The 71,076-nt window shown below is 40.1% G+C and overlaps 6 protein-coding genes across 7 annotated transcripts; 1 reads left to right on the top strand and 5 right to left on the bottom strand.

Moving 5' to 3' along the window:
- Positions 1-3,221: 3,221 nt before the first annotated feature.
- Positions 3,222-5,255, bottom strand: foxc1a (forkhead box C1a). Its single transcript, XM_072441590.1, has one exon. The coding sequence runs from the start codon at positions 5,064-5,066 to the stop codon at positions 3,633-3,635; it is 1,434 nt and encodes a 477-aa protein (XP_072297691.1). The 5' UTR covers positions 5,067-5,255; the 3' UTR covers positions 3,222-3,632.
- Positions 5,256-8,647: 3,392 nt separating this feature from the next.
- Positions 8,648-11,605, bottom strand: foxf2a (forkhead box F2a). The gene is made up of 2 exons (XM_072441588.1): positions 10,539-11,605; positions 8,648-8,815 (listed from the first exon to the last, which is right to left on the bottom strand). Exons 1-2 carry the CDS (start codon positions 11,362-11,364, stop codon positions 8,655-8,657), a joined length of 987 nt encoding a protein of 328 aa, XP_072297689.1. The 5' UTR covers positions 11,365-11,605; the 3' UTR covers positions 8,648-8,654.
- A 770-nt stretch (positions 11,606-12,375) lies between these two features.
- On the bottom strand, positions 12,376-13,155 carry foxq1a (forkhead box Q1a). The gene has a single exon (XM_072441589.1). It carries the CDS (start codon positions 13,136-13,138, stop codon positions 12,425-12,427), a length of 714 nt encoding a protein of 237 aa, XP_072297690.1. The 5' UTR covers positions 13,139-13,155; the 3' UTR covers positions 12,376-12,424.
- A 28,112-nt stretch (positions 13,156-41,267) lies between these two features.
- irf4a (interferon regulatory factor 4a) lies at positions 41,268-48,516 on the bottom strand. Of its 2 annotated transcripts, none has more exons than XM_072441586.1 (9): positions 48,427-48,516; positions 47,839-48,033; positions 47,352-47,538; positions 46,113-46,198; positions 45,280-45,430; positions 44,427-44,504; positions 43,110-43,502; positions 41,984-42,087; positions 41,268-41,786 (listed from the first exon to the last, which is right to left on the bottom strand). In XM_072441586.1, exons 2-9 carry the CDS (start codon positions 48,025-48,027, stop codon positions 41,637-41,639), a joined length of 1,338 nt encoding a protein of 445 aa, XP_072297687.1. In that variant the 5' UTR covers positions 48,028-48,033; positions 48,427-48,516; the 3' UTR covers positions 41,268-41,636. The 2 variants fall into 2 exon arrangements, with proteins under 2 accessions (XP_072297687.1, XP_072297688.1); XM_072441587.1 differs by having other exon boundaries at positions 46,125-46,198.
- Positions 48,517-49,714: 1,198 nt separating this feature from the next.
- Positions 49,715-57,794, bottom strand: dusp22b (dual specificity phosphatase 22b). The gene is made up of 7 exons (XM_072441585.1): positions 57,654-57,794; positions 57,385-57,418; positions 56,461-56,543; positions 55,116-55,165; positions 52,591-52,665; positions 51,446-51,617; positions 49,715-50,574 (listed from the first exon to the last, which is right to left on the bottom strand). Exons 1-7 carry the CDS (start codon positions 57,672-57,674, stop codon positions 50,449-50,451), a joined length of 561 nt encoding a protein of 186 aa, XP_072297686.1. The 5' UTR covers positions 57,675-57,794; the 3' UTR covers positions 49,715-50,448.
- A 3,673-nt stretch (positions 57,795-61,467) lies between these two features.
- On the top strand, positions 61,468-69,172 carry ripk1l (receptor (TNFRSF)-interacting serine-threonine kinase 1, like). Its single transcript, XM_072441584.1, has 11 exons — positions 61,468-61,550; positions 61,737-61,915; positions 63,701-63,857; positions 63,925-64,062; positions 64,702-64,933; positions 65,402-65,551; positions 65,915-65,991; positions 66,068-66,143; positions 66,742-67,299; positions 68,481-68,621; positions 68,759-69,172. Exons 2-11 carry the CDS (start codon positions 61,749-61,751, stop codon positions 69,046-69,048), a joined length of 1,986 nt encoding a protein of 661 aa, XP_072297685.1. The 5' UTR covers positions 61,468-61,550; positions 61,737-61,748; the 3' UTR covers positions 69,049-69,172.
- The last annotated feature ends 1,904 nt before the right edge of the window (positions 69,173-71,076 follow it).

Genomic DNA, 71,076 nt, shown 5'->3' with positions numbered 1-71,076 from the left:
CTTTCATCTGAGCCTTTTCATGTGCCGGGCTGCGCCGCTCACCTCTGTCCCCAATATATAATGAAAAAAACATATCTGCACATTTGTGGCCCCTGTCTCATCGTGGAATCTGAAAAAAAAGCCTACATATATTTATATTTTATTCCAAATAAAATATACACCTGCCATAAAAACATACACAAGAAACACGAAAAAATGCTTTGTTGAATTTGGACGAAAATGACGACGAACCTTACGGGCCTATAATTTCCAGCATAGTGTCATTTTCTTGCTGGAGACACAGCAGAGCTTTCTTCTGCTTGGCATTTTGGGGGGAAACTATAAAGTCCTAAAATACATTCATAAAAGTAAGCCCTGGTGGAGAATAAACGCAGTGTATGGATCCACGTTTAGTAACCGCAGGCCCCGCTCCAGAGGCGCGTTTTGTGCTCCACAGAGGCCACACTGTTCAGGTGCTGAGGTTCGGCCAGTGCGGAGGGTTACTCAAAGGTCGATGCGCTGCACAGAGCCGCTTTATCTCACTGCGCGGTCAAAACACTCTTTAACTTTTCATCATTTTGCCAATGAATTGATTCACACAATAACAGCATCTGTGTCGAGCAGACGAGCGCGAGGGCCCCGAGTGTCCTGTCCACACAGACCTACGCACACACAAACCTACGCACACACAGACCTACGCACGCACAAACCTACGCACGCACAGACCTACGCACGCACAAACCTACCACACACAGACCTACGCACGCACAAACCTACGCACACACAAACCTACGCACGCACAAACCTACGCACGCACAAACCTACGCACGCACAGACCTACGCACGCACAGACCTACGCACGCACAGACCTACGCACACACAAACCTGCGCACGCACAGACCTACGCACGTCTTTACGTCCAAGGCCCGGTAATTACAAACACCTGGCACAAAGAGCTGCAGTCTCGCGCGAGCACAGAGCGAGGCACGAGCGCACACAGGTGCACGCGGACACCAGGGCCTCGTTTAATACGCCACAGCGTCATAGGCCTGCGCCATGGCCCACGCACTCGTGATTGTGTGCGGCACAACAGGGACTAAGCCTTCAGTGGTGGGATGCAGGCAGCATTTAATGACCGCATTGTCTAATTCATTGTCATTTTAAGACATTATTTTAGTAAAAACAAACAATAAAACCATAGCCTTTGTTTTAATGCTGATGTATTAAGATGTGTGTATCGGCCTATGTGAATTGCGTGACGCACGATGTCAGTTTTCTTATATATGTATACAATACAACAAAACACTAATATTGTATGGATAAATATAACACAATGAAATTGATTGTACAAACACATCGGGGTGCACAGCAGTCTGATTTATGGCTCTTAGTAAAGCCTGCTGTTTTGGAGTAAATGAGTGTAATCTGACGGTAACTGTAACTGCTCTGTGTTGTGTTAACTGTTGTTATGTTGTGAATTGTTTCACTTGAACTTTGACCTGACCTCTTCAAGTGCACTCACAGTCCATTTACGGGTGTTTGTAACGAGTCCTCCATAAGAGCACATAGTCTGATCAGGATTGGTGAGGGCTAAGACGCAACACACTTTCTTAAAAATAATAAAATAAATTGAATTTAAACGTTTTTATAGCCTGACATTAAACTATCTTTATTACAATATTTCCAATAATAAAATAGATTCAATTACACCAGAGCCACAACATTTAATGCACTGCATTGTGGGCCTGTGCTTCACAGCGCTCCTGGTTGGCATTTAGCCCAATGCATAATAAATCAAACATTTCCAAAGTAAATCGACAACTCAAAACAAAGGTTTTTTTCTGCACCTTCAGAAGTAACATCAATTTAAAATAGTGCCAATATACTAATAATGCAGTAAATCACTCACACGTTCCATTCGGGTAAATTCTACAAAATGGTAATAAACGTATTGTTTAGTAATATCCATGACAACAGTGTGTTATAGCGCGTCCTGTTGTAATCCTGGCCGACATCCTCCGGCCTGACCCCGGGTCCCTCACTGCCTCTCACCGCCTCGATCTGCCTTGTTCTTTCCGTGTCTCTTGAGGAACGCTGGGAGCCATGTGATTGCGTTTTATTCCTTCCTGCTTCGACTCCATTCTGTGGCAGCGCCATCAATCTCGGGACTAACACGACATTTGTTTATGAACCGGCCGGGCGCGCGCGTAATGGCAAGACATTCATAATGGCTTTTATTATGAGCCCAAGATCGGATCATTGCCGAGACAGACTTTAGGGAACACACAGAATACACGTGTCTGGAGTTTCTTTTTTCTTGTCTAAATCGTAAAGAGTGAACATTTAGTCTTCATTAATGATAACGAATAAGCAAAGTAAACCTGGTGCTACACCACTTTGAATGTTGTTATTAACTTAAATATTTAAGACTGGAAGACTTGTCACGGTGGCATGATACCTTAATTGTGATGAAAAAATAAATAATATTAATAAAATAAAAAATTCTAATGCTGTGTATGTTTACTAATGTGATCTTGACAGATTAACTTTAAATTACATTATTTAAAACAATAATACTGAGAAGTTTTCATCACCGTGGCTATATTTACGCTTTTACGCACAGGCTAAAATAATATATAACTGTTCCCTAATGTAAATCAATTAGGCAACTGAGCTCATGTGTGTGAGAGGGCTTATTATCTTCTTCTTTTTTCTAACTGAAGATATTCTAATCAGTTGCTGAGAGACTGTTCCTCGGTGATATTGATAACTGCGCCTAAATGGACGGTCAAACAAGAGCATAATAAAAAGAAAAAGTGACAAGTGGAACGACCTCCATTACCTATCAAAACACCATATGGAGCTGTCTTCACTGTCTTCACTGTCTTCACTGTCTTCACTGTCTTCACTGCCGCTGGGTCACACACAGGTAAAGAAAAAGAATGGAGCAGACTGAGGCCCTGTGTAAATTCACTAAAGCTGTGCGTAAATTAATTCCCATAACGCTTTACGCACTACAGTACAATACAACTACATGTGATTTACAAACTACATTTATAGTTTTATAGAACAATATAATATAGAACGTATTTCAAACATTGTGTAAGGAAAACCTGATGAATAATATTATTCATGTAGATATGTGGATTACTATAAATCAAACACGTGCCAATTCCATTTAAAAATTCATTTTTTGTCAATTATAAATTATCTAAAGTTTAGTTAAAACAAAGAGGCGTGAATTTAGATCACATAAAATGACAATTTATTTAAACAAACAAAACAAATCCTTCAAAAAAAAAAACTTTCTAAACAAGAAGAGTCTTTGAAAATAGTATGGTGATATACACGTTCCATTTGTACTTTTTTTTAATATATAATGGCACAATAAATCTGGACAATTCAATTTGGAAACACTTTCTCTGGTGTTTGGTCCTTACAATATCCGGCTACACTTAAATAAATTACTATATGCAATTTACACGTCCATGAAAACTGGCATAGGTTTGGTTTTGCGTAAAAAAAGTCACAAAAGAGAGACTTACGTGTTCATTTGACAAACCAACATCAAGTCAGTGTGTTTTCTGTCTCTAGTCGTTTTTTTTGTTTGTTTTTTAACCTCAAAAGTTCAGTTCAGTTTGGCACTTCTTTGGTCAGAACTTGCTACAGTCGTACACAAACGCCCCGGACGCCCTGTAGATGGACTGACTCGGTGGGAACGACATCTGACAACTGTTATTCCCGTTCACCGGCGAATTATTCAAGCCAATCCTCTGCGACTCAAACATCTCTCTGACGGAGTGAAAATTCTGCTGCTGGCTCGGATACGCGGCCCCTAGATGCCCCAGATCCCCGGTCTGGTTCAGGTACCACGACGCCAGCCTCCCCTGGTGATGATGCCCCTCGTTGGCCGAATTCAAATTGCCGTGGGACAGTGCAGTCGCCGTGGTCGTTACCGCGTAATCTGGCAACGTCTCATCCACAGTGCTCGGCGCCAAATGCCCGGCCCTGTCCCCCGCGTACAGACTCATCGCCTGCATGTTACAATGATACGTCGCGTTGGAGGTAGACGAGTTCTGGCTGCACTGGGAGCCGTACACCGACGTCTGGTTGGGGGAATAATTCAAAGAGAGAGACGGCGTTCTGGAGGACGGCACCAGATCTGACTGCGCGTGAGGCGAGCCCCGCAGGGACGTCATGATGTTGTCCACGCTGAAGCCCTGCGTCGAGGCCTGTATGTTGCCGTGGTGCTGCTGCTGGTTTTGGTGCGGGTTCTGGTGGTGCTCGGGAGGACTCTCGACGCCGATGGAGCGGCCGGACTGCAAGCTGTGCGGGCTCCCGCTGGACATGCTGTGGCTGCTGCTGCTGCAGTCCGGGCTCTCGACTTTTGGCACCGGGTTTAACGACGGGGACTCGGCCTGCGGAGGCGTCATCGCTCCGTTCTCAGTCTTTATGTCCTGGACGCGCACCGGCTGCTCCTGGTCGCGGCCTTGCTGCTGGGATTGCTGCTGCCTGGTTGGCGTTACCTCCTTCTGCAAGCGCTCCTCTTTCTCCTTCAACGCGTCCTTCTTTTTAAAGCGACGTCTCCTCCTCAAAAAGCTGCCGTTCTCAAACATGTTGTACGAGTCCGGGTCCAGGGTCCAGTAGCTGCCCTTGCCCGGTTTCTTGTCATCGCGGGGGACTTTGACAAAGCACTCGTTGAGGGACAAGTTGTGTCTGATGCTGTTCTGCCATCCCTGCTTGTTGTCGCGGTAAAACGGGAACCTCTCCATGATGAACTGATAAATCCCGTTCAGGGTGACCTTCTTGTCCGGGGAGTTCTGGATCGCCATGGTGATGAGGGCGATGTAGCTGTACGGAGGCTTCACCATGTCTTTGGGCTGAGGCTGCGGGGTGTACGGTCCGTAGGCGCGCGCCATGCTGCCCTGGTACTGCTCGTGGGCGGCGTGGGAGTACATGTTCATGGCGGCGGGCATCCCGGTGTAGCCTCCTCCCGCCGCGGCCGCTCGGTAGTAGCCCGGGTCGCCGCTGATGTACGGCACGACCCCTAAAGAGTTGGGGCTGGAGACGGAATAGCGCGCCTGCATGATTTCAGATTATTATTTTTTTTAAACCAAAAAAAAGTGTTCAAATTGCACTCGAAGAAAGTATGAAAATTCGTGAGAGTGTTGGGTTTTACGCAGTCCCCATCTCGCGCTCCTCTGCCACGCTCTGGAAATCCTTCTGAACTTTGGAGCGTCCGCGCGCACACAACTTTTTGCGCAGTTAAATTCTTTCCTCCTTTTTTTTGCAGCCAGTTGAGTGCACTCGAGCTCCTCCCTTAAAGGCAGAAAAAAGCCACAGGAGACGTCCAATGGGAGGCCGGGCCCTGCCGAGGGGAGCAAGATGCCGGGCTTTAGAGGAGGTGGTGTCAGCTTCAGCCCGCTGCGTTTGACGTGACAGGATGATTCAAACGATGGAAGAAATAAGACACAATGTGAGACAAAATGTTGGATCAAATCTCCGTTGTCATAAGTCATTGTATGTCTTCAGAAACGTATGTTGAATTTGTGTGTGTGTGTGTGTGTGTGTGTGTGTATGTGTGTATGTGTGTGTGTGTGTGTGTGTATGTGTGTGTGTGTGTGTGTGTGTGTATGTGTGTGTGTGTGTGTGTGTGTGTCCATCTGGGTCATCAAAGTCATGGATGAATAAAGGCACATGGTTCCACTGTTCTAATATGTTTTTATTCATTTGACTTTAGATACATTGATTTTAATTTTGGTTTACGTCATATGTGCGTCTTGTCCAATAGAGTATATAATTATATCTGTTTTTTTATGGGCTTGGTCAAAAGCAAAAACATTCAAACACCGTAAATTATTACCTTCAACCTTTTATAACCACAATGGGTATTATTCATTGCTTGAGTGCCATTTGGCGGCCTCCATATTACGCAAATGACGCATTGGATCAAAGCAGCTCATTAGCAGTCAGGGTCGAAATGGCTTGACATTACAACGTGAATAGGAACATTTTGGGTTCTAAGGGGTCTTTGGTGTGAAAGATGCTTAACAAAAATAAATGCCTTCAATATCACACTTAATTGCAAAACTAAACGTGTAATCAAGAAGAAAAATATTGTAATTACAACGTTATTACACGTGACGATCCAATGCGCAAAAGTCACGCGTAAAACCCACGTCTTCGCTGCACCGTCGGGCCTCCGTGCCACGCACTGCAGGTGACCGTGCATGAAATTGCAAATGGTCACAGGGAGGCAAAAGTTACAGTCCCAACACTGCGTAATCCCGTGCACGTCGTTTTTTAATGAAACGTGCGTGAGGCGCGTCGGTTTCTCCTTTCACGGACTCAGGCGTGAACTCTGTCCCCCCTGGGCCCCTGGGCTGTTTACACTGCCCTCCGCCCGGTCACCTCCACCGTGCTCGGGCCTTTCACTGCCCCGCTGCCCACCCAGACCCACACAGGCCTCGGCAGGGGCAGTCAGAGGCGCACGGGAAAGGAATTAACCAAAATGAAAATTAATGCGCGATCGAAGAATAAATCTGCCAAATAAAGAGATATTACCCTTGGGTATTTTTATGTTTATTTTTGTATTTCATTTTGTTCTTGTTTATTTGTAAATCGTACAATAATTAGGCTAGTTTTTATTCAGGCTTGTTTTCTCATTCAACAGAAATAATAGCGTTTAGTATAATAATCTGCAATAGGCCCATACATTCAAATAATTTACAGTGGTTTAATTTGTATGAGCGTTACATGTTAAAATAAAGGCACCATATTACCTAAGATTTTATTAAATATTCATAAAATGTACAAATATAAAACAAACATTTGAAGCAAGATGACCTTTGTCAGCCACAGTCGGTGAGGAATACGCCTGAGAACGTGTCTGTTCTGAAGTGACTGTAACGGTGTCGTGATGCCTCCATGTGGCCGGATAATGAACAGCATCTATGTGTTAAGACAGAAGACAGAGTGACATAGATATTTACACACAGGTCTATTAGTGAGACCTTAGGTGGACATGAGCATTCTAGAAACTGTAAATGTAAATGCTACTAACACATGTGAGAACTCCTTTACATTACAACCGCCTCATTTTGCAGTGAAGGATGCAGATGTGGGCCTGTCCCGTCCGTGTGAGAGGTGAGGCTTCTCAAAGCAGAGGGACTTTACTATATTTGAAAACCGCTGCTGCCCCCTTCTGGTTGACCACAATATGACGGCTAATGTTTCATATGTTGTTCATCAGTATAAGTCAAGCGCACAATATTGTCTAAAAGGTCTACAATTTGATTAGAATAAGACATTATGAATTTAACTAAGCACACTTTATTATTTAATCACGAAAATAAGTAAGGAGATATAGTGAGTAAGTTGATCCACCCCTGCTCCCACAAGAAACAATGGCAAGACGATTATGAATAATTGCATTTTCACATCAACTTTATAGTTTTTACATGTCCATTGGGGGTGTTTGAGTTTGGTAGAGACAAGTTGAATTTATTTTTAGATGCTTATTGGTTTCTGTGTATTTTTAGGTAAAAATTCAAACGATATTCTGGGAGTACAAGTAGTTTAGTTCAATGTACCCCAAAACCTGGCTCAATTTACCCCAAAACAATGTATGTAAACAGTTAAGACATGTCCTAAAATGTATGTAAAATTACATATCGTAAAATGTAAATGTAGACATTGCCAATTGCCAATTGGACTACAGATGAAAATTGCCCTGCCTGGCTAACTCTGGCACGTTTACATTCTGTACAAACACATGAAACATAATCTTGTATTTTATTCAGATTGTACGTTTGGACAAATACAAAAGACAAAAACAAACATCAATGAAAAAAAGTGTCTCAAGTCTTCAAGATACAATTAGGTCTAGGAGTGGACTATATATATTAAAGAAACAGTCCAATATATCGATTTGGCTAATACATTCAAAAGGTTACTAAATGTATTGGTTCGGCCTTTGCGTAAGTTCATGTGCGTGCGCATAATTGTTTGACTCGTGGACTTTTCAAATTCGATTCAAATTATTTTACGGAAGCACTTTATATTTTTTTTCAACTCATCCACTGGGCGAAGAGCTGATGCATTCCCTCTTTGGTGAAGACTTGAGCTGTGCAGTTGCGCAGATCATATCTGGAATTCATTTCTCCCAGAACAATGATTGATTTAACGAGGCTCTACTTGTTAAGAACCAGTAGATGGCGCCAAAGATCCGGCTGTTGCCTTTATACGTGTGTAGTGCATCGGACACAAAGTGTAAGTGAGCAGAAACAGCATGACTGTCCCTGACCGATTATTATTACTACAACACAACCTCTCACTTCTACTCTTATGGCTATGATTCATTGAAAAGAAATGATTCAAAAGTTTGTAACAACACGGTGTCATTATGTTGTGGACCATTCAGCTGCTGTGTCTGGGTGTCCCATTACAGTTATAGGTCAATTATATATAAGAAGCCTCAACAATAACACCTTCAGCTAATGTTATTACTCATGATTGTATGTATTAGAAAAAGAAAAAAACTGCTATATCGTGCAACATGTTTAAAATAAATTGAAGTGCTTATGCTTTATTTTTATAATCATTTTTTAAAATTATTGTTATTATTATTATTATTATTTATTTTTATTTTTTTTATACAAAATGTAAGTCTTTGGTCACACGAGGCAGGGCTTGACATCCTGGTACGTGCTCTGGTGGAGGTGGTTCTGCTGGAGGTGCTGGTGATAGTAGGGGCCGGTGCTGGCGCTGGGGTTCAGGACCACGTCCTTCCTGTCGCACGTGGCGCTGGAATGAGAGCAATATCGAGACAGTCCCACTGTGGACAGAGGACACAGGGAAATGTTCATATTAATTAGTTTAATTTTAATAAGGACAAACTAACTCAATTAACTGCTTTTTTAAAAATTATTATAAAACATACATTCAGTGTGTGGATGCAAAACAACTTTCTCCAACTGAACTCAGACAAGACTGAAATCATCGTCTTTGGCCCACAGAGAGAGAAAGTGTAGATCAAGTGAATACATTTAGTAATAATAATAATACATCAAAACAATAAATCAGCAGCTTTTTATCTAGAAAACATTGCCAAAATCAAAAGTTTAGTGTCGTGTCTAAACCAGACTTAGAGAGACTTATCCACGCGTTTGTCTCCAGTAGATTAGACTACTGTAACGGCCGCTCACTGGCCTCTCCAAACGAGCTGTAAAACAGCTGCAGTACATCCAGAACGCTGCTGCTCGGGTCCTGACCAGAACCAGGAAGTATGATCACATTAGTCCTGTTCTCAGGTCTCTGCACTGGCTCCCTGTGGCTCAGAGAATAGACTTTAAAGTAACTCTACTTGTGTACAAATACAAGAACTCTCCAAGGCCCGACAAGCTAGTATGAACCATTTCGGACTCTGAGGACCTCTGGGACCGGCCTCCTGCTGGTGCCAGAGTCAGGACTAAACATGGACCGGCCTCCTGCTGGTGCCAGAGTCAGGACTAAACATGGACCGGCCTCCTGCTGGTGCCAGACTCAGGACTAAACATGGACCGGCCTCCTGCTGGTGCCCAGAGTCAGGACTAAACATGGACCGGCCTCCTGCTGGTGCCCAGAGTCAGGACTAAACATGGACCGGCCTCCTGCTGGTGCCAGAGTCAGGACTAAACATGGACCGGCCTCCTGCTGGTGCCAGAGTCAGGACTAAACATGGACCGGCCTCCTGCTGGTGCCAGAGTCAGGTCTAAACATGGACCGGCCTCCTGCTGGTGCCAGAGTCAGGACTAAACATGGACCGGCCTCCCGCTGGTGCCAGAGTCAGGACTAAACATGGACCGGCCTCCCGCTGGGGCCCAGAGTCAGGACTAAACATGGACCGGCCTCCTGCTGGGGCCCAGAGTCAGGACTAAACATGGACCGGCCTCCTGCTGGGGCCCAGAGTCAGGACTAAACATGGACCGGCCTCCTGCTGGTGCCAGAGTCAGGACTAAACATGGACCGCCTCCTGCTGGTGCCCAGAGTCAGGACTAAACATGGACCGGCCTCCTGCTGGTGCCAGAGTCAGGACTAAACATGGACCGGCCTCCTGCTGGTGCCAGAGTCAGGACTAAACATGGACCGGCCTCCTGCTGGCGCCAGAGTCAGGACTAAACATGGGGGATCTGCATTTTAGTTTTATGCTGCTAAAATCTGGAACAGTCTTCTTGAAGATGTGAGACAGACTTCTACTCTAGCAATGTTCTAATCTAGACTAAAAACAATTCTGTTTAGCTTTGCATTCTTTTCTTGTATGTCTTTATCGGTTTTGTGATTTTAATTTTTTTTTCAGTTGTGTATGAATTGAGCTCTACAAATAAACTTACATTGCATTGCCTTAAAATGGCTTTTTTTCGTCCACAGCATTAATATCTTAAAAGCAATTTTAATTTAGGCTAGTTCAATTAAAACTAACAGATGATTCTAATATTTGAATTAGATCAAAAGGCCCTGCATGCACTGCGCCTGAAGCGAATATAGATGGTGCCCTGTGCATTTAGCTGACATGAGCTTACCTGGGATGTCCGGTGCGTCTTGCGCGCTGTGGTGCAGATAAGTTTGGTCCATGGAGTAGGACGTCACGGCATCGTGCAGCGTTGATGATGCTTGGGGCTGTTTGATGTAGGTCGAGAGGCCCGGTGAGGTCCAGTGCGTGGATGCATTAGTGAAGGGTGAGTCTCCTCGGAGAGTGGAGGGCAGCTCCGGACTATAGTCTGCGCGGCTGCTCACCTGACAACCGGACAAGTATGAAGAGTTTGTCGCACTAAGACCCTCGTATCCACCTGTGGATCCAATCAGCTCTAAATTATACCCACTGTGGCAGGTTAAAGAGCCCGAGATCGGATGGACACCAAAGGTCTCCGGATGCAGAGAGGCTCCGAAGCCCATGCCGTTCATCAGCCGGTACATGGGCCTCAGAGTCTGGCACTTTCTGCGGAAGCCCCGCGGTCTGCGCCTGAAGGAGCCCTCCTCGAACATAAACTCACTGTTGGGGTCTATGGTCCAGAAGTGGCCTTTCCCGGTTCTGCCCAAGCCCTTGGGCAGCTTTATAAAGCATTCATTCAGAGAGAGGTTGTGCCTCACGGAGTTCTTCCATCCCTGGTACGCGCCTCTGAAGAAGGGGAAGCGCGCCTGTAAAAACTGGTAAATCTCACTCAGAGTAAGCCTTTTGATGGGTGAGTTTTGGATAGCCATGACAATCAGAGCAATATATGAATACGGGGGCTTCTCCGGGCGCCTCAGTCCAGATCGTTTACCTGTGGAGCTGTCCATCACCGTGTGCGCGCTCAGAGGAGGATTAGAGTTGTCCAACAGTGGATGCAGGCTCTCAGTGGTCGCCATGGCTCACAGCTGTAATTTACAAATCTGAGTCCTGACAAAGTCCACGTGATCCTAATCCCTCACTCGTTCTGCGTAGTGTCCATTCCTTGCAATGAATGAAGAAATCCCGATCATTAGCTAAATCTGCCTCTCCATGCATCAGCCTCGTGGACCGCTCCAAGAAGTCTGAAGTAGCTGACCCCTCCCTGTGGACCGGATCCGAGAAGAAGCTGGAAGTGGAAGAAAAGGCCAGTCTCCTCCCACACACCAGCACTCACTTTTCCCTAACAATTAGCAGAAGATCATTTGGAACAATACACGTCCAGAACATGGCACAGATCTGAAGTCCTTTGTGCCCATGTGGTTTCATGTCGAAATGATGTTGGCAAATTGAAACATTTGTTTGGGGTCTGGTCAGACTCTGCCGTGACAGAAAGCGTGCCTTTTCCATCAAAAGAGGCCCATAGTTTATACCACCCACAGCGCGCGAGTGTCAGTTTACCTTGTGAAGTCTGGGTTACATCATAAATCTGTGTTTTGGCTAAAGGGTGAGAGCTTAGAGGAAATCCAAAATAGATATAAACTGATTTGCCATCTTAATGTGTACAGTGAATACATGTGCAGTTATAGAGCACGAGTATTAGTTATAAAACGAATTAGAATATTGAGAAACGGGATTTTGTGCGTTGTGTTCAAACTATATTGAACTTTTTTATTTTACGTTTTAGAAAAAAAAGAGTGAAAGAGAAATATCTAGTACATTTAATTTGCGGACAGTGTCAGTTCACCAACAGACAAAATTAGGTACTCATTTTAGTGTTGCTTGTCATTGAAATATCTTTTGGTGTTTCTGAAATAAATAACATTATGTCAACACAAACGGTTTTTGTGTGAACAGAAAAAAGCGACAACACTTAAAATAAAGCTTCACTCAGAGTCCAAACTCATTAAATATTATTTATTACAACATTAAATAAGTAACAATTACAATTACAACAAAGCTTTTTACAAAACAATATGAATATAACATGTGTTGCAGTGTAGGCCTCTGCATCCAAAGCAGTTTTAGCAGTTTGACCTGTCACTTCTTTGTTTTGTGATGATGCTGCACGTCACCCATGTCAGTCACGTAAGGAAACGCAGCAGCAGGAGCCACGTTAAATACGTTTACGTGCTGCGTAAAGTGTCCAGAGTGACGCGAGTGAGCGGAAGGATGGACCAGTGTCTCTGCTGCACGCGCGTCTCCTCTGAAGGGCGTGCTGAGGATGCTGTCTATCGTGAACGAGCTGGAGAACTTCGCCCTGGGCTCAGAACTCACAACGAGTCCGGAAAAGTAGTCACCCTCGAGCATTCTTTTACCGAGACGTCTCCTCCTCCGTTTGAACACTCCGTCCGCGAACGTGTACTCGCTCTGAGGGTTAAGCATCCAGTAATTGTCCTTCCCCCACGGCCGGGACGGGTCACGGAGCACCTTGACGAAGCAGTCGTTCAGGGACAAATTGTGCCTCACCGAGTTCCTCCATCCCGTGTAGCTGCCTCTGAAGAAGGGGAACTTGTCCATCAGGTAATCGTTAATCTCCGCCAACGTGAGCTGGCCCGTCGCAGAGTCCCGTATTGCCATGGCGATGAGGGCGATGTAGGAGAAGGGCGGTTTGCCTCTGCGCGCGTAAGGCTTGGGACCCTTGGACACCGGGTTGACAGGTGATGGGCTGCAGGTGGTCCTGTCTCCGTCTGACCCCAGCTCTTCCTCCCTCTTGAGGCCGCAGTGACCCCCACAAAGCACCTCGAGCTTCATAGTTCCCAGCAGGTACAGTGTATTCTCACCTGCTTTCACTTACAGCAGCGTCTTATATATGGCTCACCTCGGACCAGCCCAAAGTGGGAGAGGCTAAATCATTTGAAAAGACATCGACGTACAAAGGTTTCCATTGCGTGTGTAATGTGACAATAAAAACCACGGTTGTAATTGTCTTGACAAGATCCCATAAAATGGTGGGAAGGTAAGTGCACACAAAGGAACATGATGTTAGCTATAAAAGTTCAGTTCATTGTGTGCCTTAACTGGGCGAGGAAAAGTGGGATGGTGCATGCTGCTGTTAGATATTGGGATTGAAAATGTCTAATAATTGTGAGGAGCAAGACAAAAAGAGAAATGGCAAATTCCTTTTATATGTATTTTTTTTAATCTAGTTTGAAATAAAAAATAATTAAAATAAAAACAGGACCTTTTCAGATTAATTTAAAATGATAAATGGAAAATGCCATAACACAAATATCGGATCAGTCTGATGAGATCACTGCCAATACACACAGATTACTTGTACAAGACATTTTGTACTAGACATCACCTTACAGAAGCTGAAGGTGAAGTGTTCATCCTGTGAATGTGATTCGAAGGTCAGCGGTTCAAATCCATCTCTAACATAAGCACTGTTGGTGGAGAGTTCACAGGTTGACAGCCCAATCCCTGCTCCTGCAGTGATACAGTATATATATTGTGGGCTGCTGTATCAACATCCAGGCTTTCAACTTCTGGTTCATTGGGGCTGAGCTGAAGCTAAAACAGCTCCTGGAGAGGACATGGGGGGCTGTGTTCACAGTATTTGTATCAGTGTGTCTGCTAAAGGTGAGACGAGCAGAGGCTGCAGCACAGAGTTGATGTCTCTCTTGTTTTTGTATGTGTGTAATCTAAAGCATGGCAGTTATTGTTCTTAATATGTGAACCTGCCTGCACAGGTCAGTCCCTGTACTAGCTCATGCAGTAACGTGTGTTTAGAGATGAGTAAAGATGAGTTTGGATTTCCTCACCTTTGTTTGAACTTTTTGTGGATACAGTGTTTGTCAATGTTGTAGTTCTGTATTTACTTATTTATTTCAAGCGGCATACCACAGGCAAAATTAACAAAAAAAGCTTCAGAAGGGAATACAATCTTTACAGATTGAGTCTAAGATTGATTTAAAACAAATAAATAGACAAATAAATATAAAATCAGATTAAATAAAATTACATTTATTTTTTTTCAAACCTTCCTGGAAGAGGACCCCCAGACCCCCGGAATGACTCTTGGTTATGGTTGACAATAAAAAATACTTGTATTGAAAAGTGGCAGGTTAATGCATGTAATAAACATGTTTACCTGTGTTTTGCTGCTAAGGTGGCCAGAATCACTCTAAACAATTTACAGTCTTTGCATATAGCACTTTCAATGCACATAGATATAATAAATAATATACATATCAATAACATATGAGGGCTGGTCTATTCAAAATGTACCCTGGCGTAAAATAAGTTGGAGTGTGTGTTGTGTTGGTGGTTGAAGGGCGTTGGCACTGAATTGCCGCCACAAACCTGTCAATCAACCATATAACACAGCTGTTGTTGAGCGGTAAAACAGCAAGATAAACTATTTTTTGCCGTTTTTATTTCTTTCTTCTTCTAAAAAATTTCTGTACCAAAGGTCGAGGGTGGAGACATACGGCAAACAGTCACAGTCGGGAGGTGAACCCACGGCGCCGAGGTGGCAACAACCACATGTGCAACGCCCAAAACCACCACAGTTCACACCAGAGAACACTTATTTGCTTTTCAATCTTTGGTGACTGGAACGTAGAGGTGCACTTTTATTTTTTACCCCCAATTGTTTTCTTTACACTTTTTTAAACAATAATTTTAATAAAAAATATCAAAGTTCTGCCACAACCTGTTCAACTTCAAGATTTCAGCCTGAGGATATTATGTAAACAAGGCAACAAATCAATTAGTTACCAATAAATAGAGCTTCTTATAATAGCTCAGTGTTTTCTCTTTGCCTCCCACTGTTTAAATCACAATGAAAGCATGCAGTTATTTTTATGACCTGTAATTATTACTTCTTATCGCTAAATCAAATACACGTCCCTGTATTAAAACAAGCTCTCAAGTCACATGGGGAAGTTACGTTCTATTAGCTGCTATTTAGAAACCTGTTGGACACGATGGGACGCATTCCGAGCAGTTTACCTTTTGTTAACTCTAAAATTAGCTGTTTTTGCACGTGTGGGTTACTCATGTTTGTGTTGGTGTGACTGTTTTGAATGTGCAATAATAATATTGTTTCTTCAGCGCACACTCCCTTGTATTGACAGAGGCTATTTTGAAAGGTGGCATGTCAGCGCTGTGTTCTCATAAACTGACCGCACCATGACACCCTGCATTTAGCTTGTTGCAGCCTGAGCCCAAATGTGTCATAATAATGGTAATCTATACAGATTTACAAGTGGAAGAGGGGATTAGGTATTGGAATAAATGTTGTGTGACTTCTGTTCTAAATATGATAGTGGCTGTATATTTCACCTCACAAGGATGTCCTGGTTTGTTTTGGTCTTGGGGGCTTTTTGTGCAGGTGGTGTGTGGCTCTTCACCATGTCAACCTAAAACATGTGCAAAAGGATGATTGTGATGCTAAACCACTAAAATCTTGGTTCCAATAAAGTGAATCTTTCGCGCTCTTAAAGGTCTTACAGACAGGCCAAGTGCAAAGGGTAAATTTATTTGATAGGAAAAATTGAATTTTTACCTGATATTGTATAATGAACATGTATATTCTAAATTGATAATGTCAACACAAATTGACACTGGCTCACTGGTGGATCCAATAAAAGGAAACTGCTGAGCATTTTAAACATAAAAATAAAGCTGTAACATACTTATTTCTAGTCAAATGAAACATACTGGGATGAATCAGGCTCATTTTTTTCTCTAAACCCACAAATAAAATAATTACCCAAAAATGACCAAATATCCACTTTTATATGGATTCCGCCTGGACTTAAAAAACCCTAAAACTAATTTTTAGTTAAATAGCTTCAGCTTTTAAATAGGATTTGTCAAATCCCAACAATGCCCAAACTGTTGTCGATCAGACCATCCCAGACACCAGCTTTACTTCTCTTAATATTTAACAAAGAAAATCTAGGCAGAATTAAAAATCTGATATTCCTGTGCAAAGCTTGTTCCCACTTATAATCAAAGTAAATCAGAAATCAGAGGCCAGAACTATAGAGTCTCAGCTTCACAAAGAATCAAGCCATTTTATTCTCCAAAGGGTTCGGAAACAGCTTCAGTGTGAAATGGGGCTCATTTTAGTCAAGCCTTTCAGGAATCACCTTGAATGATAAAGGATTTGAACAAGGATTATCTTTCAAAGATGTGCATTAAAACAACAGAAAATAAGTTAATAAAAAGGGTGACATCATGTTTTTATTTAAGTATAACATTTCACATTGGATTTAACTAATTTAGTTTAACAAAAGACACAAATAATTTGAGTCAAACTGTTGCGATAGTAGCTTTTTTTGGTCATTTATCATAAACTAGAACAAGTCTAACTAAACATCATTGAATAATGTGTTATGAGATATTCATAGATAAATGAAAGCTCTCTTAAAACAACTATTCGTAGTGTGTTTTTGGATGAAGGCTTTCATGCACAACAGCAATAAGCGTGAAAACACTGCTCCTACAGCTTTAACACACAAAACATATTTGGAAACCATGACTTTTTTACTTCGCTTCACTACCACTGAATATAATCATTTACCAACATAACAAAGTGCAATGCAATGCAATAAAGAACAACATGTCATTCACAAATATTCCTTCAACTAACCCAGTTGGAGAGGGGATCCCAGTACGTGAAGTGGAGAAAATGCTTTAGAAGATGACATAAGTAACAGTATCGAATATCAAAACAAGAAAAACGCCCTCAAAATTCCATTGAGCTAAAGAAGACGTGCAAAATCAACAAGCTTAACCTTGTGACAACAGTGTTTCCTTATCATAATTGTCACTCAAAGTTGAATTTTGGCTCATTCAAGTCATGCATGTTGGTGTAATCCTGTTTTGCAACTGAGGCTCTAGTGCTCAGGAAATGTCCTGTTTACACCTCCCCCCTGTGAGTTGTGATTATTTAGAATGTAATAATAGACTCTGAAACATCTAGGGCTCCAAACTGTTGCTCAGTCAGTAAATAAAAACATGTAAATGAAAATCCTCTGCTCTTTCTAGTTCAGTTCTGCCATTTTGAACAGAAAGTCAATGGACCTGTTTTTATTACGGTTTATGATCAATATTGAACAAATTGTAAAATAATGATCTTCTTATGTTGTAGTTCAATACAATGTGATTACAAAACGTCTAAATACATTCATCTATAAAAAAACAAAAACACTTGTCTATAATGTCAGTAATTCAAAATGACTTCTTGATCCATCTGTTCAGACTTCGTTGAGCATGTCTTTGCCTCTAACATCCTCACGTGTCATTCGAGTTCCACACAATGAAGACATGGCGTTTACTTATGCAGGATCATCTCAGGCATTCCGTCACGCTATTAAGGACAAAACACATTTATCATTCTTGTACAAAACATCACACCTTAAATATTTAGCTCACTCCCTAATTTCTGTATGGTTGTTATTAGATTATGAGCGTCAAACATTCTTCTCTGTCCTGCGTCCTCCGCATTTTGTTTATTAGAGTTTTATTTTGCTTTTGTTTGATTACATATTTATATCATGATGACGAGGAAGCAAGTTTCTTCCTGCCAGAGAGTTCTATTTTAGTCCTGAAACATGGAAGCAGAAACAGAACCTGGCAAGAATAAATGTACTTTGTGACGAGAAGGTGGAGCCGCAAAGTCTAACATTCCAAGCAGATAATTATAATGCTTCTTTTAAAATGGAGGAGCTTCTAAGAACTAATCCAACTCAGGTATGAACGTACTGTTCCATTATGAACGTAGACCGTTTAACTGTCTTTATTTTGTCAGAGAAGCCTGAAAACCAGTGTACAAATGACTTTATATATTGTATAAGAACCAATCCACATAATGCTACTTAAGATACTACTACTACTACTACTACTACTACTACTACTACTGCTACTACTACTACTACTACTACTACTACTACTACTACTACTGCTACTACTACTACTACTACTACTACTACTGCTACTACTACTACTACTACTACTACTCTCTGAAATGGCACAAACTGGGGGAGGGATAAAAGAGTGTATACCGCACTTACTGCTTTACCTGGTGCCACCTACGTACGTACTTACTTACTTACTTACTACTTGTCTACTTACTGTTACATACCTACTTATTGCTTTTTACTTATTTTCTGCTTGTCTACTTACTGTTACATACCTACTTATTGCTTTTTACTTATTTTCTGCTTGTCTACTTAATTGTTACATGCCTACTTATTGCTTTTAACTTACTTATTTACTTCCTACTTGTCTACTTTCTCACTACTTACTTGTTTAGTTCCTTTTGTCCTACTCATCTACATTATTGCATTATTGAATCTAAATCACAACCGTAGCCGAAGCAGTAAAAGTGACAAATGCGAACAGGATTTATCACATTATTAAACTGATTTCAGGAAGATGCCAGAATATGTATCTATGTATCTGTCTATTGGAGCCTTAAGTCTTTGTGACAGTGGAATGTTCCTGTGAATGAGGGCGTGCACTGGTGAACCCGAAGTTTTATTTGCACTCACCTGAAGGGAGTTCCTCAGAACTGGCACGCACGCACTGTTTTTGCTTCCTCAACTGTTCACTGAGAAAAAACCCAAACAACCCTTGAATGCTATTAAAAAAAAAAGTCTTTATGACTATTGACAAGTGAAACGAGCAGCGAGAACATTTAAAAAAATATGTAATTATTGATTGTATACTTTTAAACGTAACTACTACTGACTCCAAGACAAAGTAAATAAATAAATGCTTGATGATAAATGTATCAAATAAATGCAAATTATTCACATTTTTCAAAGCCTGGTTAAAATGTGATTTATATGGTAGAGTGGAAGTTTTTTTGTATTTGCTCCATTTCTCTTTGTTCTGCAGTAAATCGTGAGCACTAGAGTATGACGTCAGGCTCTTTTCAGGATTGAATTGTTTTATCAAAGGCTTTTATGACGAGCACAAGTTACTCAGCGGAACTGCAGACGTCATTGTGCCGCTTGATAAAAGGACCTGAGTTCTACGGAAATAGCTGTAAATGCGTTGTTGTTTTTTTCCGATTCTTTTAACTCTATTTATCAAGGTAGGTCGATTGAGAAATGATTTTCACCCACAAATGTTCAGTTAGTCACTTGATTAACTGCATTTCTTTGTAAACATCGTTATTTTTTGTCTCTGTTTTCTCTGCATTCTTGAAAAGTCATTGAGAACAATTGCCATCTGCCCTGTGCCACTGCCGCTCTTGGTGTGTGGTATGTCTAGAATGTAAACTGTTCTTGAAATCTGATCCTGTACTGTGTGGACGGTTCCCAGGTCTGGAGATTGGATTGAGATTAATGCATGTGTTCAGCGCTGACATAGGTAAAACTATAGAACAAAACTAATGACAGCATTGGTGGAAAAAACAAACAAAATCAAAACAGTCATAGCTTGTTCTGATGTCGTAAATAGTCAATAAAGTTTGGATTTTATTGAACCTTACTGTTGGTTCACTGTTCTCTTTGTATAAAGCGGGGCAATTTTTACCTCTCTGAAAAAAAATTGCCTCTTAAAGGACTTAACCAGATAAAAATGCAGCTCGGCATAGCTTAGCAGGCTCACCGCTAATTCATACAGTCCAAATCGAAGCCAGGACAAACTTAGAGTAAACCTGTTGACATTCAAAGATATAGTTTAACAGTATAAACAGTAAAATAACCGTGCCATAAGTTCAAACATGAGGTCACCAAGTGGGCTGTTCCAGTAAAGGTGCAGAAGTGATGAGACATGGCTTTTCAGAATCATTCCATTTACAACAGCTGATAAGACTGCATAAATCATTTGCCTACATAAACCCTCTCATAGCTGCGCACACACAGCCCGGCCTCCTTCTGGTGTGGAAGGAGCAGTTCATGCATGTGGATCAGGCCAATCACATCAAGGACATGCAAGTGACACTGTGAGCGTTCAAAGGATGGTGTGACTCAGGGAAAACTGCGATTGTGATCATCATTCATCATTTTCCCAGAAAATATGTATTATATTCTGTATAAACATTACTATGGTACCCCTAAAACCCAAGACATAGCGAGTTCATGCAACATAGTTTTATCCCCGGATCATTGAACTTACAGACCTGTGGCACTGACGTCTGCAGTCATGAAGTCATTTGACCCACCTCACCACAAGTCCATCACCTCCTGGACCCATAAAGATTCCCTGCAGAGCCTGTTGAAGATGCCATCAACCTGGCCCTCCACTTTATCCTGAATCATCTGGAGCCACAGCCAGGGACAAACAGAGACTACAGCGCATTGTGCGCTCGGCTGAGAAGGTGATCGGCTGCGGACTTCCATCTCTGCAGGACCTGTACGTCTCCAGGGCTCTGGGACGAACAGGTCGGATCACAGCCGACCCTTCTCACCCTGGACATGGACTATTTGAGCTACGCCCCTCAGCCAGGAGGCTACGGTCCATCCAGACCAGAACCTTCCGCCACAAGAACAGTTTCTTTCCCTCTGCCGTTAGACTCATGATCACTTAACAACTGTCACATTCGCAACAAATTTCAACAGCACTGCTAGTTCTGCACTGATTGTGCTCATCTTGCTGTAAACCACTGAAGTAAGTTCATATAGTTTAAGAGTTTTATTCACAAATCAACAAAAGCTTTTTCTGATTCAGAAATGTTCCTTTTGGTTAAATTGTAAAACATTTCCAAACATATTGTTCTTGCCAGGCTAACTGCTCTGCGGGGACGTGCGCTCATCGTTGGGCTGGATGGTGTAAACATGTTTCAAGTGCTCCCACATGCTCTGTCCACCTGCCCCACTGCAACCTCCTGGACATGTGCTGTGAACGTAAACACATGATAAACACAATCAGCCTCCTCGCACTAAATATGCAGACAATAGAATGCTACATTTGGGTAAATGCTGTACAAAATATATAAAATTTAAAAAAAAAAATGTTTTTAATTACAACACACTCTGAGCATTGTAATAGGACGATTATTCAATATAACTGTCAAACCCTCACCAAAATACTTGTTTAAGGGTAGTTACTTAAAAATATTTTACTTGTGTATTTCATGGAGATTGGATTATTCTTTATAAACGCTGAAGTTTCCCTGGTGACGCTGTTACATCGTACATAAAGGTCTTAACATGCTGCCTGTGATTATTCATCCATCATTTGTTGCTGCGAGATATTTAAATGGTGATTTATTTAAGATAAGATAATCCTTTATTGTTCACACATGGGGAAATGTCATTGTTACAATGCAGTAGATACAGAGGGAAAGGACAGATAACTCAAAACAAAACACTCTTATTAACATCAGTTGTATGCACATGAATATGGCCTTAATTGCTTGTGAGTACGACAGTAATTGCACATGAATATGACAGTTACACATGTTCAGGGCTAACTGTTTATTGTAGAGTCTGACAGCAGCAGAAGGAAAGACCTGTGAAACCTTTCCTTCACACAGCGAGGGTGGATCAGTCTCTCACTGAAGCTGCTCTCCAGAGCGGACAGAGTGTCCTGCAGGGGGCGACACTCATGGTCCAGCATAGATGTGAATCTAGCCAGGACCCTTCTGTCCCCCACCTCCTGCACCGAGTCCAGAGCACAGCCCAGGACGGAGCTGGACTTCTTGATGACTCTGTCCAGTCTCTTCCTCTCCCTCTCTGTGATGCTGCTGCTCCAGCAGGCCACACCGTACAGGAGCTGATGCCACCACAGAGTCATAGAAGGTCTTCAGGAGTGGCCCTGTCACTCCAAAAGACCTGAGTCTCCTCAGGAGGTAGAGCCGACTCTGGCTCTTCCTGTACAGTGCGTCTGTGTTATGAGTCCAGTCCAGTTTGTGGTTCAGATGAACACCCAGGTACTTGTATGAGTCCACTCTCTCAATGTCCCTTCCCTGGATGTTCACTGGCGAGGGGGCAGTGGGGTGGCGTCTGCGGAAATCCACCACCATCTCCTTCCAGTCCACAAAGTCCTGCGCCAGTCCTCTGTTCTCCGCATCATCGTCGTCCGTGATGAGTCCGATGATGGCAGAGTCATCAGAGAACTTCTGCAGGACACAGCTGTCCGTGTCGTGTCTGAGGTCTGCAGTGTAAAGGGTGAAGAGAAAGAGCGATGCTAGGCTAATTTTCCATTGAAAATTAATGGAACGGCAAGGGAAGATCCGTACTTTTAAGACAACTGGAACACGTGATATTGCCCACAGGGTTTTGGATGGAACTCACACTAAAATTGTTCTAATCATTCAAATATTCCTTAGGATTTTCAGATAGTTAAACAAAAACAGAACATAACACAGTATCCAGTGAAGGGAAACATTTACAGAATTGACAGACGCAGTGAACAAAAACTCTTCCAGTGCAAACAACTCATGCATTAAGTTTAGCTCAACCTGGAAAAGAAACGAAAACAAATATAATGTGCAACAATAGAGACAAAAATATTGTTTCGGTCACAACCTGGACATTTTTAAATCGCACCCCTTGTACTCCTCTTATGATTCCCATTCCATAGTAAAGGAAACTTAATTTATCCCTTAACATGCTCTAAATTGATATCGTAATTTGTCTTGTCATTTTCCTCTACTTTGTGGTGGCAGTGACCGCACGGCCGGTTGAGAGAAGTGTTCCTGGGTTTTACCTTTGCTCCAGGATGCTGGCACAGAGACAAGTGGGCCGCCAGAGGATGTTTTGTGTCGTCCACCCTGCGCTTCTGGGTCCAGGGGGGAAGGAGGGTGACCGCCGGGTCATGGGACGGCTCTGCAGCTTCATTGTGTCCAGATTATTTTGGTTTCTTTGAAGGCCCGTTTGGACCTCCATCCTCAGTCCAGTCTATGGTCAGCACTGCTCTACCTTTGACCCAGATGCTCACTTGAGGAAAAAAGTCAAGCGTTATATTATATAGTGTTGCTGTATAAGTGTAATTGTTGGAATGCATTTAATATTTATACCAACAGATAACTATCCAAATCTCCTTAGAGCCAGGTCACAATTTGGATTTGATCACAGTTCGTGGAAACAAATTACTTTATATTTCTACCTTCGAAATGGAATATACCATTTCGAAGGTAGAAATATAAAGTAATTTGTTTCTTCTAAAAGTCCAAACTTGTTTGTATTTGGCATCACTCACTTATCAGGCTCAGGATTGGTACAAAGACATTGTATTTTACTGGTGAAGGTGGAGACTTTTGTAACTCTCTTCTCGCTCACTCAAAACTGCAAACTGACCCAAACGTCCTCTGCAAACATCTGAAACTGTGGCTGAAAATCATGGAAGAGTTGCACATGATCATTTTGAGTTAAATTCATGTTGTTTTTACTGTCTAACCTTTGGTAATATAGAATGTTTTTTTGCATTGAATTGTTCCAAAAGCCTCTTTCTGCTATAACACTTGAAAACAATGCATCTGCTTCATCCAATGTAATTGTTCTGTGCATTGAAATATACAAATATAATAATGATAATAATAATAATAATACAGTTCAAGTAAGATGTAGCGTGGTTGTGGAGTGGTTATACCGGGAAAGTTGGTGGTTCAAACACACATTTTGCTGTTGTGGGAGTGATTGTTGGAGGCCCACGCGGAGCAGAGTGAAATGTTCTAATGTGACTTTCTTACACCTCATCACTGACATGTCAATATGAATCTGTACCATGACGTTACATTTACCTATAGCATCGCCGTCTACACACATTTCTGACATCTCTAACAAGTATGTCAGCTCCACACAATGGAGCAGCCCAGTCCGACCTGATGAAAGCGTTTCCCGTTCATTGGCTCCTTGTGGGTCCCAGTCTGCAGAGCTGTGGTGAAAAACAAAGTCTTTGTAACAGGATTCTCATTCAGCATCAAACAAACCCTCTGACAAAACAACAAACACAGAGGCCCCAGCAGTCAGGGGCCACAAACACGACTCTACAATCCTTTCCTGAGTCGAAGCCACTTCTTTAGCAACATTTAAACAGTCTGTGCTCCACGCAAAATCTGAGTCTTAATTATGTACGTGGTCATTTCTCCAAACTAATATGAGGACTTTTGTTTGCATGCATCTAATATAGTTCGGATATAATTAATTAAAGTTCTGGATTCTGACAAACATTGTACTGTATCACTGCACCAAATGATACATTCAATGGATATAAAAGACACCAGATACTTGCTGTAATACTGCGTGTGTGTTATAAGTCAAATAACTAAAAAGGAGAAAAAGAAAATCAAATATTCTGACATCTAAAATGTCCTTGTGACATTGGACAGACATTGTTGTTGGATTACCTGAACAAGAGGTGTCAGTTCAGTTCAGGGTGAGGCATGTACTGAACCTAAACAAGTTATGCAAAAATACAAACTGTTTCACATTCCTCTATGTTGTTCTTAAGGCTATTTAAAAGCTCACAATTGTCCTGGTAAAGTCAGTGCAATGGTTTAGAATAATAGAAGGGGAAGGGCTCCAGAAAAGAGGCCGCTGGCAATTACACTAACTGTTTAGCTCTAAAACTCAACGTGATGACTAAAACACGCTAAAGAAAAAACAAGGAATATTTCATTACTTCACCAGCAGAGGGCGCTTGGACTGTGACTGTGAAGTTTAACTGATGAAGAATTGGAACTATAAGCACATCCATATGACAGCATTTTATAAAACCATGTCAAAGATCACTTTATTCACATTATTATTCACAGGGAAACGGTTGTTCTACTTATTTTTTTTTTTTTCTCTCATCTGTTTTGTTACGTCTTGAAACAATAAAAAGAAGATTTTAAAAAAGAAAGAAAGAAAAGAAAAGTAAAGCAGTTTGTTTGAAGCTGAGAACAACACAGTACGATGTAAACACTAAACTGCTGAGTTCTGACCTGGGCAAAATGAGTCTCTTATTTTAACATGGCTAAACCCTTAAAGAATATACAAATAGAAATACAGCGTTATATAGGCCTGAGTCGTCCCCTTATGCTGGGGCCTATTTATCCTAAACAATTGGCTGGAGTTTTGAAGCTGACCTTCTGTAGTTTTGTATTCTGATGTCTGAAGAAAATCAGATTTTAAATTCCGCCTGGATTTTCTTTGTTAAATATAGATCAGAGTAAAACTGGTTTCTGGAGGACGGTCTGACACTAGTTTGAGCATTTGTTGAGTTTTGACTATTTCTTTTTAGAAGCTTAAGTTAAATCAACTAAAAATTACATTTAGGGACTTAGAAAATAAGTCCAGGTGGAATCTAGATAAAAGTCCCATTAATGTGTTATTGTATTTAGGGTATATTATTGATTTGACTGGAAATAAGTGAATTGCTGCTTTATTTTTTTGAAATTCATCATATCTTGCATCTTGAGCGTTCCCTTTTATCAAACGTGGACGGGGTTCATGTTTACAGTTAATGATAATAATTGAGTTTATATAGCTTTTTTTTGAAAACTTAAATACGCTTCACATGACATAATTCAGCCACTCCACAAACTGTAGCCACAGCTGCCCTGGGGCATCCACAGGTGTCAGCTGGATATAAAAGTGACATGTCTTAAGCCTCTTTCTCTCCACTTGGGGCTTTAGAAAAGGGGTTACGAAACTTTTCAGACCGGGACCCCCAAAATAACTGCAACAGACCTGAGACTCTCAACAGACCTGAGACCCTCAACAGACCTGAGATCCTCAACAGACCTGAGACTCTCAACAGACCTGAGACCCTCAACAGACCTGAGACCCTCAACAGACCTGAGACCCTCAACAGACCTGAGACTCTCAACAGACCTGAGACTCTCAACAGACCTGAGACCCTCAACAGACCTGAGACCCTCAACACTCTCAACAGACCTGAGACCCTCAACAGACCTGAGACCCTCAACAGACCTGAGACCCTCAACAGACCTGAGACTCTCAACAGACCTGAGACCCTCAACAGACCTGAGACTCTCAACAGACCTGAGACCCTCAACAGACCTGAGACCCTCAACAGACCTGAGACCCTCAACAGACCTGAGACCCTCAACAGACCTGAGACTCTCAACAGACCTGAGACCCTCAACAGACCTGAGACTCTCAACAGACCTGAGACCCTCAACAGACCTGAGACCCTCAACACTCTCAACAGACCTGAGACTCTCAACAGACCTGAGACCCTCAACAGACCTGAGACCCTCAACAGACCTGAGACCCTCAACAGACCTGAGACCCTCAACAGACCTGAGACTCTCAACAGACCTGAGACCCTCAACAGACCTGAGACCCTCAACAGACCTGAGACTCTCAACAGACCTGAGACCCTCAACAGACCTGAGACTCTCAACAGACCTGAGACCCTCAACAGACCTGAGACTCTCAACAGACCTGAGACTCTCAACAGACCTGAGACTCTCAACAGACCTGAGACCCTCAACAGACCTGAGACCCTCAACAGACCTGAGACCCTCAACAGACCTGAGACTCTCAACAGACCTGAGACCCTCAACAGACCTGAGACCCTCAACAGACCTGAGACTCTCAACAGTCCTGAGACCCTCAACAGACATGAGACCCTCAACAGACCTGAGACCCTCAACAGACCTGAGACTCTCAACAGACCTGAGACCCTCAACAGACCTGAGACTCTCAACAGTCCTGAGACCCTCAACAGACCTGAGACCCTCAACAGACCTGAGACCCTCAACAGACCTGAGACTCTCAACAGACCTGAGACCCTCAACAGACCTGAGACCCTCAACAGACCTGAGACTCTCAACAGACCTGAGACCCCCGCTGTTAGTTGAATTACATTTAAATAGTGGTGCACCAATATGGAACTTTTAGGAAGATAATAAGGCCGATATTTTCTATAAGTTGTTTTTGTATTATTCTAAATACAACATTTTCAACTAATTCATTTTATTATAATCAATTTGAATGTATAGAAACAGTTTGAAGACGCAATACCCTTCTTTGGAAAGAAAAACAGCCAAACCGGGATACAATTTGTAATTTTTTTGCAAAATCTTAAATATAATCATCTTAACTGTGTTGTAGTAAAATGATTTGTCCAGCCTGTATGCACTTGGGACAATGCAGCACTTGACAAGCTCAACAACATGTTTTTATAAGTATATCCTGAATATTGACCGCACACTGCAGTCATAAATAGTAAGGTGAGTGAAGTGTCTTATCTAAGGACACAACAGCAGTGTGCAATGGTCTGAGCGGGAATAGATCCTTAGACCTTTTGGATGTACAAGTGCTTTATTAAACACTGTTGCACATATCGACCCACATTTAAACCTCACAAAAGCTCAGATACTGTTGTTTCACTGCGTTCATATTCACTGTCTTCATATTCACTTATCAACAGTTAGTCTGGTGAGAGGACACAGTCGTACAATATGATGACACAACTGGGCCATTTTATCATCAGATGAAAGTCAGCAGGTTAAAGATATACATATATATATATATATATATATATATATATATATATATATATATATATATATATATATACATATATATATATCTGTATGTGGGTTTGTGAGCGTAAAGCGTGTCTTAAGTGTTTTCACAGCTGAAGCTGAACACAGAGCTTTCCTCAGGTCGGGACAGCTGCTGCTCCACAGTCACGCTATGGAGACATGCTTCAGCTTGTGTCCAAACGGGACGTCTGTGTTTGGGCTCCATTAAGTACTCGTAATGCATGTTATTTCTTCTACAAGTTTTCATGGACAATATATAACATTTTATATAATATTATGAATGTTGTTTCGAAGATTTGCCAAATTTGAATATTGAGTATATTTCTGATAGTAAAAAATACTACAAATAGAGTTATATATAAAGGTATAAGGTGATAATTCTGTACTTTTGTGATTTGTTTTACAGACCTTTCACATTTCACATTTGTTTGATAATTAAACAAAAGTTTAAAGTTTTTTCATTATGTATCTTTTACATTAATTTGTTTTTCAGTGTTCACACATGCATTTAGCTGTATACAGCGTCTCCTATCATGTTTACAATTATTCAGTTCTACAATTATACCATTTTACAGTTTTCTTTAGGCCACTAGCACAGCTTTAGAACAGCATTTTTCAGATGGAAAAGTGAAACAAGGTGGACCACCTGTGCACAGCCAATCAGCTCTCACCTTTAAGCCTGTGCAGTGACACTCATACTCTCATCCTGCAAAAAAAGACATATTTTCAAAGTATTTTTTACAACACTGAGGGAGAAAACACACACTTAAATTGGTGTAGCGTATTGTTTTGCAGAATGTGGCACCTGAATCTACAGCTTGTGAGTCAAAGTGAATGACTTACTACACAGCAGAACAGTCCAGTGCATAACACGTGTTGAGTCTCTTATCCACATGGTTCTTGCGTGTTCTCCTGCTGCACAGTGTTGTTCTAACCTCATGGGCAAAAGCACTGCACCAGGCTCACCCACATGCACATCCTCGCAGTCCTCCATGTGAAGCAGCAAAGCAAGCTCTAAGTCGCTCTTAATGGAAGGTCAATATTAGCGTATTAGCGATTGTAGCATGTCCAGTTTACACCTCAAGGAATGATCCGCCACATGCGTTTTAGTCCATGTGTTTTGCCGTAGTCTCGGTGCCGTCTACGCTCCGCATCAGATATAATCCACTAAGATAAAAAAGTCATAGGTAAATAAATAAACACATCTCATCCATTACAAAATGCCTTGGTGGAGAAATTTTGTCCCATTTGAAGCCTTGTGATGCTCGTTCCAGAGGTTTGATCTGTGCAGATGTTAAAGACTCACAACAAAGACCATTTTGTCCTGGCTTTGGGTTGTGGGTGCGGTGTCTCTGATTAGACAGTTGTAACTTGGCTTCACTTAGCTTCTGATAGCTTTTGATAGATTTAATCCTTGCTTTTCTTTTGGAAATAATAAAAACACTAAATATTATACATGTTTGAATGCCAGGTACTGACAGGCTACACCTTTTCTCTCTTCCCTTCACTGGCTCCCTGTCAGCTAGAGAATCGCATCTAAATTGTTGCTGGTTTATTTTCACATTTCTAAATGGCCTGGTCCTGCCATATTTTCATATTTTCGTATTTTCATTGCATATTTCCTGCCATGAATTGCTCTCCTCTTATGTTCCAGCCACAGAACATATGGCATAATTTGACTTTAGCTACTTTCACTTGTATTAGTCTGACCAGATGTATCTTTACCTTTACTGTAATGAAAAGTAGTACTGTATCTGTGTATAAAACAATTCATGAATATACATTGCCCCTTTAAATAAATAAATACATTGAGATAAGATAAAATGCTCATTTACTAAAAAAACAAAAACATCAGTTTTGCCCACATTAAAATCACCAAGTACAGCCAGCCAGTACATATAGTACTTTTGTTGTGTACTTGGACAAGACACTTCATCCTTGTTGCCAAGAAATTGTAAACATGATTTAGTCTATAAAATAATAACAATAATACTTCTTGGTCAGAAGGTCTATTGGTCTATTACACATTATTTATTCATTCATTCGTGAACTCCACTTGATCAGTTGCATATAAAACTGCTATTAAAAAAACAGTTAAATAGTACATCTTCTAACCAGGTTCATTGCACATACACACTTCATGTCTGTGAGCTCTTGAGTTCTCTTGTCACATTCAAAGTGGCTCTGCTCAGTGCGCTGCTGCTGCACATTCAGTTGCATTTGTTGACAGCGAAGGTCGTGCAGCTCGTAGAACGGAGCGAGTGTTTACGGCCTGTTTCCCGCTGGCGTTCTTCAGTCGGAGAGAGAAAAGGAGCGAGAGAGACAGAGTCAGAACCCTCCACACAAAAATAAACACAGGACTCGGGGCCAGACGTGTGGGAAAGTGCCATCTGAGGACAGCTGAGGAGAACGCTTTAAGGGCCCGTCCAGGATATAGAGGTGCAATAGCTTTTACTTTATGATATGAAATTCAAAGTCTGTCAACAGTCAAAACGATACAATCAGTATCAGAGTTTGCAAAGGGGTAATTGAGGCCACTTCAGAATAAATTGACCCAAAATCTGATCCTTATGTGATTTCTGGAGTGATCTGATTAGTGAATGTCCTGCAGCATCATAAACACCCCAGAGTCAAGTATCAGCGCTGGTAAGAGGTTGCCAATGGTGATGGTATTTATTTGCTTGTACTGAGCTCTATTTATGTTCTGATGTTTCATTAGATTTCTATTTTAATCAGATCTGATGCTGTTGTTGCAGCTGCACATTGATTTTTTTTTATTATTTTGCAGTGACATAAAAGATATCTGCCAGGATAACAGGATTTAAAAAAAAAAATCAGATTTCTTTCCAATTGTTCACGCGTGTGCAGGATTTGACAAGAAAAATATGCACACACACAAAAAAAAAATATTTCATTTATTTATAAATACAATTATGGAATATTTTGTCCAACATATAAGTCCCATTTGGTCCAAAGTCTTTCAAAAAAGGTCTGTTAATGTTATTTTAAGTATATGTGAATAATAAAAATGTATAATCACCATAGCAATTGCTCTGTCTTTTAAATGGTCAAACGTCCTCAATATGGTAAGTAAGTAATTTTTCTTTGTATAGCACATTTAAAATCCAAAGTGCTTCACAATGAAAAAGACAGAGATTAAAAATGATTCAAACAGCAGACAACAACGACAACGACAGTAACAAAAACAACAGAAGAAACATATATTCCATTTCTTTCACAGGCTCAGTAGCTGTTAGCAAATATGGCATTGAAAAAGTGATTGAAACCCATAAATATGAGAACGTTCTTAAACATTCGAATCAAAGGTTTAATTTTAAGACCTATGTAAAAGTGACCTGGTGTTATCCAAAATCAGCCTTTAACCAAACTTGAGATTCCCTGACTCCTTTGGGGAAAACGACTTTCTCTGGCTTTGCATTAACTGTGTGTTTTCACAAACTAAAGCCGAGTCCCCTGATACTCTGATACTGCCCCAGCAGCGCAATGAGCCTATCAAACCTGAGCATCTTCTCCATCTCTGCTTTCCAAACAAGCTCCAGAGCCACACGGCCATCTGTGGGTGGTCTCGGGCCTCGGCGCCAAGCTACGGAAGACCTCGAACCGGGATTTCCGAGAATTCCGACTGGGATGACCTAAACGGCCAAGAGACCACAAATGTGAACATTACAATCATTTTCATGCCATTTGCTGCAGTTAAACACATTGTTACTTTTTTCAAATTAAACATAAAAAACACAAATACCACATGCAGATGATAAAAATAATGTAATTATTTTTTTTTTAAATTATTATCATTTATTTAGTAGAGATATTTATGTACAAAAATACACTTTATATCAAATTCTACATTTTTAAGTTGCGTTTGTATTGTTGTTTGTATTAATAACTTTGCATAGAAACAAGGAGGCCCGCTTTTATTGTGTCTAAATCACTTCCTGCCTTCCACAGCAGCTTGGCCTAATTGGAAGTTTGGGTGGCCATGTTTGTTTACAGTGTGAGTGCAGCGAGCTTGTCTTCGTGGAACTTGCAGAGACGCTCTTCCCACGAGACAGCGCTGTGGGAGAAATACTCTGCACACAGATATGTCAATCAAACTCCCATGCCACATTTCGACTGGCCCTCTTTCTTACCCCAGACCCTGTGGAGCCCTTTGACATGGCCATATCTGTTTATGGTGGAATGTATTTGTGTTACGGGCCTGGACCTGGGTCTTGGGCCACTGGCGTCACACACAAACATAACACATGTTTTGGAATAAATAAAATCATACCTGAATTAAAGGTTTTAATTAGACGTTTAGTCATTCCAAGTTTGTGGTGCTGTAGCTAGAGTACATTTGAAGCAAGAGTACATTTCTTTCTGCATAACCTCTACATCATCTTTTAACATCTAATGTATTGGGTTGTGGATCATTTTAGATGGATTATATAATATTTTGGGTCTTTGCACGGGTCTCTCTTGGGCCTTTGCATGTTGTGCGTCCATAAACAGTGCGCTAGCTTTTGTGCTAAATCTGTCGGCTTAACATATAAAGTTATCATCACTGGAAATGCGGTGGATTAAGACAAGATTAAAGGTGGAATGGACGATTTTTTGGTCCAAATCTGAGTCTTATTTCCTCGTGACGTTGGACTGCCAATTAGTCCTGCCACGTATCAATCATAAAACGCACCTGAGCAGCACGTTTCCGCGTGTCTAAGCGCATGGATCTATCATAATATAGTTCCCTCAGTGTACGGGACAATATTAAGACGGAGAAAGACTGTTCGAGCTGACTCATAAGAGACAGAAATCTACGGAGACGAGAGATGCGATGCAATCCGTCGCGCTAATAAACAAACGCACGTGCAGCAACGAGGCTTTTTTGTGCGTCCATTACGCCTTTAAGTCAGTGTTTGGTGAGAAATTGTTCTTTTCTTTTTACCATTTGTTTTCACCCGAGTCTGAGTTCTCTCTTGTACAATCATCTTGCTGTAAAGCGTTCTGGGAGCCAAAGAGAGCTAGACACCTTTGGGTCTCTGAAACGGGCCGGTGCAGTTCACTTAAGACTTGGATGGTGCCACTCACTCCAAATCGCACCAGTGGAAACCTCTCTTTTGAGTGTTGCTGCAGTTTGCACACTTTGTAGATGTTCAGTCACGGATCAGGACTAAACTGGCTGTGAACACGTCTCAGGAGGAACCATCTGAGCCACACCATTTAGAACTCTATTGGTTGTTTGGATTCGTTTAATTAGTATAAAGTATTTGGAACAAGAAGAGGAAATAATAAAGAAATCTCTCTCTCTCTCTCTCTCTCTCTCTCTGTAGACCACACAGTCTTTGGACCACACAGAGGGTCCATGTTGCTCTCTCAGAATATAGGCACTTTACACATTCCAATGTTGCAACACAAAGTAGGTACGGAAGTAAAAGAACAGATAACTTATAGAAAATGTTAAAAAAAAAAAAAAAACACTTAAGAGAAAAGCTCTCATAAAAAAAAATAGTAACAAAAGTAACTTATTTACAGCAGTTATATGGACGGAGAATATTGCACCAATATGATTGACATTATGTCTCCATAAAATATTTACTATTTATCAGTTCAAAACCAGGGATAAAGATAATTTTAAAGGTGCACTGTAGACACATGTTTGTCTCCATGGAGAAGTTGTTGCTTTCCCTGGAATGCTCCACAGTATGGTATATTAAATCATCTACGGTATCTCCATGGAGACAAGCAGAAGATGGACCAGGCCAAGTCAAAGGTCAGATCACATTAAGGATGCACGTTTTGAACATATTTGTTTGTAATAAAAACACCTGTAATTGAATGAATGCCATAAATGTCAATTTATTGATGATCTCAATGAATATTATAGGTGGCAGACCCAACACCAGAAAAGTTACACAGTGCACATTTGAAAAGGGAAATAAAAGAAGAAATGCATGTTTTGCATGCATGTCATATTTTCATTTTTAAATAAGGCATTTTATTTGTAAAGCACATTAAAGGGACAGCTTCATTTTATATGTATATTTCTATATAAACAGAGGTACATGTTACTGAGGGGGGCACGGCATGAGTGTGCCAGGTGGGCCACTATCTTGCCCCGTTTATCTCCTCGTCACATCTGTTTACACTGTGTGAGGCTCCTTATCTGACATGACAAGGTCAAGTGCATAGTTAACCCCCGAGCTGTAAACAAACAAACAAACAAACAGACGCAATACACTGAAAAAGATTGTGTCAAATGTGTTTTATTTAATTGAGATACGCTTGTTAATATATTTCTGTCTTTAAAATTCTAATCAGTTATAATCCCTGATCAGACCTGAGGCCACATGGTGAGAGGTGTGGAGTGAGGATCCATGCATTAGTCACTGTAAAAAAACGACCTGTCAGCGCCTCCTAGGGTCAAAGAGTGAGATCAGGCTGACGTGACAAAAGTTAAGTAGACTTGTCATCGTGTGCTGGGCTGGAGGCTCTTTAAATGTACAACATCTTAACATAATGGGCTCACAGACGAGGAGTGTTAAAAGTGCACGGTCTGAGATGCACTAAACGCTCACTAAACGGTTTATTAGGGTAAAATTTACGACAAATATATTATATTAAACATTGTATGGAACTGAATGAAAAATGTAAAGTAGTTACATTTATTATTTTGAAAGTATACAATGTTTTTTTCTGAACTAAATGGATTTAATACCGTTTTATGCTGTGTCTATACATTTACGAACTCCTCCAACAAACTATGACCAGAATTATTGGAAAATGTAATTACTAAAAATGTCAAAGTAAAAGTGCAGTTACATGGTGGAAAATGTACTCCATTCCAAATACAAGTTGTGCTGTGAAATTGTCCTATTGGTTCTATTGTGTTATTCTTGTTCTTGAATATCTTACAGTACAGTTGATCTTTTTATTTTGATTATTTTACATTTTTTAAGTGTTCTGAGAAAATGTCCTTGTTATCTATGAGTGGTCAGAACATTAAACATAGATTTCTCAGAATGACCCAAAATGCAAATAGAACTAAGGGGACAAAATGTGTACTTTAAGGCCCAGTACATAACTTTTTACCCAAAAATATGCTAAAATAATAACATGTTTTTTTCAATTTGGTTGTTTTTATTGCTCTGAAAAAACCCCACCCAGTGTTTCGCCGGTGGTGCAGTGGTTTGGATGTTGCACATGTGTGGTTGCCACAGCAGTGTCCTGGGTTTTATTCTCAAATGCTACCATTTGCCGAATGTCTCTCCTCTAACTCTCCCCATTTCACGCTACAACTGTCCTGTCTAATAAAGACTTTGGGCTAGAAAAACCTAACTCCAGTGTGGGTGTGGCTTGAAACCTATCCACGTGTGTTTAAACTTTCTCTTTCATGGACTCATGCAGGGGACATGCCACCTCCAGAAAGTTACATACTACCTCTTTAACTATTACTATATACTCTTTACACAATTTTAGTAGCATTATAACTCTGCCTTTTATACAAAACTTGAGTAATAAAATAGTTTAAAGCTGAGTTAAGTTATTCTAAACCACAATCCAAATATTCTCAGATCTTTATCAGAGCAGGCGATGCACCTGCAGAGGATTGGGACGATTGAGACTTGATCTGATATTATTGTCATTATTTCCACCCCTGCCTAAAGTGTTTTATAGGAAACCCCTTTACTTGTGCTAATATCATACCATGTGATATCACATGACTTGTCTGACTTGATTTCAGAGTTCAAGCACTTTTTCCTCCTTTATCAGCTCCGGTCTCACATCTTACCACTCACAACCACTAGATGGCAGCAAATCTTAGTTGAATTACGTCCATCCATCTGACAGAATTTGTGTCATGTTCAGATTAAATCCATCATTATTATTACTTTCTATAATCAAAGGGTGAATTATTGTCCATGTATTTTTTATATTGAGCACACAATATTTCCTATTCAAGACCATTTAGAGCCAAATGTCTGTTTCTCTCTTATGTCTTTTGGTTAAGATAAGAGATACGATAAGAGAACCTTTATTTGTCCCAAAATGGGGAAATTCCAGTGTTGCAACGCAGATTAGGAAAAGACAATAAAACTGAAATAAAAACTAAAGCTAGAAATAAACTTGAATACAAAATACACACTCTTCTTTACAGCGGTTGAGTGAAGTTAAAATAAAGCTGTGAGTCATTCTTATTGTGTAATGGTGAGGCCTGGAGTGTTCACTGATTGTGTCAGTCAGACTCCCTTTCTTTGGTTCAGAATCGAGTTTCACTTCTCTGAAAGTGTGTGGTATCGAAGACATTTGTGGCGACTATTATTAGTGAAGCGGCAGCAGATCTAGAGTGAACGGCGTCTGCATTGGGCCAGTGGAAAGAATGAAGCTGAACATAATGTGAAGTACGTACATGGCTTCCTGTGCCAAAGCTAAACAGAGAATATTCAGTTTTTTTATATATATAATTTTTTGTTATTCTTTGCAACATTCCCTCACCAGGACTCAATGGATATGTTATTGAATTGTTCCACAGTATGGCATTAAAAGTATCTATCTTGGCATAATTGCATTGCAGGTTTCTTTATTGGTCAAAAATAGCATCAAAAACATGAATTAACAGTGAGCGAGGTCGCCTTACCACGGAGCTGACCTGTAACTTGTGCCGTAAGCAGAGGAGGGTGGTACTTACATTTACAGAAACTGTTTTTTTCAAGAAATTGTATTTATATGAGTAACGTTTTTACACTTTTAATAACGTTTTACACCACTATTGAAGTAACGTTACTCTTACTTCAGTAAATGTTTTGGTTCCTCTTCTCACTGTGAGTAACTCCATAAAAGCTTTATGTTGACATTATGAGTATATAAGTATTTATATTATTATTAGTGTAATTTGTTTCTTGCACCGCTCAGATAATATTTCGTTTTTCAAATTTTCATGTCATTTTGAAATACCAGATGTTGTACATTATTTAATATTTTTTATGTCCAATTACATTCAAATGATAAACCTGATGTACGTGCAGACAGGCAGCTACTCTTAAAACGACTCTTACTTGAGTAATAGTTTCCCCACTTACTTAATTACTCTTATATTTCTTGCAGCACTACTTTGTAATTCTACTTGAGTAATATTATTGAATTTCAATATTAACTCTTACTGGAGTACAATGTTACTCCACCTTCGTCTGGCCACAGGCTTGTCTCCATGGAGATGGAAGAGTTTAAAGCCAGACTGTGGAACAAAAAGTTACAGTGTACCTTTTAAATATTGGCTTTCAAGTGGATGAGTGTAAAAGTGACTATGATTAGTATTTTACGCTTCAAATATTTTTCACAGCCAGGTCCAGGTTCAGGTCCAGGTTCAGGTCCAGGTCCAGGCTCAGGTTCAGGTTCAGGTTCAGGTTCAGGTTCAGGTCCAGGTTCAGGTCCAGGCTCAGGTTCAGGTTCAGGTTCAGGTTCAGGTCCAGGTTCAGGTCCAGGTCCAGGTTCAGGTTCAGGTTCAGGTTCAGGTCCAGGTCCAGGTTCAGGTTCAGGTCCAGGTCCAGGTCCAGGTTCAGGTTCAGGTCCAGGTCCAGGTTCAGGTTCAGGTTCAGGTTCAGGTTCAGGTTCAGGTCCAGGTCCAGGTCCAGGCTCAGGCTCAGGTTCAGGTTCAGGTTCAGGTTCAGGTCCAGGTCCAGGTTCAGGTCCAGGTCCAGGCTCAGGCTCAGGTTCAGGTTCAGGTTCAGGTTCAGGTCCAGGTCCAGGCTCAGGTTCAGGTTCAGGTTCAGGTCCAGGTTCAGGTCCAGGTCCAGGCTCAGGCTCAGGTTCAGGTTCAGGTTCAGGTTCAGGTTCAGGTCCAGGTTCAGGTTCAGGTCCAGGTTCAGGTCCAGGTCCAGGTCCAGGCTCAGGTTCAGGTTCAGGTTCAGGTTCAGGTCCAGGTTCAGGTTCAGGTCCAGGTCCAGGTCCAGGCTCAGGTTCAGGTTCAGGTTCAGGTTCAGGTTCAGGTTCAGGTTCAGGTCCAGGTCCAGGCTCAGGTTCAGGTTCAGGTCCAGGTTCAGGTCCAGGTTCAGGTTCAGGTTCAGGTTCAGGTTCAGGTTCAGGTCCAGGTCCAGGTCCCGGTCCCGGTCCAGGTTCAGGTTCAGGTTCAGGTTCAGGTTCAGGTTCAGGTCCAGGTCCAGGTCCAGGTCCAGGTCCAGGTCCAGGCTCAGGTTCAGGTTCAGGTTCAGGTTCAGGTCCAGGTCCAGGTCCAGGTCCAGGTCAGATCCAGGTCCAGGCTCAGGCTCAGGCTCAGGCTCAGGCTCAGGCTCAGGCTCAGGCTCAGGCTCAGATCCAGGTCCAGGTCCAGGCTCAGGCTCAGGCTCAGGCTCAGGCTCAGGCTCAGGCTCAGGCTCAGGCTCAGGTCCAGGTCCAGGTCCAGGTCCAGGTTCAAGTTAAGTTCAGGAACAGATAATTTGATTAGGTTTCGGGCTTCGGGACAGTTTTTGTGACATGTTGCGCGTCATGCTAATGCAGCGTGAGCTTGATTTGCTGCTGATGTGTGTGTGGGACGCTGTCTGTTTGATCCTGGGTCCAGAGATGTCAAATCCTGATAACAGTCATAAAGTGACAGTGACGCACACGTTCACTCCTACACAGCTCTTATGACGTCACACTGGCAAAAGGAGCTTGTTATGGTTTAAAAAACATTTACGATCCTACAATATGCTGTTGTTTGTGTAAAGTGTCAGTAAAGTGTTGGTCCTGTAAGAGAACGTTTGGGTCTGAGTGTTCTGATCTAAACGTCTCTTCAAACAGATTAATCATGGAAAAGGTAATTCACAAAGTCCACTGCTTATTTGCATAAAATGGGATCTTTGTGAAAATATGACAAATCCTTTCTGTGTGTGATTTGGGTGAGTTTTTGAAGCTGTTGTGAAAGTGATGTGGTCGAAGTGTGAGGGAAGTTGAGGCACAGATCGAAACTGTGGACCACAAACACAGAAAGCGGGATCTCTGTGTCTGGGATTTCAAATATACAGGGACTGGAAGAAGATTATGAATTGCCAGATAACAATTACTGCAGATGTGGTGAATCCCATTTAGTGAGTTTAGTTCATCAATAATATATAACAGAACCAAAAAATAACAACCCTGACCATTTTAGAAGCAAGATTTACTATTTTTTGTTCAATATGTAGCCCAAAAATAGACCCAAATGTGGAGATTTTTTTTTAAATTGGGTATTTTTTGGTAATATTTAACTTTATTTTGTCTTTCTGTAAAGCTGGTCACAAACTTTACAAATAATAACGCTAGACCACATAAATGAAAGAAAATGAAAGATTTGACTCTTTGGTTTTGGTCACAGTTTCATTAATTGTGAATGATTAAATTGTGATGATGCTTTTTCTTGCAATAATCGTTACACTGAAGTTTGATTTTGTGACATCCGCAGTTTTAATTACAATACATTACATACAAACGATCATTTAAGTTGAGAACATCGAAAACTTAAACTAGATAAAATAGTTTAAAACAAAATAATCAGGTACAAAACTTTGCTCCAGTGAAAAAATATATCTACATAAATAAAAAACAATGAAACAATCATAGGACCTTTGCTGTAAAGAGTTCCATGAGAAGTGGCGTCGCTTTCTCGGTGAAGAGAATGAAACTCCTCCTCGGTCAAACCGGCTCACAAACCGCAGTAGTTTTAATTCCTGATCTTGGGTCCGTTAGTTTCAGGTCAAGAGGAACAGGTTCTTTTTACCTGTAAGTTCTGGGATGAGTGTCATTTTCCATTTCACTTCCCTCATCAAGGTCCATTTATAGAGTAAGGCAAAGGTTTTGACGGTAAATGACTCCAAATGTCGACCACTTCAACATGATCAGAATCATTTCAATGTTCAAATGTGTATCATGCCGTTCCAAAAGATTTACACTTACATTAAAATCACAAATTCACCGTCAAACATTGTTATGGCATTTATCAATAACATCTCAAGCATGAAGCAAATGAGCTTTATATCAAATACTGATTAAGTCTGACACAATCTCTCAGTTTGTAACTTGTACTGGTTTTTACTGTTTTTTACTGGTCCTGCAGAATATATTCTGTTGTAAGTTCCAACTTTAACCAAATCCTACCATTTCACTGAAGAACAGCTGTTTGTTGATTTTAAAAACAACTTAAAGCTAGAGTCCCAAATGTTCAAGCACTCACAAACACTATGGCACATGGCTCGTATTCACATGCATTAGAGCTTTATAAACTATGGGGGATTTTTCCCGAAGCCAAAGCAAAGCAGGAGTGACACAGCCAAATGTGTTTTAGCTACAGATCATATTACAACTAAGTTACTAATACTTAGATACTGTAATTAATTTACAATTTTAAGTAACTTAATAGTGTAACACATTATTTTCAATTAAAACTACTTAAGAAATACTGCAACCTTCTTCTATAAGGAAACTGCCTGAAAAGGAGCACGTAGAACGTGCTGGAAGTGAAGTACTCATAGTACTTCATAGACTTCTGCTGCAGGTCACACCTCAGATACGCTTTGGCCACAGCGTGGACATGTTTTCTGTTGTTGCTTTTATGTCATTTAAACCACTTTAAATAACCAATGTATAGTTTACCTCTGTTTAAATGTCATTAACAAAACTTAAAATATTGTCTGTGCAGCACTTTAGTCAGCGCTGGCTGTTCATAAATGTGCTTTACAAATACTTTTGATTTGATTTGATACTTTTGCTTTAATTTGATTTGGCACCCATATTTCCTAGTATGGATCATATGTGACTGGGTGGACGGTGGTAGTCTTGGTGGTGGTGGTGGTGGGCCCAATGGCGCAGATTGGCAGCCTTGCTTCCGTCAGTCTGCCCCAGGGCAGCTGTGGCTTCAATAGTAGCTTACCACCACTGCGTGTGGAGTGAATGAATAATATATTGTGAAGCATCTCTAAGGGTCTAGAAAAAGCGCTGTATCAGTTGTATGTATTATTATTGTTGATTTGATTAAAGCTCATATTTGATCCATTTATACAATATTTCAAATACACTAATCCCCTAGTTCGCTAAATAAGTCACTTCCTTGAAGCAGTGACTAAGTAATACAACTTTCTAAATGTTTAAAAAGTAATTTGCAACTAATTCCTTTTTCAAAGTTACTTCCCCAACACTGCATATCAGAGCTGCTTTTATTATATACTCTATTAGGACATTTTGGACGTTTTCTTTTTTCTTCACGATCAGTCCAGATGGCACGATCCACAGACGGATTAGCCAATCAGAGAAACGCACAGTCTCAAAACAACATGCCGCTTTACATTCTAAAAAAGGCACACAAAAAAGCCGTGAAAAATAGCTCAAACTTCTGCAGAATCAATGTGCAAAAGTTTAATTTAGTTCTAAATACATTTCCCAGGAGCTTGTTCATTTGTCGCTGAAATAAAGAAGTCTGGCATACAATACAATCTATGGGGAAAAAGTACTAATTTACACGAACAAAGTCCACGAATGATACCCGAGCTATAAACATTATTGCCAGACCTATCTATGAATGTACTCGGATGCATGTTTATCTTTTTGTCATCTCAGAGTTGGTCGGGGCCTCACTTCCTGTGCACCTGTGCTAGTACTTCCTGTCTCACTGGCCCTCCGCTCTCCTCGAACCCTCAGCCTCAAAACCGCATTCTTCACACTGTCACAAGAATACTAGAAAAAATACCACTACTTCAGACAATTCAGAGCACTGTAGCACCAGGGCCTCCCCCTTTGCACCCCCGACTCCTTTGAACAGTTCAAGTTTTACCATCCAGTCATGTGACTCCACCTACAGTTTATAATCACGGCCGCGCTTCTAGAAGAATGACGTTACTCCTGAATGTGCTGCAAAGGTCTCTGGGAAGTGTAGTCCAAGGTTGGGGCGGGGTTTGGTTGCTGGCTGTGGTCGTAGGCTCGGAGATAGTGGCCATTGTTCTGGTGATAGTAGAAGAGCATTTTTCTGGCAAATACTGGCTCCACCTGAAGAGGAAACAAAGCCTGGTTATCACATGCACAACGCAAACATGAAAATACAGTATCTTTAATGACAAACGGGTCTGTTACTGTGTACAAAAGGTATTTCATGAGAGTTTGGACTGTCTAAACTCAAAATGTGGGACAAAACCCTCACAGTTCATGCCATATACGTATATTTAAACGTATGCACAAGTCAATACCTGTGCTGTGATCATCTTCCTGGTGCGTTGTGGGTCATCTCCAAAGCAAAGCACGATCTGGTGTCGCGGTGGAGGTCGGCCATTGTGGACGTATTCTTGAAGCTCTGCAACAATAAAAACAAATCAACCACATTAAAGGTAAACCTATTTTTTCTCTCACATTTGGATAGACGCTCTGGAAATGACTGGTAAATCTGGTGGAAATGTCAGTGACAAACACGATCCTGTCATATGTCACATGTGGTGCACCACAGCAGGTGGGTGGGGACTCCACACGCTCGGTCCCAAGATAACGGTTCCGCTGTGCTCCTATGGGACTTACCCCCAAACTGCACCAGAGTCACGCTTGACTATTCAATTCACATCAACACATTTGACATAAAAGTATGGAACTTGTGTGCGGACAGGAAGTAGGCCTGTAGGAAATGTGTAAATGAGAAAAGGGAGTTGGAAATATCACACTTCATGAGCACTCGAATGCAAATAAGGAGAAAAACGTTTGATTCATGTTTTGATCGTTAATGTGATGTTTTTGTGCATTTGCAAGATCAGATCAAAATGTTCCAGTTCAAGTCCTGAAATATAAAACTTAAACCGCTTTTAAGTACTCAACCCAACACAAGCATTGTCTGTATAAAGTATTAGATATAGTTTGTCCAACTTAAAAATGTATGGAAAAAGTTATTCAGCCCTAATTTATGTGCAAACAAAATGCCATGGACACGAGGGAAGCATTATAAACAAGGCTGAAAACAATAGCTGTTAGCTACTAGCAAGACATCTGAAAAGTGAAGACAATTTCAGCAATACTATTAAGTTCAGCGAAAGTGAATGAACCTAAAAACGTAAAAGGAACACAGTTTTTTTAGGAGATGTAAAGTAAGGAAGTATAATTAATCATATACGGCGCTCCAGATGTTTTATGATGAGAGGATATCAAACATAAAAGTCAGTTTAGCCTCATGGAGCTTTCAATTACAACTCCTCTTCTACAATAGATAGAATAGAATAGAAAAGCATGCTACATACAGCTTATCACAGAGTATTTATCACATTCACTTAGTAGCCCTAACTGCTCTACCTAATGAGACGAGCGGTTTTAAAGGTGAATTTTGTGTCTTCTTACCGATTAGAAACTGCTGCGTGTCGAACAGTTTGCAGGGCTGCTCCTTCTCCAGCTTGTTGGGCTTCTCGGCGTAGGGAGCGAGCGGCCCCTCCCAGTACACCCTGCTCTGGCACAGGCGCTTGGCGTACATCCCATCGGGCGTCATCCACAGCAGCACCCCTCTCTCCAGGACGTTAGGGAGCATGTCGGCCCCCTGCCTGTGGGACTCCGGGTACGGGAAGGGGAAAAGGATGACCTCCGGACCAATGGGGAGGCGGTCGTCGGGGCGCGGGGAGGAGGACGGGGAGGAGGAGGAGGAGGCGGAAGAGGAGATGCGGCAGCCGTCCGGGCTCGTGGTCGTCACTTCTTTCACCAGAGACTCGCGGTAGAAGAGGGAGACGTGGAGGCTAAAGTCTGAAAAGCAAGATTGTGCTGTGTTATTGAGTAGTTAGAGAAACCGTGGCAGTTGTAGAGGAAGTAGTGCTTTACTATCGTGTGTTTTGGACTGATTATCATTCACAAATACTGGACTGAGATTAATGAGGCGCTGCAGACTGTCTCTATCACCGATATATTCCATCTGAATTAAAGTCAATGTATTTCGAATGTAAAACTCCAACAATGGAAATGACAGATTGATCCCTGTAGAATATAGAAGAAAGTTGCACCAAAAAAGCAAAAACAAGGAGATGGCTGACAGAGAAATAACATTAGACGTTTACAAAATGGAGAGACAAACTTTGGATTTGAAAACAGAAAAGAAAAAAAGAAAAAAAATTGGCCGGGGTGCGACTTATATTTATATATATACTTATACTTATACTCCGGAGCGACTTATATGTGATATTAATTGTTATTTTCACACTTATTTGTTATTTTCACACTTGCAACCGCATTTCATACTCCAATAATAAACATAAAATAAATTCACAGTAAAACAAATAAGAATAAGAATAAAAGTCAAGTGTGTTCTTAGAAGAGAGTTTAAAAAGAAGAGTTTACTTTACTATAGCTGTAAAGCTAAGGATAGACTTTGTCACCCTTGGTAACCTAAACCTGCCACTTGTTTTTGAGAACACTGGTGACAGATTCTTCAGGAGAGTGACATTTGGTGACTATTGAGAGGTTTAGTATGAAAAAAACAAGTGAGGTGCAGTGTGGTTTGCTTGTGGTATTTGTAGAGTTTTTGCTGCTGAAGATGGTGAATGACTTACGTTCATACAACTTTATTTAGTCATATTTGCTTCAGTTAATTTCAATATTAAGTTGTGTCTCATGAACAGTCATCTTTTTGTGTTGATATAATCTAAATGTCTGTAATTGTGTGGTATATATTACCAGTGATGGCATTAGGGTCCATTGCATAAACAGGTGGTTGGGTTTCTGATAGATAAGTGTGGAAGGAGAGCTGGAAGCCTGGGGAGAGAAGACGTGTCAGAGGATTTGATGGATAGAATCAAGCCAGATTTACATCAACTGAAGGAAAACGGCTGTAGCTTGATGTATAGAAATTCTCTATGCAAACACATCACTCTCATTATACGTTTGAAAGCTCAAAATAAGATATTGGATTGTTAGGTGTGGCATTATCACAGTTTGTTCCATTGTTTCCATAGAAACAAAAAAGCAGAAATAAGGGATTCGTCTGAATCTCTGGATACATTCATGACACACACTGTTTCTCACTAAATTAAGTACAATTGGCCTATTAATAATTTCCTATTTTCATTTTCGTTTTGTACTAAAATATGTTCCTCAGCTCGGAATAATTGTGCAGAAAACATAAAATATGTAAGTGTATTTAAGAAGTGTATTTTTCACGGGGAATTTTTTACAAAGAACAATACATTTTGACATCTCTGTCAGCATCAATATGCATATTCAGTATCCATCCGCCCATCACTAGTGTATTGTACGTTGGCCGTCTAAGAAGTGCTGTATAAATCAAGCTGGAATAGTATATCTCTCTCTATTATACATCTAAAGTAACATCAGAATACTCTTATTATTTTAGTCTAATTTAAATTTCAAAACAGCATTTTACAAAGCGCTGCGACATGTTAAACTCACAAAAATGCACTTATAATGACTGAGGCAGGAATGCCATTGGACCCAGAAGGAGCCAAAGTACCAAAGTACACTTCTGACCTCATTACTTCACTGTCGCATATTAATGACCTGTTTTTTTTACCATTCTCCGCGTGTGTGGTGGGCCAGGGCCGGCTGAGGGCTGATGGGTAATGGTACTGCAGCTCGTGATGATGATGAGGAGGAGCAGGAAGAGACTGTTGTTCAGCCGAGGGAAAGTCTCTCCAGTCCCTCCGCTCCATGTAACCGGGAACCTACGGCAGAAGCAACACAAACATGCAAACACTGATGAATGTTAAGGTTCAATACATTCAATACATGTAGAATTATTGTTTCAGGTTCTGTTTTGCTTAATGTGGATTTAAAGAAAGTTTGAAGCACGTGCACAATATCTTAGAAGGTGCAAACTGATCACTGCCTTCTCACAGGTTTACCATTCTTGTTTAAATATTTCAAAATTGTTAGTTATGTACACGTCTGTTAAATAAAATGTCATCTGAATTTGCATTTTTACTTTTATATTTTCTTTACTTTTTTGTTTTGGTACATTATAGGGTTGTCAAAAGTATTGAAAATCAAATACTAATGCCATACTAGTACTAATATCACTAATTTGAGCAAGAATCAACAAATATATACTAATAAAACTTTAACCAGGACAAAATTCTGCCTTTTGTGAGCAGTTTTTAAAATGATCTTTAACTTTATCCGAACTAGTGTAAGTGGAATGTTTAATAAAGGAATTGCTATCATTTTGTATTGACAATGTAATGTAATGTATCTTGTATCAAAATCGAGTCTAAGATGTTAGTATCACGACAACACAAGTACATTTTAATAATAAGTTTGATATAACACATGTCTGACATTGGAACATAACTGCATGCTAGGCATAAACTATCTGGTAAAATATATTATACTACATATATTATATACATTTTCACCCACCTGGTTCTGCAATGATGAATATGAAGGATAATAGCTGAGATGAGCGCTCTCCTCCAGGCTGCTCATTTTCATTCCTAAAACATAAAAAACAGATTAGCAACATTTTGATAATTATGATTCTTCAACTCCTATTCTGATTTGAATGTTTTTTTTTTCCCTGTAAAGCACTTTGACTAATTTTGTGTACAAATTGTGTCAAAAAAATGCCCTCCTTGTCTCCATGGAGGTGTTATTGCTTTGCCTGGAATGTTTCCCAGAAGGACAATTAGCTTATTGATCTCCATGGAGACAAGGTAAAGCCACCAAGCCAAGTTACAAGTCAGCTCTGCGGAGAGGAAACCCCGCTCACAGTAAAAGAGTGCATGTTTCCCAAGGCATTTTTAAGCAGAAAAAAAACATTTCTAATTGAATCAATGCAAGATATAGATATGTTTTATGTCGTACTGCACAACATGGAGACAAACAAGTCGCAGACACTCCACCTTTAATATGTCCATACAATATCTTCATCTCAAACAGCAGATGCAATGTTTGTGTGATTTTTACTTTTAACAAACCTCTTCTACAACTGAATGGAAAAAACTAAAATAACATTTCAGAGCGACTTGCCACGCTCTGCACTTTGCACTCACTAACCGAAGCCCCCTATAAAAAGCATTAGCTCTTTTTTTTCTACACGCTCTGGCTTCCTTCGTGCTTCCTGCCGCATCACAACCAAGCGCTGAGTTGCATATGTGTAAAAATGCCAATAGTAAAAACAACAGCAGCTTCGATGATGCGTGACAAAACAGGCCGACAGAAGGCAGCCTTTTTATACCAACATTAGATACATATTACAGGATGCAAACTATTTAAACGAGTTAATCATTCTCGCCCCCGTTGTACTGGCAAAACAAAGTAACTAAAACAGAATTGTCACTCATTTGACACTGAATAACTGAACTATCTGAACTGGCTATAGTAGTATTTCCTGTAATTTTATTTTTAAAAAGGCTTAAAAAGTTGTGGCATTACTGGTTAAATACAGGTAAATAAATAAATAATCATATTGCTCAATCACTAAGTTGTAATTGTGATCAGTTGAACGGATTTAAGCCATAAGATTCATATGGCAAGTGTGTGGACTTCAAGAATGGACTTTAAAGTGGCGCCTAACTTAAATCCACCATTACTGCCCAAGCTACATTTGTTGCATGGACAATAACCTGTTTTAACCTGTGAACATACCTTTCTTTGCTCCCTCAGGAATGATTCTGTAAACCTTGTAGGGTTCTGAGATGTCCAGTTGGCTCCTTTCTACCAACTCGTCGAAGTCGTTGCTTTTATTAAGAGCACAGCGTAACCTGGTTTTCCACGTCGGAGGGTCCGGCTTATCCACTCCTTCCTTAAATTTGCCTTTGAAAAGGGCCCATCCCTGCAACAGAGACATTAAATACAATTACAATATTCTTGGGATTGTTTTATTACCCTTTGGCGTTTGGTGGCAGGGAAGAAAGAAATTAGATGACACAAACTGCAACATATGTAAGATGTCTGACTTAATTTGAAAATTGATTGACAGACTTTGGACAAAATGGGACGTTTAATTGGGCTAAACATGCCTCAATTTTCTTTTGGATTCTTCTTTTTCTCTTCTCTCTGGTCATGCTCTGTTGGTTGTGTTTCTCTGTTCTGTTCTGTACATTTAAAAACTGAAAAAACAAACAAACTATACCTTAAACAGGGCGGCATCCTCCTCCCGATTGTAATCCTGCTTCCCGGCGTGTTTCCATGGAATCCGGAATATGGATTTCTCGTTGTTTTCCCAAATCAGGCCTGGATATTTCCCACTGTCTATTTGGTCAATCAGCCACTGTCTGAGTTTGCCATTACCACAGCTGACGGACAGACTGTCGTCCTCCATGTTGCCCTTAAAATCATATTCAATTCAAATTATTTTGTGGAATTATTTGAAATGTATATATGTTTTTTTGTTTTCGCTATAAAAAAAAAAGTAATAATAATCTACTCTTAGTCTAATTCTGCAGAGCTGGAAATGGACTTCTGCAACACCATTTATAAAAAGCATTACTTATGACACACACGTTGTTTTTATACTTTGGCGAGTATGGTGCAATGTTCTATTTTATAAGGCATTTCATTATTATTCATGTAAAAAAAACACTTCTGCATTCACTGCAAGATCCTTAAATCAACCATAGTTTACTGTGACTTTCAGTTGTCAATGTGTGTTTCAAAATACATTAAAACATTACATTATTTGTTGATTCCTGAGATAAGAGTCATAATTGTGATTGCTTACCTGTTATTCCTGAGAAGAGCCTCACTTACTAACTGTTGTAGTCGGTGTGTCCTTGTCTTAAATGTGAACACTTTGTGAATGGGGAGGAGCCGCGCAGAAGTTCAAAAAGGACACGCGTAAAGTTGAGGCGCATTTCTGTGAAACTTTGCGCCCACGCGACACCGCGCTGTGGTGGGGAATCCCTCTGCTCTGCCGGAGACCAGACCCGGAATGGAACCGCCGCTCGCGTCCTTATTCCATCACTTTTGTGCATAAACATGAAGGCTCTGGTGGTGCAGTCACGTCTTGCGCGTCTGCAGGGCAAGAAGGTCGTGCAGAAGTGAGTGCGACGTGCCAAACAAGATTGACTGGTGGCTTAATTGGGTACACTGCCCCCTTGTGGTTAATTATGCACAGCAAGTAAGTGGCTTCTAGATGAGATGAGACAAAAGAACCTTTATTTGTCCCACATTGGGGAAATTCCAGTGTTGCAACACAGAGTAGGCACAGAAACACAGATTAGGAACAGAAGTGGAATAATAAAAACAGATGACTTCCTTAAAAATGTACTTAAAACTGGGGTAATATAAATAATTGAAAAAATATTATTTGCAGTAAGTGGCTTTTATATTGATTGGAAATATTGAACCAGGGATGATTGACATTATGCCACATTATTGCACATGAGTATAACAGTATTGCACATGAGTATAACTGTATTGCACATGAGTATAACTGTATTGCACATGCGTATAACAGTATTGCACATGAGTATAACTGTATTGCACATGAGTATAACTGTATTGCACATGAGTATAACTGTATTGCACATGAGTATAACTGTATTGCACATGCGTATAACAGTATTGCACATGAGTATAACTGTATTGCACATGAGTATAACTGTATTGCACATGCGTATAACAGTATTGCACATGAGTATAACTGTATTGCACATGAGTATAAAAGCTGAATGACACATGTTCAGGGCTAACAGTGTTCATTGTAGAGTCCAACAGCAGCAGAAGGAAAGACCTGTGAAACGTCTCCTTCACTGCTCTCCAGAGCGGACAGAGTGTCCTGCAGGGGGCGACACTCATGGTCCAGCATAGATGTGTTTAGCCAGGACCTTCTGTCCCCCACCTCCTGCATCTCCAACTTGTACAAGTGGTTTAATAGGAAACATTTCTTTGAACAATATGAATATTTACTATAATGTACCGTAATCAGGATTTGTGTTGTGTGCTTTAAAAACCAAAGAAAAAAAAAAACAATCTTCAGTCCAAATATAAGAAAATAGACGTATTCTTTTCTTAACTACATTTTAATAGGAGAATATGACAGACATTTTGGGCCCCTACGTCAGCAGTGTTTAAATATATAGGATAAAAATGGTTGTTTAAATGTGCTTTTGAGTGAAGGCATTTTATCTGCAATTTATTAATGTTAATTACATTTTATGCTTTTATTTTTGTCTTGTGATTCATATTGTAATGGCATTTTAATGTTTTTACTATTGCACTTTGCCTTACTTTTGTATGAACACATCACCAGAGGCTTGCAGTTTACTCTTTGTAGAGGAATGTTACAAAAAGCCAAATGTATTTTACTGCAATCAAAATACGATTCTATCCCTCCTTGATAAACTCCACTAAACATTACTTTGATGAACACAATCTGTAGAAGACAGAGAAAAAATACTTTTCCAAATGGAGCTATCTGTTTTTGCTATTGAACACTTCATATAGTCTTTCTTCACCCTTTTGCCCCGTTATGAAAAATATACACATAAAGTAGTGAGTTAAAGTCAGAGCGACGTGTTGTGTAGCTGTCATGCATGAGCTCTCGTGCACATGAGACAAACAGGAAACAGAGGTGCACGTTCAGCATGGAAGACGCCCCCCACAAAACACACCACGCTCAAACTCTTTCAATATTAAATGTACTATACCACAAACAGCTAGAATTTACACACAATAAATAACATCATTCTTTGTTGAGAGTCCAGAGTTATTGTCGTCCTCAGTGATGAGTAGAACCGTGTCATATTTGTGCAGCTTCCTTTACGACCTCACCGTTCACTTTGGGCGCTCTCAATAGTAAGTCTCTTATATCGGCCTCGTCGTTGAGCGGGTTTTCCTTGAACTCCGTGTGGAACCATTCCCTGAACTGGAGCAAAAAGAAGAAGTTTACAGCAATCAAACTAAAGTAAAGCATTTTGAAATATAATATGATTGAGCTGAAATATTGTACTTAAGGTGAGGTGTTGCAGGTGAATAGGAACACATCTGAAATCTAAAGATATCAATTTGAAACTTTTTCTTCAGTTTACTCACATAAAAGCGAGAAAAAAATTTATTAAATGTTTTTCATCAATGTTTTCATATAGAAATAAGGCATTTTAAGTGTAAAAACTGCCAAAATGTCACATATTTGGGATATTTAAAGCTGAAAAATGTCAGGAAAGTCACAGCCCGCTAGCCTACCCTCACCCTAACAGTCTCCCCCATCACCACCGTGGACTCCTTCCGCTTCCTCTGCACCACCATCACCCAGGACCTCCAGCATCAGCTCCTCATCAAGAAGGCCCAGCAGAGGATGTACTTCCTGCAGCAGCTGAGGAAAGCCAAGCTGCCAGCGCAGATGATGGTGCAGTTCTACACGGCCATCATTGAGTCCATCCTCACCTCCTCCATCACTGTGTGGTACGCTGGAGCCACAGCCAGGGACAAACAGAGACTACAGCGCATTGTGATCGGCTGCAGACTTCCATCTCTGCAGGACCTGTACGTCTCCAGGGCTCTGGGACGAACAGGTCGGATCACAGCCGACCTCTCAACCTGGACATGGACTATTTGAGCCACTCCCTCAGGAAAGATGTTCTGGTCCGGATAGAACAGTTTCTTTCCCTCTGCCATTGGACTCATGAACACTCAACACCTGCCACTTTAACAATTATTCAAACCAATAATCCTTCATTGCACAGCTCATTTTTTTGCACTATTCTGACCAACTATAAATTGTGTACTGTCTTCTTGACCTGTTCTGCTTGTTTGTCCTGGAACTCTTGAAGCTGACGTTGGAATCCAATGTTTGGCCCAGCGGTGGGCCGGACCACTCGGACCGCAGCGAGGGCCTCCTGCCAGCCCAGCCCGGTCACCATCATGAGGTACGCCACCACCAGAGTGACACTACGGGACACTCCTGCCAAACTGGGGACCAAGACACAGTTGAAGTCAAATGTTATTTCAGCAGAAGTCAAAAGGCACAAAGACTTCTGTTTGTTCAACTACAGACATTACTTTTTACATTACATTATGAATATCTACTGTATCTCCATTTAATATATTTGACTCCATTATTTATTTACCAAGATTTTTTTACTAATGTCTGAATAGTTTCAATACATAACTGATTATTTCAAGTGTAATTATCTGTTGTACTGACAACTAATCGCTAACTAATTAAATAAACATTATCTGGTGATGTTGGATGTTGAATGGCATGTGATGTGAAAAGAGGTTTTATAACTCAGACAATTCAGTAATTACATGAAAAAACAGGCGAAACATGTAACTTAAGTGTTTTTGATTAAAACACTCATTTGACTGTAAACTAAACTCCATGATGTCCTCAAGCGGCTTCATCTTCATCTAATTTAGTAAAAATCTCACATCCAAGGCCTTTTTGCATTCTAAACTGACTCAATTAACAAAATAATGATAAATTAGCCCTAATCAAGTCAAAACTGAAAAGAATACTAAACTGAGGAGCTACTGCAACTTGGATTAAATCACTTTCCTAAATAAAAAAGAACATTACACGTTACTTAAGTAGAAATATATTTATTTCTACCATTGCAGAGGCATTAGTGTTTTGACAATAATGTTACAAATCTGTAAAGAGACGCCAGCTACATTTTGTTCCTCTTTATTTTCTGAGAAGCCACAGTGAATCTAAATATAACCTTCCCCAGAGCTGATATGGGCCCTGCACAAACAAAATGTGGTCACCATTGTCACTGTCCTCTTTTGAGAACTGCTCAAATATCCCCTTGTTTCTTTATCACCACGTCTCATCTGTGCAGAAGACGGGCGTGGCTGGATTCACTTTCACAGATTTGGACAGATCTATTCAGACTTACGATAGTAGTTTACGGTGTGGGAGACTCACAAAGGGCCTTACCAGTGCACCAGGCAGCCTTCTCCTTTAAGGCGACACTCGTGGATGAACATGATGCTTTGTTGGAAGTGCTGAACCCTACGAAACATTTGAAATTTGTTTAAAATAACATGTTGGAATTATATGTCAAAATGTGTCTTTCTTTAGCAAATGTCTTCCTGTCAGTGGAGTGATTTTACTATGGGCTAATTTTATTCAGAAGATTTGATTGTGTAATTCACTGGTTTCTAAGGGGAGGGTAAGAAGCTTTATTTCAAATTTCATAAAGAGGATTTCGTGTATCTTGTATGTGTCTTCTATGTTGCAAGTTAAGGCATGGATCATGGGTGATTGTAGCGCCATGTTTAGTGGTGGAGGAAGCATTCAATTTTGTGACTGAAGGTTTTAAAGTATCGGTTTTCATATGTACTAAAAGTGTACAAAAGGTAAAAGGATTTCGCACAGATTTTGAAGAATGTTACGGCAATAAATTGAGGGATTTTGACCCAAAACAATTGCAGCTCTTTGCATCAGTGGTATTTCTAACCAATTTCTTATTTTATAATATTTTCTAGTGAATTATTATTGCCTCAAAGCTGGGTCTGGAACTCAAAACCTTTAGGCAAGACGTCATCATAAAAGTGCCAAAAATAACCCCTCAAATCATACGAAAAGTACTTCAGTCAAGTTAAAAAATGTAGTGAAGTAGAAAGTACGATACCTGCGCTCAGATGTAATGAAGTAAAAGTAAAGTATCCATTGTAAATACAGATTGTTTTTTAGTACAGCACTTTCCACCACTGTTTAAACCACATACTTTTACTCCCTAACATAGTTCTGTTAGCAAACCTGTCTCTATAGCCCTGACATTAAACAATAACCTTTTCTGAAACCTAATATTAACTCTTACCATCCTGTGATGGTGAAAACGTTAAGAAAAATACTTGGATGAAGGGGTGGAGTTTGAAGCGTTTGCGCCTGACTGTCCAATCACACTGTTCCGCCTACATCCAGCCCCTCCTCCTCTCTCGCTGAGCAGCTCTGTTTGAAATGTGGTTGTGAATGGAGTTTAGGTGTTTAGCCCACTTCACTGTGCACTGTGCTATTCTAAATAAAATACACAGTAATTTCTATTATTATTCATATTTCATTACTTCACTTGTTTTTATAATATGAATTTGTTCATGAATAAAGTTAGATTTATCTTGTTTTAACAAAATATCTTAATTTATTAAAAAATAAATAAATGCTAACGATTAATGCAACTATTTCATGAAGTAAAATTCACTTACTGCATTGAGATAATTTCACTTATTTCAAGGACATTTTTGCTATTTTTCTAGTTTTGGAGAAGGTGCAATTTTGCATGACTGCAAAAAATAAGCACCAATTTGGTTACAATATTTATGGCAATACAAATTGTTATTGCAACATAAATTGTATGGTCTTTATGCACTTAATTCACTCCTTTGTATGCACTGAGGCTGCGTTTGAAAAAATACAAGATCACATTTCACGTAGTTGGATCCCAGCAAAGTTGTAAGAGGCAAAAAGCAACTGGGTCGCGAGGGACGGCGGCGAGTGTAGCGTGCAGAGCCTAATGTGTGAGTATGTGGGGCCATATAAAAATAGAACCATGGCACCAACCACCGCTACAACAGACACTTCCTTTGTGTTAAAGGCCGTCACAAACCTGCAGAGTCTGGCGGTGGTTTATCTAGAGTACACATGTAGACTACTGTGTCACCACTGTGGCATGTTCAGAATGTATATGCAACCAGCAATTCATTTTACATTTTAATCTCATATAAAGTCAAGAATAATTTCATAGGAGCGAAAAAATAGATTCATTCAAACGTGTAATGCTCACAACTACTAGCACTACTATTACAACAGCTATATTATATTATTAATTTAAGTATCTTCAGATGACATAGCACTGAGTCATCTGCCTCACTGCACTATAATTATATTGACACTGTTAATATTATTCAAGTAATTAAATACCTCGATACAAATGAGATCATCTATACTTAATTACTTAATTACATTTATTTATATCAGTGTAAAATAAAACATCTACATTTTGTTTTGGTCTTTTATAGTAACTACACTGAATGTTTTTACTGTATACTTTGTATTACTTTTGTAATAAACTAAAACTTCATGGTGGCACTCGGGGGCCACTGCATTTCTATGTAATAATCAATAATATCCTATTTTAAGACAATATCATATTATCTCTTTTGTGTTCCTGGTTTAGAACTACTTTGGTAATAGACTGTTCAGACCTGGTTTGGATCTAGTAGTATCCAAGAGAACAAATACTTCCTGAGGTGTTACTTAAGTTGGCATGAAAAGTTTGAGAACCGTTGCTCTAATCTGTTAACCATCAGAAGAAAACACCCCGGGCAATAGTTCACAGGCCAGGATTATAAGACTTTGTTTGATTGAAGCACGTGTTGGTTGGTACACCACTAATATATGTAGATCTGCAGCTCGCCCCCCCATGTCTCTCTGTCTCTGATGTTCAGAGGTGCAGTACTCACAGGTTCTGTGTGGGAAGGTCGGCTGCTGAAATGCAAAGGTAGGTCATCTCCTGAGGACGAGAAAAGAGCAGGCATCAAAGTCTCACTGCTTGTGGCTTATTTTCTTTTAAATCTTGTCCAATGAACCAACACAATTCTAATAATTCCTCTAAATGACAATGAAAATTCTACAAAAAAAACATTGAAGAGACTCAAGAACAAGACAAAACTAGATAATATGCAATGACTGGAGCTATTGCGAGTGTCTGCGTTCTTGCGTAAAAGTACAACATGTGTGTAAGAGTACTACATGTGTGTAAGTCTAAAGAATAAAGCCTAAAGAATCAAGTCTAAAGAATAATAATTCTAATGCCCCATTAATTTCAATGGGGAAAAAGTACTAATACTTTTGAAAATACTGCAAAAAGTACAAGTTGTTCAAATGTCAAAAGTAATAGGACACGTAATACTGTGAAAGCGATCGGAATGAGGTATAACTTGTTGAAATAGGTTAAAGCGTTATTTAAGGAGTTGAAACGCGCGATATACGCAGACACTCAAAAATAGTAGAACATATAGTGTCTGCATCATTACGCAGACACTCAATGAGATTTTGATAATAAATAAATTTGAGTCGTGTTAAAAATATATATATCATGTATAATTTTAGCTGTAACAAAAGATTCTTATAACTCGTAAATGTTAACAATTTTATCGCTGAGTTTTGGATGACATCACAATATTGTATAGGGCAATAATGTTCAGTACAGATGAAGGCAGTGTAAAAAAGATATAAGATTAATGATAATGCCATCTAGAATAGCAACATTTATGAATTATATGAATTTTACCTCTTGAATCAGACAACCACCCATACAATCTTTGATTACCTCAGTCACAAACACATTCAATTCTTTTTAGGGGGTTCGACATGAGAAATTGCTGTGATTTGCACACATCGGGAGCTCAATCTTATGCCATCATTTATTCAAGCTCAGCAAACTAAAAACCATTTCATTCGACTCGCACATGGTTTTTATTGAAAACATCTTCCCTTCAAATCAATAACTGAGCACTTCCAGTAAAAGCATCAGAGCAAAGCCAGAAGCGGCGCCCACTCGAAGCGGCCCACGTTTCAGCTTCTCGCCTGCCGCTGGTGACTGGCATTTCTCATGATAAGTCTCACATGAGCCCTGCCTCTGTTTTCACTCATGTGACAGCTATGACCGCAGAGGCCGCTCTCCCTGATTTACCTGACAGGCTGGTCGAAACAAAAGTGTGTATTCAGTGGTGCAGTGGCATTTTCTGTCAATGATAGAAATACTGTTATTACTCAAGTGTGCCATGTTATGAATGATGAGCTCACCTGGAGTAAAGGAGCCGCGTTGTCATGAATGGACAGAATGTGCGTGATGTTGTTACGGGCGAGTTGTTCTCGGTCTCTTGCATCTGTTAAAAGATAAGAATAGAAATGAAATATAAACAATGGACACTTTAAAATGCGATGTTATTATAATGTTCAAAATACCTGAATGAAGGCAAAATCAAGAATCATGAACGGATATTTTTTCAATTTTTTTTTGCGCATGTGAAACAATATCAACATCAACAGAGATACAGTTAATAAAAGGTGCAAGAAGATGGGAAAAAAACAACGCAAAAGGGCTTATATTACAGCCTCCACTTAAAGAATAAATAAAATTTACTTATTGAAGCTGTACGCAGATAACACATGTTAATATTATATTTCATTACTAGGATTTTTTTTTAAATCTATGAACTATAAAAGGTTTAATGCTACTGATTTAAAAATAAAAAGAAGCAACAATTATTAATGTCCAGGGCAGAGATGGCTTTTCTATTACAAAAGCTGGAAAAGTAATATGTTATAGCCTTAACATTGTATTTCAGCTTTAAATGTGGTAAAGTCTGTAAAATATTTGCAGATTAAATTAAAAACTATTAATTTGTAAAAGTATGTATCCAGTAAAATAAATGTCAATTGCCTACATCAAAAATGCTTGCAGTCTATTATAAACTTCTAGTTAATAATCAAATAATGTAAAATACATTTGTAGCTATGATCACACGTCTTTGATTTGCAAAAAATTTAACACCTTTATTCATATTAATTCCAGTTTTTCCATCGAAAACACATCACGTTCTACTTCACTTTTGCCTCCAGTTGCCTCCATTACAGAATGTAGAATAATTTTACTTTTAATTCAAAGTTTCTATGATATTAGAAATAATTTATTTAACTGTCACTTCTAATAATAGGCCTACAAACCTCGGAAATTTCCCAAGTACAAGCCAGGGAGGACCTACAAAGACACAATATAAGAAAACATATTAATAGTTGCCGATAAATTATATCATACTCCTGTAGTTATAGGTTTGTAACAGCTTGTTCACATGATTTTAACAGAGCATATCCTTTATTTAGATTTGTTGGAGATCAATTATACTCTTAGTTTAGACAAAGGCTTGAGCTGAAAGATAAGTGCTCTCCAAGTCGTGCGCAAACTTCTTTCTACAAATAAGCAAACGAATCCTTACCTTGTTAACCCCATTCCCCATTGCAGTGTGTCAGTCCTAATAAATGAGCTGTTTGAGGTGGTTAAATGTGTGCTACAAACGCATGCATGAAGTGCATTTATTCCACGGTCCAAGAGTCCAAACGCTGTTCAGTGGCACAGGAGAGCGCACCAACTATCAGCAGCTCCTCCGCGGTCCACTGGCCAAACAAACACTGCTGCATTCTGGGAGATGTAGTCAGCGAGAAGAGAAGGCCTACAGGTATATCACCGCAGCAGATATATTTAGTTATGAGCAATATGAATACTCAACGCCTTGCTTGATGGCAGCATGTGGTTATCCTTAAATACACTTCAAGCCACAGTGGATTTAAGGCTTAGAGGGATAGTTGGGCTCTATTTTAGACCACGGGCCATGTGCGTGCCAAAGATGATGTCATTGTTATGCATTCACCAACCGATGATAAGCCAACAATAAAGTAAATGTAATAATAAAAAATTATAGACTTAATAAATCATTAAAGTGCACATTGCGTTTGATGTTTCTCTAAGTCTCATAGATTGGTGGTAATAATGCTGTAATGGAGGCAACTGGAGGCAAAAGTGAAGTAGAACGTGATGTGCATCAGAGTGAAGAAAGGGTTAATAATAATGATAATAATAAGAAATATAGCCGCAAGCGGCAATGATCGGCCCTCGCTACGCCGCCGCCACGCCGCAAGAGGAGGGGGCGCTAACGCGCCCCAATTGTCCTTTTAGTACGCCTACTGCTGAATCTGTGACGCTGTCACATCTTCTTCCCTTTGTTTTACCATCAAAAAGCAATTTTATTTTGAATTCTTGGCAAAATGTGCGGCTTTGCCGCACAGACACCGTGACTCTTTGAATAAAAATGTGGATAACTTTTGATGGTCCACCCCTGAAGATTAGTCTCACCAAATTTCAGGTTAATATGTCTAACGCCCTGGGAGGAGTTTGTGAAAGTCTAAAGTGTAAACATGTTCTGGCGATTTCCCCATTGGAATAACATGGAAGGTTTCGGTCATCGTTACGGCAAAGCCATAACAATTATGACATGGGTCTCACTGACTTTTTTGATGGGGATTCTAAAATTGAGTTGTGTGTCAAATTTCATATAATTTCGCAAAACTAAACATTTAACCTCCATATAAAATCTGTAGGGGGCGCTGTGGCTCCAAATTAATTTATTTCACTTCAAGTAGGTTTAGGGCAAAGAGTTTAACAACTGATTCTAATTTGACGCAATTCGGACTTTATCTGCGCAAACGGCAGAAATGTTAAATTTGGGAGATTTCTGAAATTCTTGCTACAGTTTGCGGCTTCGCCGCACAGAGACCGTGACAGGTATCATTGTAATTTGGATAACTTTTGATGTCCCACTCTTCAGTAGCATTTTCACCAAATTTCAGCTTTTTAGGGCCAACGCCCTGGGAGGAGTTCGTAAAAGTACGACGTTTGGAAAAACTCTGAAGTCATGTTTAGTCATTTTTGAAGCAATATGGCCGACATTTGGTTGGGCGGACGGCGTTGCCGTAATAATATTTTTTACTTCTCTTGTCACCATCTACCTCTGCGCCAAATTTCATGATTCTACGATCAGATTTTTTTTGGGTCATTTCCCATCTCGCAATGCATTTTTGATACATTTGGGGGTGCTGACGCGCCAATTTTTTTTATTTTAGAAAAGGGAAATAGCCAGAATGTAGAGAGGCACGATTTTTAGAGGTGTGCAAATTTTTGTGACTTTTCGTCAATGTTCACTGGGTGAAAAATAGGGGGGTTGGTCCCGAGAAGAAGAAGAAGAAGAAGAAGAAGAAGAAGAAGAAGAAGAAGAAGAAGAAGAAGAAGAAGAAGAAGAAGAAGAAGAAGAAGAAGAAGAAGAAGAAGAAGAAGAAGAAGAAGAAGAAGAAGAAGAAGAAGAAGAAGAAGAAGAAGAATATTCCGATGCGAAAACAATGTTTCCCATTTTTCAAATATCATAAACTATACATTTTCATGGTGTGGGTCCCTGGTCACTGACGGGTACTTTTGTTAATTTTGAGTGGGCTCCGCCCACTTTGTGTTTTTGGCCCTCTATACAGTAATAATGTTCAATTTTTGCATTACATGCTTATATGCACGGAACATGCAAGAGATGGGGAACGTATTCGTGAGCTTCTTAGCGCAAATGAGTGCTTTATATGGGGATGACGACAATGTAAAGTGCTCGTTTAGTGCGTACTTTTGCACGGGCTTCGCCCGTTTACAACGGTAATGTTCCATTTTCCTACTACTAATTAGTATGCACGGGGCGTGCATGAGTGAAGGAGTGCGTTAGTGAGTGTTTGGAAGTGGGCGAGCGCTTCGCGCTCGATTTCGTGCGCACTACGTGCGCACTTTCGCAGCCGTGCTTCGCACGGCCTTACGAGACTAATAGGCCTCTCGCCAGCTTGTGGCGCTCGGGCCTAATAAAGACACTGATTTGAAAATAATGGTCATATATATTTTTATTTGTCAAATAATTATATGTAAATTTGATGACCTTCGTTTTTGATCAGGAAGTGAAATTAAAAACTACAAACTTTGCAAACATTTGAAGTGATTATTATTTTATTATATGTTGATTACATTAATGTACATTTATGCTAAGTCATACTTAGCATATATTTTTGGGCCTAAATACAATATATATATATATATATATATATATATATATATATATATATATATATAATATCGGCCCAGTTATCACGTTTTGATCCGAAACTCTCGTGAGATAATGGTTTCAGTTTCAGTTTCAGGTAAAACGTGATCCTAATTCATCATGAAAAAAAAAGGATGATATTAGAAGTACTGTAATATTGTATCAGGTAATTGTGTGATCATTGCGTAATAGTTTCACGTAATACTGCTGTGCTGATTTTTGTTTAGGTACATATTTAACGGTTCTACGCGGCCATATATACATGTATATATATTACTTTACTCACATGTCTGCAACTCATAAAGACTTGTTGGAGTTCTGACCCACTTAAAATAAATAGGCAGCAATACATTTTACTGCAGGCTGTCAACAGCTTCTTCTCATTAACCCCCAGGACCAAAATGCTGTCGGGCCATTTACCAGAATAAAAACCAGAGAACAATAACTGTACAAGTCGGGTAAACACGACTTTGATGTGGCTTAGAGAGTGAATATGAAGAGTTGAGTCTTACAGTCACCATCTAGGTCTGCATGTGATCATCTGCCCACACCGAGGCTACACTGTCAGGTACTTTCCCGCTCTGCCTTCACATAAATGCATTTATCAATGAATCAACACTATAATATAGAGCTGTGACGCAATACACGTTTTAAACAGTTGCGATGCACTATTTGCTAAATTAAAATAAAACAACAATTCACACTTTTCAACACAAGGCGGCAATATTTCCACACAATTACCACACAATCTTCTCAAAGCGCAATGTTAAAATGTCATAATGAAGCACACAGGGAATCACACAACAAACAACAAATATCTGAACTATGCGTGCGTAAAATGATACTTGTTGTTTGACTGGCCCGTTGATTGATTTATTGATTGATTAATTGGTTGATTGATTGATTGATTGATGTATTATTTATCTACTCAGTTATTTAGTCAGTTATTTGAGTTAGTTTTCCGTGTTAGTTTTGCTGAACTGTACAGTAAAGTTGTTGCGCTCCAGGGAACACAGATTCACTCGCCATCCTGATCGGTTAACGACTTCGTTGCCTGTTTGTAGTTTCAAAATCCGGTTTCACTTTTGAGGCAGGACGTCGAGGAAATCCCGGAACTACAAAACACACAGCTTGGCTTTCTCACGCAGCGGACCGCGTATTATCCATCTATAACTGATACATTGACTCTTTTCTGTTTCTCGTTGTGGAGAAAAGGTAAAAGGGGTCGAGTTTATGTCGTTGTCGCAACTTCTTGTCTGTTTACGCATTATGTTTGTCAGTTTCTCTCCGTTTCCTCTTTGTTTTGAGTGGATGTAGTTACTCACTTAACTGCTCGTGTATGCTTTAAAGTACAACGTGTCATTTTGTCAACTTATTAGTGTTCTTTGTGTCATTTTTCAGACTTGGCAGGGGATGGCCTCTGCGCCTCCGCCCCAGTTGTCGCTCCATATGCGCTCCACGGACCTCATTGTCCGGGAGCCGCTGGACTACGGGGGCTTCGGGGAGGTTTACCTGTGTTATCACGTCACTCTGGGACAAGTGGTCCTGAAGACGATGTACACTGGATCTTTGCGCAGCGAGTAAGTGTTTTGTGTGTCGTAATTTGCGTGTGGACTGTGGGGTTTCCCCTTCGCGCAGACACTAACTAGAATCATGCGCGCAGTGGGTTAACTCACGGGCTTCCGTAATGCTCCCTCCGATAATATAATAATCCATAATCTATGTTTAGCCATGTGTTTTTCTATAAACGTGATCCGCAATCAATGGTGTGCAACTGGCCGAGGTGCTAAAGCAAGTCTATACTCAGAAAGTCATGAAATAACAATGTAAACGTTCAGATTTGTGTGTGAAGTGTGGTTCAGCAACAGTAGTAACCACCTTTTGTACCTCTTCAATTCATTCTCCACTCTTTAACAACATGCTCTCAACACGGTCAGATTGCAAGTCTTTTCCTGTTTAATCACAGAATAATAATGGTTTAATGAGGGCAGTTCCTCTCTGGAATGTTTTTTAACTTATTACCCCCCTTTTTTTGACTAAATATTTGAATTAGTAAATTGTTTCTGCATACCTAAAGACAGAATATAAGTATACACAATCCCCCCCACAGAAGCAACCTGCCATCCATACTCTTTACCCAGGGCCTCATTTATGAAACGTTACATGGAATTCTTACTGAACGTGCACAAACTTCCTCATCCACAGTTCATAAAGAGCACACATAGTCTTCATAGAAAAGTAAACTCATGTGTTAACTGATACTTTTAATTGTTGAGCTGTCAGACTTTAGTCTTGTAATCGGTCAATTATATTTTAGTCTACCAAAATGTGTATTTTAGGTAACTAATTGATAGAACTAAATCTTTGAGAAAGAAGACAACGTTAGAAGAAATAAGAAGTTTTAGAGACCATCCATATCTTTAACCCCGGTGGAATACGGGGGAGAAACGACAAAGAGGACCAGGCTTCCAGTTCACACACTGGACAGCCCACCACTCTGAGCGCTCTGCCGGTCTCCCGCGTCCACCTTCCTTACACATTAACCAGCTTCCCCTAAGTGGAAAAGGTCACTGGTACAAGTCACATACAGGACAGCTGGTCCACACTTTTAATATATCTCAGCACTTTACACTGTTGACATAGACGGTTGGTAGTGAAGCTAACAAGTTAGTTAGTCCTGTCGTTGCGAAGCAAGTAAGGTATTTCCATCTGTTTTCGTCTTTAATGAGAAACTGCTCCGTTTGCAAACTCACACACTTAGAATCACTTCTTAGACTTTGAAGCAAACTAAATGTTAAGCATAATAATACATGATGCATTACATATTAAGCAAAATACATGATACATTAGTAAGATAAAATACATAATTCCAACACTAATTATTTCAGTGAGTAAGGATTTATACAGCCCTGCCACAACCACTGCCAGCAGATAACAAGGCCACTCTTTATCTCCATCTCTGGGCCCTCCAAGTCTCCCACGTAGCGTCCTGTTGCTGCACCGCTTCTGTCTCCTTCTGCCACCGCCCTCCACCTGACTGCGCTCTCGTGGCGTCCAGTGGTCCCGGTCTGTGGTCGTCCACTGGTGGTCCTGTGCTGCCCTCAACCCAGCTGCTGCCTGCTCCTGGCTTCGCTCCACTCAGCTCTGCTCAACTTTTTTCTTTTCACAACTGTATTCTCTCCTCCAAACATCCCAGCAGTTCCACACACCCCTGGACAGGCACGCCCACACACACAGTTCACTCAGTGATAAACACTATTGGATTTGTGATATGTTAAACAAGGTGGGGTTGAGAATCACAAAGCCCACTTCACTTTTTAATGCTGAATGTCTTTAATCTTTTTGATGTTGCCGTTTTCTTCCAGAGACAAAAAGCGCTCTCTTCTGGAGGAGGGGAACATCATGGCAAGTCTGAACCACGAGCGAGTGGTCAAGCTGCTGGGAGTCATCATGGAGGACCGAGACTGTTCTCTGGTCATGGAACTCCTTCCCAGAGGAAATCTGCTGGTCATGTTAGAGACGGTAAATGACAATGAAAGGTCACTCATAAACACATTTTATTTTTTAATACAACTCTTTCTTTTCCTAGGTTTCTGTACCAATGTCCCTAAAGGGCAGAATCATCTTTGAAATCCTGGAAGGAATGGTGTATCTAACTGAGAGGAACATACTTCATAAAGACATCAAGCCAGAAAATATATTAGTTGACAAAGACTTTCACATTAAGGTATGTTTGTTGGTTCTCTCTTGAAAAACATTGAGGGATGAATGGATCAAAAAGTATGAATTAAAAAATAATATATATATATATATATATATATATATATATCAAATTTTAAAATGCATTGTTTATACTTAATTTCATGTGCACATTCTTATCAGTTCAATCTATCAACACCCTGGTAAAAGAGATTCAATGTATCAATATTGGATCAATATCTTGATACCTGCCATAGTATTACTTGGTATTGGATCGAAATAGAAATCACTGGTATCGCCGATCACTGCTTTAAAGTCTAATTTATTTTTAAAATAATCAATAAAATGATGTAGAGTGTATTCATCTTGTGGACAAAGTCTGCAATCAGATGATTGTTTATTAAAACCCCATAGTCTTTTTTGCGTTTTAGCTTCTGTCTTTGGAGAGAAAATGGCTCTGAGTTCATTTTAATCCAAGAGCAGTTATGCCATGGAAAATAGTTTTTCCAACGTTCAAAGCATGAAGTTTCTGCTCCTGCATAAATCTCCAGTACCATGGTACAACCTTACTCCTGTATTCCTGTCACCATGGCAACATTCAGAGGTCATCTGCAGGTCCCAACAGGGGCAATATTAAAAGAGTTCACTGTATAATATTTGGTTTCAGATTGCAGATTTGGGCCTGGCCACTTGTCAAACATGGAGCAAACTGACAAAAGAAGAGTCTCGCAGGAAGAGCCAGATGGGGCGCTCATGTGGTGCTCGAGGGGCGGGTACTCTCACCTACATGGCCCCGGAGCACCTGGAGAGTATCCATACCGTCTCCACTGAGAAATCTGATGTGTACAGCTTTGCCATTGTGGTCTGGGTCATACTTACGGGACAAGAACCTTATTCAAGTCAGTAAAACTAAAGACACACTACATAATTACATTACATTACATTACATTACATTACATTACATTACATTACATTACATATACAGTACTTTAGTGCTCGAATTATGTTCAATTTCAACACACGCACACCGAAACAACATAGTGTAGTAAACAAAAGTGACAAAGTTAAGTTCAAAAGACTTAAAATGTATCTGTGTTCTTGTATTGATCTACATTTTTTATTTGTTTTTTATTTTCAAAAGCAAAATTAAAAATGGCTTTCAGTATTAATTTCATGAACATAAACAATGCAGACTATTTAACATTTGCTTGTCCAAAGTCTAAACCACATGCTTTGGTTGTGGACCTCTCGATTATATTATTGTCTTACTTTCTGTGCCATGTTCCTTGCTTTGTGTTTTATGTATTTAAACTTTAAAAAGCTGATCATTGACGATTAGAAATGACTGAATCTTGTTTTACCATCAGATGCCAGAAGTGAGGACCACATCAGTCAGTGTGTGCGTAATGGGAACCGGCCTGCAGAGCACCTCATCCCAGAGGACACGCCCGTGGAGATCATAGACCTGATGAAGAGGTGCTGGGCTCCAGAGCCACAGCAGCGACCGACCTTCCAACGTTAGCATTCTTTATGTACTTTATCTGTAATTATGATGGAAAATTGTAGCGTCAATGGGTAACACTTTATAATAACTACACATGAACCAGCCTACTAAGTTTTACTAAGAAGGATTCAGGCTTTGAAACTACTTTCATTCATAATAACATAACCCCGTAAGGAAGTAGTCTCTAAGCCTGAATCATTCTTGATACGCTTTTTTTTTTTTCATTTGTTCATTATGAATTAAGTTTTTCTTTATGTTTTATAAAGGCTGTAAATAGCAGTTATTGACTAATGTTTGTAATGTTCAATTTGTTCTATTGTTCTTATTTCCATGCACACTTCCCTTATTTTCCATGAACACTTCCCTTATTTTGCAGAGACCTATGACATATACCAGCCCATCTACCAAAAACACTTCGAGCAACATGTAGAGAATGATGTAATCGAAGTCAAGGTATGTTTTTTGTAACATGCAAAATACCGATAATTTAATAACACTGTACTCATCATTTATTTTTGATTTGACTCAGAAACAGTATGAAGGTCCAGATGAGCTTCTAGAAAAGATGAAATCCCTCTCAGTGTCACATGGATGCTTTTTAACAGGTGATGACTTTATATAGTATAAAGATCAAATGTATTCAGGATGTCACACATTCACAAAATTCACAATATAATAATGTTTAAACAGAGTTATGACACAAAGCTTCACAGAGGGTCCTGAGAGGGTCCTAACCTGACTTATAATGAAGGGATCGCATGTTAATTGCTCCAATAAGATAATTGTTCTAAAAGATATTTTTAAACTATCCAAACTATTTTAATTTCCTTCACAAGGCAGTAGTATGTCAGGTGGGAGAGGGACTCGTAGAATAGAGGTTGCTGGGAGAAAAGGATAATTGGGAACAGTTTAAAAGCATTTTTTTTAATTTTATTCATCAAAAAAACTGTAAAATGTTTGCTTTTTTGTCCCATCAACATATAGATAATAATTAAAAATGTTCAGACATTTGAGCCATGGTATTAGACCACATGAGCGAAGGATTTCACTACTTTTGACCATGCTATCAATAATTGTGACGTATCGTAAAATCGCAATGTTTCTTCTCACAATAACCGAACACTTAAAATTGCAATCATGACAGCTCGAACTTCAAATGGAGTCCGTCGTAACTTTTTCCTCACCTTTTCTTGATCTTGCCAGATTCTCCAGCCCCTTTACTGAGCTCTGACCCAGTCGAAGCCAGTATTGAAGATCTCCATGAAATCCAGCCCGTTTCCACGGACGACCAGATTGAAAGCGACGCCCGAGCCCCCGACAGCCCCTGGCACTTAGAGGAGAAGTTATGCCGCGAGCTTCAGTACCACAAACACGGGAGCTACAACTGCGAGTGCCCGTCCGCCAACGATGTCGCCTACGGTAACCAGAGCAACGCCGGTCATCACCTACTATCCCGCTCCTTTGACAACATCAACATAAGACAGCCGGAACCCTCGGCCGTGTCCTCCGTGCAGTCTTGGACCAAAGAGTCGAGCAGTCAGGAGGAGTCGTGTTACCGGCCCTGCGCTGGCTACGACTCCATGACCACCTCCGCTCTCCACCCGTCGCTCAGCTCGCCCTCTCTCTCCGCACTCCGCCCGCTGCACGCACACATGGACCGGCAGCAGTCGTGGCCGATCCCGGTCTCGGATAGCACTGCCCCGGACTTGACCCCCGGCCGACTGTTGCCATCTTCTTCGGGCGGTTCGCTTCAGGATTCAGGTATCGGATTGTAGTTCTTTACACGCATAAAGCACACGTTTAGGCAATATTTTCATGCTAATCCTGAAACGTTACAAAAATCAAAGGTTATCATTCTAAATAAAAGGTAGATACAAGGAGAAAATTGAATAAGAATAAAACATTAAAAGTGCTCGAGGTATAGCATTTTTTTGTGGACATTATATTCCTATTTTACATGCAGACATGCCTTTATGTGCGGTTTGGTGTGCGGTTTGTCTAAAAGTATACAAACTGTAACGGGACTCAGGTTATGTTGCTAATAGCTGTGCAGCTAATTAAGTTCAAAATATAAATGTTTTTCAAATTTGTCTGGTTTCAAGTTGAGTCCTGAGGTCTGTTATGATATTAGTCCAGTCCTTAATCGTTGGAGTTGTTTGATTCATCATTTTTTTCTGAGGCCATTCTTCACTGTGATTGGTTAAACCCACCTGTCATTCATGCAGGCGCATGATTGAGGCTGACCAATAGGAGGAATGTCTGTGTTGAGCCAAATCAAACAGGGAAGCGCTGAAGAATAATATGACCACTCCACAAAATAGTGTACAGTCCCTGGAATGGTTTTATTTTTTATTAGTTTTTACAGAAATATCGTGTAGCCCCAGTTATAGTGTTCTGCTCGCTCTAGTAGTGTTCTCCAACCAAAGGGGTATTTAGACTGGTTTTAGGTTTTAAAAGAAGCTGAAACTGTGTGGCACTTAATAATAATAGTAATAATTAAAAATGTTTATGAAAATTATGGACATCAATATCATTTAAGTAAAACTAAATATAATACTAATACCAAAATAGCCTTGTACCTAAGTTAAGGGGTGCGGAAGCTTTTTTCTTTTGATTTACTTTTCAAATTCAGTGCACTTCTCACTCAGCTTTTTATTATGATTATACTTAATGATGAAGAATATATGACCATTTAATAAAGAATCATTTTTAAACTGTTTTGGTGAAGAAGAAAAATAAAGTCAGTTTTAATGTTATTTATTTGAATGCTTTATTGCATTGTTTGAACTTCTACTGTTTTCAAGTTTAAAATGCAGTGAAAGTTATATATATATATATATATATATATATATATATATATATAGCTCATCTTGTGACCCCTCGCTCAAGCCTTGTAACCCCTCGGTGGATCCCTGCCTTAATGAGCTTTTGTTTTTCTTCAGGATCTCTGTACATCCAGAATGCAAGCGGGATCCAAATTGGAAACAACAACAAGCTCAGTATCCGTGGTTACGACCCTAGTTTATCGACCCTCTGTAACGGCGCAGCTAGCACACCGATCAAAGAAGCCATTCAAAAATATGGTAACGCTTAACTCCACCTTCTTACTTCCATAACATTCAGTGCTAACATAGTCCTTGTATTTAACAGCACGTATACAGTGATTACCTGCCTGCTTTATGGTACCAAATGCTAATCGTTTTGTTTTTGCTTTCGGCAGAGGACTGTCCAGTGACGGAGGAACACTTGGATGTGCTTAGAGATAACATTGGGGCCAAGTGGAAGCGTTGCGCGCGGAGGTTGGGCCTGAGCGATGTGGAGATTGAGACCATCGAGCTTGACTCCTATCGCTACGGGGTGCCGGAGATGGTGCACCAGATGCTGGTGAAGTGGAAGATGAAGGAGGGCAGTCTCGGGTGCACCGTAGGGAAGCTTTGTCGAGCCCTGGAAGGAAAAGTAACCTTAGATGTGATCCAGAAAATTCTAGAAACATGTGAACTGTCCTCATAAACCTTACACAGAATGAACAAAAGAACACGTGAATGCATTTGCCTTTTAATCAGTGTCATTATCATTAGGATTTCTTATTGTTTGCAGTATTTTTCATCAGGGTACAAATATTATGTAAAAATATTATTGTTGTCATGTTTTTATTGGTGATGGTATTGTCTTCCTGATTTTATCATAAACAAAATTCTGTCCATTTTATAATTGTCCCATTACACACACAATAAAGCCTGTAATTACTTTATTAATTATTAATGGAAATTAGGCAAAAACGATTGCAACAAAACATAATGATAAAATATATTCTTTCAGGAATGTCTATACTATGAATGATTTTTACTGCTTTACATTGTTTATAAAAATAGTTTGTGTTGAAATATATTTAGGACATACAAACTCTGTGTATAAATATGTAGCTCTATGAAGTCTGAAGAGATTACAGACTATTTTATATGTGAATATTTTACCTTTATCTGAGATGTTCAGGAATACAAAAAGCTCACAGGCATTTTCATTGCTTTTCTAAACAAACACGGTTTGAGGAAAGAATGTGTAAAGCCCCATGGGTCAAGATGATAAAATCCGTTTTATTTGTTTGTGAGAAAGATTAGTGTGTTATTTTTTGTGTTTCTTTTTTGAAGAATTCACATTTTAATCCTTAATGTTGACCCTGTGGTTCAAGATAAGCTGTAGATAAATTGTCAAGGAAGCTTCAAACAGAAAGGCAAAGTTTTAAATATTTATTACACACGTACATACAAGAACAAACATAACAATATACGGATGAAGAGAAGACATCAAAAAAGTCTTTCCCTTTCTTTGTTTAAAAAAAAAAAAAGTAAAAATATAAACTTCTTAAAGGTATGTTCCAAAGATGACTCTAACCATCAACCACATTTACAACAGATATAACTGAATGTCACCCTTAAACATTAGTGGGGACAACGACACTGACATACATCAAGCACCGTATAGTGTACTCTGCAGTCACATGTAAACATGTTCAAAACATAAACTCATTTGTGTTGGTTTGCACAGTTAGGCTTTGGCATAATTCTTTCTGCTGGTAAAAGCAACATATTTCACATAATTTTAATGCTATGTTTGTAAAATACTATGCAGTAGAAATAAAAGTTGATGATTTTTATAAAACATTTAATAAATATTGCTAAAATAAAATAAATAGTTATTTATAATACAAACTCCAGCCTGAACAAATACAATAGGAATTGAAATTTGAATTAATTTTGTAATTATATGTATAAATAGATGGGGGGGAAAACTGCTAATGTTATGATTTGACGTGGCTGTTAAAATTTAAGTCTGAGTCCATTATTACCCCCAGGTTTCAAACTTGATTTGTAGGTTTTAGTGCAACACTCTGCTAACACTTCCTCTTTGTTTCTGTGGGTCGAAGATGAGGATTTCAATCTTTTCTAAGTTCAGCTGGAGAAAGTTGTTTTGCATCCACACACTGATCTGTTGGATGAGTGAATCCACTGGTCCATATTCATCTGCCGACAGTAAAACATAGATCTGAGTGTCGTCTGCATAATTGTGATAGGACACATTTATGCTGCATATCAACTGACCAAACGGCAGCATGAAGAGGTTGAACAATTTTAACCAATTTAGGGCACTTTAAGACACTGTGCAGGTGAGCTGTCCCCCATCTTCACTAGCATTTTTACCACCTCCCTGGAGTCATGCCATGTCCCAGCCTGCTTCAAGTCGTCCATCATTGTCGTCCATCACTGTCCCCAAGAAACCCCGGATCATTGGACTTAGTGACTACAGACCTGTGGCGCTGACGTCTGTAGTCATGAAGACATTTGAACGCCTGGCCCCACCTCAAGTCCTTCACCTCCCCCTGCTGGACCGCCTGCTGGACCCCCTGTTGGACCCCCTGCAGTTTGCCTACAGAGCCAACAGGTCTGTGGACGCCATCAACCTGGCACTCCACTTCTGGACTCCCCGGGAACCTATGCCAGGATCCTGTTTGTGGACCTCAGCTCTGCATTCAACACCATC

This window comes from Eucyclogobius newberryi, unplaced genomic scaffold (assembly GCF_026437365.1).
Source record: "Eucyclogobius newberryi isolate DKJ021-1_F unplaced genomic scaffold, fEucNew1.0.hap1 SCAF_12, whole genome shotgun sequence".
NCBI classification, from domain to species: Eukaryota; Metazoa; Chordata; class Actinopteri; order Gobiiformes; family Gobiidae; genus Eucyclogobius; species Eucyclogobius newberryi.
This window is presented reverse-complemented; position numbering and strand designations above follow the sequence as displayed.

What these genes read in the sequence shown, in the direction of transcription:
- foxf2a (XM_072441588.1), bottom strand. Translation starts at nt 11,364, where the DNA reads ATGGCGACCACTGAGAGCCTGCATCCACTGTTGGACAACTCTAATCCT. An exon ending in AGACGCACCGGACATCCCAG is followed by an intron (nt 8,816 to 10,538) that starts GTAAGCTCATGT and finishes CTCTGTCCACAG; the next exon opens with TGGGACTGTCTCGATATTGC.
- foxc1a (XM_072441590.1), bottom strand. Translation starts at nt 5,066, where the DNA reads ATGCAGGCGCGCTATTCCGTCTCCAGCCCCAACTCTTTAGGGGTCGTG.
- dusp22b (XM_072441585.1), bottom strand. Translation starts at nt 57,674, where the DNA reads ATGGGGAATGGGGTTAACAAG. An exon ending in TGGGGAATGGGGTTAACAAG is followed by an intron (nt 57,419 to 57,653) that starts GTAAGGATTCGT and finishes GTGTCTTTGTAG; the next exon opens with GTCCTCCCTGGCTTGTACTT. An exon ending in GTACTTGGGAAATTTCCGAG is followed by an intron (nt 56,544 to 57,384) that starts GTTTGTAGGCCT and finishes ATCTTTTAACAG; the next exon opens with ATGCAAGAGACCGAGAACAA.
- foxq1a (XM_072441589.1), bottom strand. Translation starts at nt 13,138, where the DNA reads ATGAAGCTCGAGGTGCTTTGTGGGGGTCACTGCGGCCTCAAGAGGGAG.
- irf4a (XM_072441586.1), bottom strand. Translation starts at nt 48,027, where the DNA reads ATGGAGGACGACAGTCTGTCCGTCAGCTGTGGTAATGGCAAACTCAGA. An exon ending in CACGCAGCAGTTTCTAATCG is followed by an intron (nt 42,088 to 43,109) that starts GTAAGAAGACAC and finishes TTATTGTTGCAG; the next exon opens with AGCTTCAAGAATACGTCCAC. An exon ending in GGAAGATGATCACAGCACAG is followed by an intron (nt 41,787 to 41,983) that starts GTATTGACTTGT and finishes TTTCCTCTTCAG; the next exon opens with GTGGAGCCAGTATTTGCCAG.
- ripk1l (XM_072441584.1), top strand. Translation starts at nt 61,749, where the DNA reads ATGGCCTCTGCGCCTCCGCCCCAGTTGTCGCTCCATATGCGCTCCACG. An exon ending in ACATGGATGCTTTTTAACAG is followed by an intron (nt 66,144 to 66,741) that starts GTGATGACTTTA and finishes TGATCTTGCCAG; the next exon opens with ATTCTCCAGCCCCTTTACTG. An exon ending in AGAAGCCATTCAAAAATATG is followed by an intron (nt 68,622 to 68,758) that starts GTAACGCTTAAC and finishes TGCTTTCGGCAG; the next exon opens with AGGACTGTCCAGTGACGGAG.